General features: G+C 37.5%; 1 protein-coding gene across 1 annotated transcript; it reads right to left on the reverse strand.

Annotated features, from left to right (window-relative positions):
- Window positions 1-21,986: 21,986 nt before the first annotated feature.
- On the reverse strand, window positions 21,987-22,307 carry LOC110739373. Its single transcript, XM_021919828.1, has one exon. It carries the CDS (start codon window positions 22,305-22,307, stop codon window positions 21,987-21,989), a length of 321 nt encoding a protein of 106 aa, XP_021775520.1.
- Between the last annotated feature and the right edge of the window lie 49,782 nt (window positions 22,308-72,089).

Below are 72,089 nucleotides of genomic sequence, written 5' to 3' on the forward strand. Positions count from 1 at the left end.
CAATAAATAATAGTACTTAAGTTCCCTAAACACATGTACATTATTGCTCCCTAAAAATATGCATACTTTTTTTAACAAAAGCCATAAAGTCAAACTGATTCGAGTTAAGTAATTAAAACGCAAACTGGCTTAATTTACAGCGCGTGGTCAAAAAAGGAAGGACGATTAATCAAAGATAACCTCTTCGTACAAGTCCAACTTTTCGACAAACCTATAGCTCGCAAGAGGAAAGCAAGAGTTATAATGGCAACTCAGGAAGAAGTTAACGATCTCAAGAACCAATTGGCTACTGTAACTGAGACACTAAAGCTTCTTGCACTTAAGATCGAGGATCCCGCGAAGCAAAAACAAATGGACCTCATGCAAGAAAGCCTAAGCAAGTTGTCCAGCGACTACAAGTTTCAAGAACTCACATCCCAAGGGGTCTCGGTGGATAAGGATCTTCTTCCGCAGAAGTTCAGTGCCAACGACATCCCAAAGTTTAGGGCAATCGACAACCCCTACTTCCATCTAAGGGCATTTGAAACAATAATGAGTATCAATGGTATAAATAAGAAAATTTTCCCTTCTTTGTTCTCGCTATCTCTCGAGACCGTTTTCCAACAATGGTTCGTTTCTCTTGAAAAAGAAAAGACCTCTACCTGGGAATCCATAGCAAACGCTTTCGTCGATAGGTACAAGTGCAACGTTCAAGTCAAAACTGACCATAGAGAACTTGAAATTCTCAAGAAGAAGGAAAATGAAGGCTTCACATATTTCTTTAACAAGTGGAGAGAAACCTCAGCTAAAATGATTGAGGTACCAAGTGAAAAAGAGTCCGTGAGATTGTTCATTAAAAATCTCCAAGAAAAATATTCAAAACATCTTAAATATCAAAATAACCTTCATACCTTTAAGGTTGTTTATGATATTGGGATTAATATTGAAGATGACTTAGCTAAATCTAAAGCTGCCAACAATAACTCCAACAGTGGCTGGAAAGGAAAGAAGAGCGACAATCCTTCTTCTTCCAAAACCGCCCACTCAAATAATGTTAGCACCTTTAATCTAGGAGAAGTCCTTGCCATGAACAACCAAGGACAAAAGAAACTGTTTAGGAGAAACTTCACTCCTATTGGCATGAGTTATGACACCGCGTTTGATCGGCTAAATGCAAAAGGTCTTATAACTCCCATTGGACCATTTGGAGATCCACCAGTCGAGAAGAGGTCGCCTAATTGGAACCCCAATGCACATTGCAAGTATCATCAAGGTAGGGGCCATTCTACTGAAAGCTGTTGGAAGCTTAAGGAAGCTATCCAAGACCTGATTGACAGTAATAAGCTGCCGTTGCCTCCTGCCAGTAAGAAACTGAGTATTGACAATGCACCTCTAGCTCACACATTGGTTATCTCCGATGAAGAAAGCGAAGTTGACCCCTCATCTCTCATTAAGCCTGTCAAAGGAACCAACGTCGAAGAGGAAGAAGAAGAGATCTTTTTCGATGTCAAAGATAATCCTCCAGAACTAGCAAATGAGGTAGAAATACGAATACTCACGCTATATCTGAGGGAGACATCACAACTGTTACATAAAACTCTCAAAATTCTGAATGAACTTCGCAAGGAATATGATCAAGAACCTAAGAGAGAATTCACACCAGTAGAAACAACTTATGAGGTAAAACACTTTCCCTTACAAGTCACCGAAAGACCCAAGAAGAGCAATAAAGTTTATACTTCAATTGGTATCCCGTATGCACAAATGTTTAAAATGCTCTCCGAGAGTGGCAAGGTCAGACCTCTCGAACCGAGACCATTTGAATCATAAAAAAGAACAGATAGATATTGCTGTCAATACCATCAGTCAGGAGGACACACCATAGAAAACTGCTTCAAATTCAAGGATTTGGTGCAGTTAATGATTGATAGAAAGGAATAAGTCCAAGTTCAACAAGAAGAGGATATAAATGTTAATGGAGTATGGGACAGTGATGAAGAAGATGTCTATCTAAAAGAAATATTAGAACCTTCACCTTCCATATCATACACCACGGACGACATTTGGGCTGAAGAAGATTCATCAATAGACGTCCTCACAAGATCCGGGAGAATACAACCTCCTGTTTCAACACAACCCATGCCTACTGTACAACAAATTCCCATACCTATCATCGAAGACAATGACATTGTTAAAAAATTCAAGAAGACAAAAGTTGAGATGAATGTATGGAAGCTTCTAGCAACATCTCGAGAACATAGGTTGGCTGTGATGAATGCCTTGGATAAAATTGGGATAGATTCTGATACCACTCCTGACGGACTAGCTAACTTCCTCACGAGTGATCTCCCTAGTCCAATTAATCTAATCACCTTCTCTGATAAATATTTACCCCCGGAAGGTGACAAACACTACAAAGCGTTAAACCTTACGGTAGTCTGCAAAAGAATGAATGTTCCTGTGACTCTTGTAGACAATGGATCGGCTATTAACGTCTGTCCACTTAGGACTGCGAGGATGCTCGGAATAAAGGATGAGGATTTAACTCCGTCTACACAAGGAATAAGAGCTTACGATAATACTCGACGTCAAGCTCTTGGAAAAATAACCCTAAATGTGACGGCAAGAGCAATAGAACATGCTACTACTTTTCAAGTGGTAGACATTAAAGCCTCATTTAATCTGTTGTTAGGACGCCCTTGGCTCCATGACCTAAAGGCCGTCCCTTCATCACTCCACCAACAAGTGAAAGCTATAATTGGAGGAATCCCCATCACCATTGATGCTTCGCCAATGAGGATCAAGTCAATAGAGAATCCAATCATCAACGTGGAGCACGACGAAGATGATGAAGACCTATGGGGCTTTAACGAAGAAGTCTCCTTAATCCAAGAGGATGAAAGGACATCTCTTTGCCACGACCCCCATTCCAACATGATTATCAACACTATGCTAAAGAAACAAGGACACTTCCCTGGGATGACCTTAGGAAAGAAGAAGGGGATAGCAAAATCTATAGAGTCACCTGGCCTCCCTAAACTAGATACTTTCGGACTTGGTTTCGAACCGAATCGGAAAGATCTCAAGCGAGCCCAGGACAAATTAAAAGCACGTAGGGACGCTCGCATTCAAAAGAAAGCAATTCCAATGGATCAGTACCCTCTTACGCTTAATGGTCAGTTTATAAAAGAAGGAGAGGACTATCCATGCTATGAATTTCCCGAACCATTTGTTGTAAATGGCATACGACAACCAGGATTCGAGATTTTCTTGGATTGCTATTTCACTGATGAAATTCCAACTCCCGTCCATAAGGAGAAAGCACCCCCATGCTTTGACTTTAACGTCATGGGATTAGTATTTGGGCGAGAAAAGAATAAGTTAGTTTATGAGGAAGATAACTCTTCACTCATTCAAACGGCCCTACAAAGTGAAAACTTCGACCCCTCAAAGCTAATTACTCCAGCTGAAGGATCACTGCAAGGGTGGCGCAAGACTATCAAGGTGATTACTCCGAATGGGAGGAAGATATCAATCACGACAGGACAAGGGCCAATGTTTGAAGAATCGTCAAGGTCAGAGTCAGAGCCTGAGTCAGAGTCTTTCCCTTTAGAATCTTCTAAGTCTTTAGCTATAACGCCTTCCCTTTCTATTTCTTCTCCTAGGATAGTTAGTGATCCAGTCCCTGAGGACATATCACTCTTTGATGTAATGATCTCAGAGTATAATAATATCGCTCATTCTCCTTACTTCTCTTGTTCTTCCCTAACCTAAGATGACGAACATTGCTTAGCTAACGATGGAAAAGATAAAGAATTTATTAAAGCAATGGAAACACTTGAAAAGAAAACACCAGTAATTGAAGAGACTGAAACAGTTGACATCTCAAATGATTCAACTCATAAAAGAGAAGTTAAAATCGAACTAACATTGAATAAACAAGAAAGAACTGATTTAATTAACTTGCTTAAAGAATTTATCGATGTATTTGCTTGGTCATATGAAGATATGCCAGACATTAACAGAGAAATAGCTCAACACACTATACCATTAATTCCAGGAATGAAACCTGTAAAACAAAATTTACGTCGAATGAAACCCGACGTAGCACTTGAGATAAAAGAAGAAGTTCAAAAACAAATAACTGCAGGTTTCATCAAGGTATCCAAATACCCCGAATGGGTCGCCAACGTCGTCCCAGTTCTGAAGAAAGATGGAAGGGTAAGGATGTGTGTCGACTATCGAGATCTAAATAAGGCAAGTCCAAAGGACGACTTCCCTTTGCCACACATCGATATTCTGGTAGACAACACAGCAAATCACGCGCCTCTCTCATTCATGGACGGATACGCAGGGTACAATCAGATTCTCATGGCGGAAGAAGACATGGAGAAGACAACTTTTATCACACCATGGGGCACTTACTGTTACACGGTAATGCCATTTGGGTTGAAAAACGCAGGTGCTACTTACCAACGTGCAGCAACTGCCTTGCTCCATGACATGATGCACAAAGAAGTCGAGGTATATGTAGACGACATGATTGTGAAATCAAAAGACCGTCTAGGCCATCAAGTAGCCTTAAGGAAATTTTTCGAAAGGCTAAGAAAATACAATATGAGGTTAAATCTCTCAAAATGTGCTTTTGGAGTCACATCAGGCAAGCTCTTGGGATACGTCATAAGCTCTAGAGGAATAGAGATAGATCCAACCAAGATTAAAGCAATCATGTCAATGCCACCACCCAAGACCGAGAAACAGATTCGAGGATTCATTGGCCGGTTGCAATACATAAGCAGGTTCATATCAAAACTAACAACGATATGCGAACCAATTTTCAAAAATCTCAAGAAGAATGTACTAGTAATATGGGATGACGAGTGTCAAAAAGCCTTTGACCGGATCAAAGCCTATCTCGCAAATCCTCCTGTATTAGTGCCAGCACTTCCCGGAATACCTCTTAGGTTATATTTGACGGTTACCAAAGAAACAATGGGAGCCATGCTAGCACAAGAGGTAGAAAACAAAGAGAATGCAATCTATTACTTAAGTAAGAAGATGCTCGAATACGAAACATGCTATACACCACTCGAGAAATTGTGCCTCGCTTTAGTGTGGGCCACGACTAAGTTGAGACATTACATGTTGGTTCATACCGTTTTTGTAGTATCTCGATTAGATCCACTCAAATACTTGTTCGAGAAATCAACGCTCAATGGACGTATTTCAAGATGGATAGTCAACTTAGCTCAGTTTGATGTGCGGTTTATGCCACAAAAAGCTATTAAAGGATCCGTGGTGTCAGATTTTCTGGCAGATTTTCCAATAGAAGACTCGACACCAATACAGGCTAGTGTATTTCTAGATGAAGATTTGATGGTCACCGAAGATGATACTTGGACCTTGTATTTTGACGGAGCCTCAAACCAAAAGGGATGTGGTGTCGGAGTGTTACTAGTATCACCTAAAGAAGAACACATCCAATCTCAATAAAGCTTGATTTCGACGTTACCAACAATGCTGCTGAATATGAAGCATCTGTGGTAGGCCTTGAAACAGCCCTGGCATTGGGAGTAAAAAAGTTAAGGATATTCGGAGATTCCTCTCTAATCATCAATAAAATATCTAAAAGGTGGAAAGTAAGGAGCGAAAGCCTAGCCCCTTACCAAACTTATTTGGAAACTCTTACCGATCAGTTAGAGAAGGTAGAATACACATACCTACCTAGAGAAGAAAATCAATTTGCTGATGCCTTGGCAAGATTAGCCTCAATGGTTAGGATTCCCACGGATATCGAGCAAATGCCTCTAACTATCGAAAAAAGGCACAAACCAGCATATATACAGGCTATAGAAGACAACAACCCAGTCCAAGACGAAGATGAAGAACGAGAAGAAGAACCATGGTACACAGACATTCTCAACTATGTCACCAATGGAGAATACCCTCCTCATGCTGACAAAAGAGCTAAGCGAGCCTTGAGACTTTTGGCTTCTCAATATGTACTCATAGACAATGAGCTACATAAAAGGGTACCTAAAGGTCGAGCCCTCCTATGTGTAGGGAAGGTGGATGCACAAAGAATAATAAGAATGGTCCACGAAGGAATCTGTGAAACTCATATAAATGGCAAAATGTTAGTCCAGAAAATAATGCGAGAGGGGTATTATTGGACTATCATGAATAGGGACTGCCATCAATATGTAAAAAGATGTCCTAAGTGTCAAATTTATGCCAACTTACAGCACGTTCCTCCATCTTTGCTCTACACCTACACATCACCATGGCCATTCTCTACATGGGGAATTGACATCATTGGCAAGATCGTTCCTCCAGGGACAAGAGGCCATGAATTTATTCTAGTAGCAATTGATTACTTTACGAAGTGGGTTGAAGCACAATCATATGCTAAACTCACCGCAAAACATGTAGCACTTTTTATCAAGAGAAATATCATTTGTCGATATGGAGTCCCACATGAAATGATAAGTGACAATGGAACTCACTTTCAAGCCGAATGTGAAGAATTTCTACATAAATATGGTATCCAACATCATCATTCGTCCCCTTATAGACCTCAAGCAAACGGAGCAGTCGAGGCAGCTAATAAGAATTTAAAGACTATCATCGAGAAAATGACAGAAAATTATAAGGACTGGCCTGACAAGCTTCACTTTGCATTATGGGGTTATCGCACGTGAATCCGTACGTCAACAGGAAATACACCATTTTCTTTGGTATATGGAATGGATGCCGTACAACCTGTCGAACTAGAAATACCACCTCTACGTATTGCGCTAGAGAGTAAACTCGATGAAGTCGAATGGACCAGGGCACGATATGAAGAATTGATCCTACTCGACGAAAAACGACTAGAAGCTCTACATCACACTCAGTGCTATCAAACTCGTATGGCTAGTTATTTTAATAAGAAGGTCAAGACAAGAAATATCAAAATAGGAGATTTGGTATTAAAAGCGCTAAGGAAAAATGTTTTAGATCCAAGGGGAAAGTTTAGACCTAATTGGTCTAGCCCCTACATTGTCAAAACAATCCTGTCAGGTGGTGCAGCAAAATTAACTGATATGGATGGCAATGAATTCTAAAACATGACCAATCTTGACCAACATAAAAAATACTACCCATAATTACTTGAGTAGGACACTCAAGAGAGCTACGTTCGGCCTGATTCCTTAAGAAAGGATACGTAGGCAACCCATTACGGGTGCGACCACTCTATTTTTCGACATCTCCGCGTTCCAGAATCAACAAAAAGTCAACAAAAGTCGGAAAAGCAAATGGCGTCACAGAACAGAGCCTGACGCCAGCAAAAAGCCATTAGCGCCAGACGACAGTATTGGCGCCTGGCGCCAGACCTCAATAGCTGGCGCCAATTCGCAATTATTGATGCCAATTCAGTAATAAAATTTGGGCGAATTTCGGTGTTTTTCGGAAAATTTTCGACTTCCGTACTCGAAAGATTTCCGAAAATTAATTTTTCTTGTTTTTCATTGCTTTAATAAAACAAATTTAAAGTAAAAATTTAATTGAAGGCTGAAATTTCATTAATGAAATAAAATTACATTGTTAATGGAATTTAAATAAGGCTGAAATTAATTAACTTTAAATAAAAACTAAGAATCTAATAAATCTATAGCTAAGCAATGTTCTAGTCTTTATTTTCCTTCTTTGCTCTTTTCCAATTCTTTTCCGCCTCCTCTTAATCCATTACTTTAGCTAGTAGGCATCCTTTAGAGGACCTACATTCAATCTTAGAATAAATTGTTTCTCCTTCAGCTAGCACCCCATGCTTCTTTTCCACCCAAGCCTTCTTGTCTATAACTTTCCTTTTCCCCTTGTCTTTAGTAGTATTCTTCTTCTTAGGCATTATAGGTGTCTTGAACTCAATTCTTGCACCTAAGCGTTCCTTGGCCGGTGTCACCCTGTCACCTAGACGATTCTTCACATCAGTTCTACCCTGATCAATTGAAGACTTCTTCAGCAACCACTTCTTTACATCATTAGGCAAAGAAGGGGGAACCTTTTGGGTAATCACTTCCCATAAAGGTCTAGCGCTCCAGTAAGTGTCAAATTTATCTACTTCTTGAGATATGGGATACTCATAGGGAGGACGAAGATCGCCAGAAGGAATATTTTGAAGCAAGCCATAATGTCTCTTTACTCTGCAGGGATAATAATATGTCATGCGAGACAAGCTTGGAAGACGACAGAAAGGTTGCTTGTTAACACCAACCATCCTTTTTATTTTCCACCATGGGATGACCCACTTGATAGCAAAGTCACGTGATTCAAAGACTTTCTTCCACCCATGGCGCCCAATTTTAGGGATGCGCTTCTTTCTTCTTACAAAGCAAGTGGGCGTATAACTTTCAATGTCGTCCGGAGGGCTAATTAATCCTAGCCTTTCCATTAGCCACATCTTAAAAGAAAAAAAAAATTCCAATGCAAATACATTAATATTACAATACAAAAATATATTTTTTGATTTCTGTAATTAAAAATATTATTTTTCTACCTGTAATAAAATTGGAGAACCGCGAAGAGGTGCTTTTGGGTCCCTTTTCAACTCATCTAGACTAATCATAGTCTCTCCAACTATTAAAGGCATTGGATTTCTCCCTGATTCAATTTGTTCTAGCACAGTGGTTATAATTGATTGACCCTCATTAATTTTACCACTACTAAGACAATATTGATTAAGCATGCAGAATAAGAACGCCCTTCTTCTATATATGTGAAAAGATTCAGAATGCGGTTTATCAAAATAATAGCGTGCGAATTCTTTTAAATTCACCACATTGCCATCTACTATTTTTGATAAATCTCTTTCCTTCAAGTTAAAAAAGCGCTCAAAATCCTTATAGTAATTTGCATCTACTCTAGGGATTACTACCAGGTCTATTGCAGGGAAGCCTAAAATAGCACCAAATCCCTCTGGCAAAGGGCTAATTTCATCATACCCTATTATAAAACAATGTGTGTCAATGTTCCAATATTCTAAAGCGGTATGAATGAAGTCTATATCTAGATCTACCCCTTTAATGCCATACATTCCCCCCAAGTGAAATAAATCCAATTCTTTTCTTTCTCTAGCATTGAGAGATCGACACCACTCATGAGAGTATTGGGTGAAGGTTTTAGTGGCTAAAGACATGATTATTATTTTTTCTAAAGAGAAGAATAATTTTTTTCGCTGGAATTATGTGAATAATCAGTTGAGCAGGGGGCTATTTATGCACAAATTGCGAGGAGTTTCAACCTGACTGGAATACGTAGTCAGCGTCAATTGGCGTCACACACCCGAAATTGGCGTCACCCATCTGCTATTGGCGCCACACGCTAGAAATAGCGCCTGGCGCCAGCTGGCGCCAAGTCAGCAGGACAGCCGCGCGTACTCAGTTTGCGTTCTGATTTAGAGTCGGTTAATGACTTTGTGGCCCCGTTTTAATTTCTTCTAAATATCTTTCTATCCTTTTCTAATTAATTGTTATTTTCTCTTGATTTTATATTAAAAAATCAGCCTTTCTCTCCGTTTTATTTTTCCTTTTTATTTTCCTTTTTGGGGGAGAGAGTCGGATAATACCCTCCATCAATAATAAAAATGACGGAATTTTTGTGCAAAATTATCATCACATTTGCACACACTAACATACACTAACATAATAATAGATTTACAGAACAAAGTGTCTAAATAACAAGTTAAAGGCAAAGTTCTATAAAAAGTCAAAATAAAATGCATATACAGAAGTGAACTACGGCGCCGGAGGACGTAGGTGTAATCCCCCATATTTTAAAATATATTATAAATGAAATTATATATTATTTATAATATTTACTTGTATTTTTCCGGAATTTAATTTCAAAAGTTTCAAATTATTTTTGGGGTTGATAAACGATTTTATTACAAAGAACTTTTTATGAACCTTCCTTCTATAATTTATGTTCAACAAACAAACCAAAACCAGTTTACTTTCTTAATTGACCCATTAATTTAATGAGGCCCAATATCCCTACTTACCCTACTACCCTCTCTCCCATAAATACCCCATTCATCCCCAAAAATTTCCCCACACAAAGGTTAGTCTTATTTTCTTTCTCCTTTGTTTTATTAATTTGTGTAATTATAATTATTGATTATGGGTTTTGATTTTATTGTTTGAAATTAATTTAATTAGTATCAAATTGTATTTTGATGATTAAACTTATAATTTCAGATTTCATAAATGTTATAATTTTCAGATTTTGTAAATTTAATAACCTAGGGTTTTTAATCATTGAAAATCATGATTTTAGGGTTTTTATGAACAATCGATTTAGGGCTTTTATAGTAATGATGTTTTGAAATTTTGGTGATTATACTACTAATTAGTTTAACTTAATTCCAGATTATTTTGAACACGTAAATTCGTGTTTTAATGTTTAGATTTTGGTTCGTTAATATTAATCCCGTTTTAATCCCGATCAGGTTCTGAACTCATCCGATTTTGACAAAAAAGTAGTGTTTTCCATGTGGAAACAATGTTTTAAGAAAGACACACTACCTTTGGTAGTGATCACCACCCTTTCGTGGCCAAATTCAGCCTCTAAATATGATTTTCGGGCAGTTTTTTATTTTTAACGAAGTTTTTTTTATGCTTAATGTTTATGATTAGTTTTGGGTTTTGATTTTATAGTATAAAGTTTATATTTTTAGTATCAAAATCATGTTTTTATGTTTTAAACTAATAATTTCAGATTATAATTGTTGTTATAATTTTCAGATTTTATAATTTTAAAAACCTAGGGTTTCAATTTATTTAAATTGGGATTTTAGGGTTCTTATAACTAATTAAATTGGGGCTTTTGTTCCTATTGTATTTCTAATGCATAATTAACCATAAAAACATGTTTTTAATGAAGTTTTAAGGAGTTTTAATCTAAATTATATTGCTGGAAATTTGGTCAAGTATTAATTTATTATTGTTGCTTGTTTTCTAGGAAGTGATTATTTCTTAGGAGACTTTTAAGTGATTAAAAGTGGCACAAAGGATTGTTTATACGAGGTACGTACATGTCTACTTCGTTGTAAGTAGTATCATGTTTAGATACCAAAGAAAAGAACTTAGTTTCATGATTAGAGAACACTTGGATGAAAATTGTTTGGTTATACATTTAATTAATTCATGTGCTTATGTTTATGAGACAAGTTTTGGTGAATTGATTATGTTTGTATGGAATTATGGATGCAAACATGTTGAATTATATTGGATTAATTGTTTGTATGGAATGTTGATACAGTCATATTTTTATTGGATCGGTTTGTTAACCACATTTGGATTATTAAAGGATTGAAATTTAATGGTTTAAGTGGAGTGAATTTATTAATTATTCCACATGGTTGTTATTTATTTTATTACTCGAGCATGACTTGTTAGTATGTTGAGTAAAAGTGGATTAAGCCGAAATGGCTAGGTGGGTTGACTATGTTCAACAATTTTGAATAATTTGGAAGTTTAATGGAATTAAAGGTCAACTTGTGATGTGATCACCATTGTCCTAAATAAGATTAAAAGTGAATTGATGTATGATTGTTATGTATGGTCTTCTTGATTGAGTCGGCTATTAATTAAAATTGTAATCACGTAAAGTGAAACATGGATGAGCAATAAAACTCTAGAAAGCGTGCACTTCTAGAGTATTGACAATTATGGGTTGGGGTACACGGTGGTAGCCCGTGGCTTTCCGAGGCTTGTTTTATCAACATGTCCTCTTTTCTTTTGGTATTTATATTTTTATTTTATAATGAAATTTAGATGGGATCCTAGACTAACTTTGTGAGAATGGAGTCACGCCCATTCTTGCATCCCACTAAACTTTTATTTTAAATGGTCATTTGGGACCAAAATGATTTGGTGGATTGGAAAACCTCTTCTATTACTCCAACTAAATTAATTAAATTAAATATAAAGAGTCAAGTGTTTGGAATTGATTAGAAAGTATGTTGAGTCGATTGAATTGTTTAAGTGTGGAGTCTTGATTAATGAATTTATGTTGTAAGTTTATTTACTTTAATTAGTTGATCATGCTAGGCTTGGTACGTTGTAGCTTGTATGTACTCAGCTTTGCTAATTGCGTGCTTTTGTGTGTTTTCTTTTGGTCATGGCCTTCGCCTTTCAATGACCCTGTGATGATCCAATTATTACACTTGTATTATTGGGGAGCAGTATTGCACATGTTATCTTGATGATGTGAAGTTCGGGGATTTGACATACGCATTGTCAAGGGATTGGTGTGATTGAGAGTATTCGTTCTTTGTGTTGAACTTATTTATGTTTTACTATTTTAATTATGTTTTGGGATTTTGGAATATTGGTTTGGTTTTAATAAGGGCCTTTATGGTTCCAATTTGTAAGCTTTGACTTATTGGTTTTCTAAATTATATTATTTTAATATTTAAGTTGGATTTCCGCTGCAATACTTTGATAAAGCCTTAACGTTTTAACACGTGGCGGTAACATGTCAATGGTTCTCCTCTATTTTTATTTAAAGTAAGTGGTTTGGAAAAGGGAGAATTATTGGGGTGTTACAATAGGCCCATCATGCCATAAAACTGCGCCGTCCGAGGAGTCACCTCTCCACCAGCTCCAGCCTCAGCACCAGCTCCAGTCTCCGTAGGAGGAGGGAAACTCATAACAGGACCGCTCCAGCCAAGGTCAACCTGAGGCTGAGACCGCGGAGGCTGCTGCGATGACGAGCCAACCTCGTACATCCCACCACCTCTGAAAGCCAAGGTAGCCTCTCCCACCGGTGCAGCAGGAGCACCCTCAGAAGAAGACCCTGAGCCCTCAGCAACGTCGGCTCGAGCAGCCTCGGAACGGCCACCTCTACCCCCTGACGAAGTACGACGACGTCTCGAGCTAGACCTCGCTGACTCTCTCCGCCCCTCAGGCCTCGTACGGGTGTGAGAAGAAATCGGCTGACCCTGCAAAAAGAAATAAATCAGAAACAAGGTGAAAACTGAAGCATAGTGCAGAAACAATAAGTAAAGAAAAGTTACCTCTCGGACAGCGTCGTCTCGACGACAGGTAGCCGCGTTCCTCATCCGGACGAGTTGGCTCCGGAAGGTATCTATGCATCGTGCCATAGCCGAAACCACCTAGCGTGAGAACTGTCAAGGAAGGTTAAGTCAGTAAAAATGCACGATAACTAAATACATGATTCTGAATTAGAGCTAGACTTACTCTGGTCTGGTGACGAGGAATCGACCGCTCCCGAAGCGCTCGCCCTCAGGAGCCGGAGAAATCATCTCCTCAATCGGCCCGTACATCCCCTGGTAGTGGGTGGACATACGGGGTGGCACAAAATCAGTGGGACCATCCTGATAAAACAGAAAAGAAATCAGTAAGGTGTTACTTGGGGGCTACTTAGTGAAAAACAAAAGGCTAAGAATCTTACCCTCACATCCTCGGCCGGCACGAGGACTGGAGCCAACAAAGGAAGCAGCTCCTCAGCATAACTCCGCCCAAGGATTACATGGGACCGCCAAAGAGAACCAGGCTCCTTAGCCATGCTCGACAACTCTCTCTCGTCGAACATGTGGCGTGGTGGAGGAGCAGGAACGACAAAGGCATCGGAAGAGTGTTGTCTAGCAACCCTCTCTCCTAAGTACGCAACCGCTCCGTAGGTCCCCAGAAAGTAACGGCGCTCAGCAGAGTACTGTGCAGCTAATCCAGGGACTGTCCAACCGCCCCATGGCCGGTATACTACCTCAGGTCCCTATAAAAATACCAATCGGGTAAGAACATGTCTAAAACACGCAGAAGAGCAAGATAAACACTAAAAGTCGTACCGAGATGATCCGACTCCGGACACGTGCAGTAGACAGGTCCACATGGTGGCCGCCCCAAGAGGCGCTCACCGGATACCCCCTCGGCGATGGTCTCACCGGCGCAATGGAAGGAAAGTATTCATAAAACCAGATCTACAAGAAGCTAAAGCATGAGTAAATGCTAACTAAACATATAGGGCTAAACTTTACAAGGAATAATGTTTACCTCTACGACTTTCCAGAAAGCAGACAAAGCAACATTCGTCCTAAAAGACCGGTGGCGACACGAACCCCTCAGTGCGTGAACGAAGTCAGTATAGGCCAAGTTGGCCCAGTCATAAGTCCCGATCCGCCGGAGATCGCGAAAAGCAGGGAGATAGTAAAGCAACGCCCTACTACCCCTATCAGGGGAGAATGTCCCTAACAACAACATCAGCACAAAGATGCGCACCCGCTGCTCTCGGGTGGTCGCATTGTCATCAAGAGCCGCTGCCAGTGTCGAGCGGCGAATCCCTCTAGCACTAAACTAAGTCGTCTCGACCTCAACTTGGGCCCGAACAGCAATCGGCCCCAGTAGTTCCTCGACCTCTGGAGAAAAGACGTCGATACCGCCGTCAAATGGCACCGGCACAGAAGAGAACTCAAGTCCTGTGATGAGACTGAAGTTTGTAGGAGTGACCATCATCTTACCCCATGGAAAATGAAATGTATTGGTGGTGTCCCAAAAGAACTCCACCAGAGCGCGTACTACGTGGTGACCCCCGCCGAAGGCGACCATAGCCTCGGAGGTCTCAAACAGGGCAACCAGTCCGCAAGACTCCCATAGGAGTCTCGTCTCTCGATCTGTCGATATGCATCCTGTACAAATCGCCAAGACTATCGCAGCCAGAGCCGTGATGTCGTGTCCTTCCAGGCTCGGTTCCCCATCTCATCCTCTCAGAAATGTGGTGGACAGGGGCAAAGAACAAGGTCCGCTCATCCCACTCTGGGAACTGGCCAAGCGAAGTGGACGGTGTGGTGTCGTCTTCCACGGGCTCATGCTCCCGTCTAGTGTTTCGGGACCGTGAACCTGAGCCTCGTTGTCTAGCCATGCTACATTGTGCAAAATCATCATAAATCAAGGTTCTATAGTATTTAAATGTTTGCCTAGCCGCATGATACTATGTTCGCAAAAAATAGAGTACGTAGTACTAAAACAGAGCACAAATTCGAATTGAGCATGACAACATTTTTTTCAAGCAATCAAATAATTTCTTGCAACACTATAGTGATTATTGTGACAAATTGAACAAGAATTGCTAGCAAAAAACAACAAGAACGGGTCACATTGTTCTTCACGACCTTAGGAGGTCCAACAATGGCGGATAGCTCATTTCTTCACCAAATTGAGTCAAACAAGTCTCAAATTACTCCCAAGGCAATATACAAACATAAACAAGCAATTTCATGGCATAAAACTTGATAAACAAAGCAAATTGAGCATCATAAGTTTCGAATTTTCATGAAATTCGTGAATGAACATGCCAATAATTCATAAAAACCGGTGTGAGTTGGAGGAAAACTTACATAGATCGGGAATATGGATGAGAAGAGCTTTGATTTGCAACAAATTTGAGCGAATTCGGTTGAAAAACGAATGAGCAACGATCAATTGAAGTTTCGACTTCTTTCGAGCAGCGTTCGCAACAAACCAGAGCGCGAAATGAACTGAAAACGGGAATTTAAAGTAATTCCCGTGCTGGCGCCAGTCCCTAGGCATTGGCGTCACATTCTGTGCTTGGCGCCAGACGCCAATTTCAGCGCATGGCGCTAATGCCATAAGTCTGGCGCTGATCGATTTTCAGCGACGCCAAAGCAGCTAGCCACCTTCTGGGGTTGTGCTAGTCTTCTGCAATATATTTTGGGTTCCTTGGTACGCCAGTAGCCCCTCTAAGCAATTTGACATGATTAGGTAACCGGCTTGATTACATGAAGTGATCGACCTGATGAAAAGATCGTCTCACTAAGCTTAAAGCGCCTAGGCATTGGCTCATTAGCAAAAAGGCACCGACATATAGGTTCAAGAGCAAAGAGCGCCGACGTAAAGGCATAGCAAAAAAGCAAAGTTCAGGCGAACTTTTAAAGATCGACGGGCGTGGATCTTCGGTATTTTCCTTTGGGAGATTATCGCATCAAATGAGGATGACTTCAAGAGAAGATGTCTTCGACATCATTCCCTAGCTTGCGAAAAGTTGTCACAAACAACTGAAGGTAATTTCGGGCGAAATTGTCTTCGATCATAGTTCCTGAGGCATGGAAGATGATCATAATGCGGATGAGAATTATTTCAAGAGAAATAATTTTCGATGATATTCCCTTGGACGTGGAATATTATCATTGCGGAGGAAGGTAGTTTCAAGCGAAGCAATCTTCTAATTTGGAAGCAGTTACAAGGCGTAGCGGTTTTCAAGCGGGATGACATTCTCTAGCTTGTAGGAGGTCGTCAAAGCAACAGTACAGCAACAATCGGTTACTTTCAGAGACGTGTGCTCGACGGTGCAAGATACGCGTTTCTTAACTCTTTTATCTGTTTAACTAATGCTAAGTTTTGCAGGTATCGGCGTTATAAGATTGATTTAAGATCACATAACGTTCTGAATCATTCTCCAAACTCAGTCAAAGTGGGGGCTTTTGTAGACACCCATTTGTGTCTCCCCAAAACCAAACCCAGTGATGAGTGCCTTTCACGTCAAATCATAATCGAATGAAACGAAAGAGTGGAAAGGTCTAGTGTTGCTGAAAGTTTTATTTCTTTTCTTTTCTTTTCTCTTCTCTCTGTTTTTGAAAACTTTATTTTAAGAAAACAGCCAATCCAGTTTGGTTGGTCCATGATATGGGTCCAATAGTGGTGTAGTTGGATGGGGCTTGCAAAGACCTTTCCAACGATATATTATAAGCCCAATTCCGATGAATATTGAGGAATTTATGGCCAATTTACTAAACTGGGCCTGGTTTGAGTTTTAAGTACGACCCAATGATCTAGGGGAGGGCCTAATATGATTTATCATTCCTAATGTAATTAGGAATGGTTTTGGTCTTCTAGAACATTCTAGAAGATTCTTATCATTCTTAATTCAATTAGGATTCTTCAGAGTATTAATCAAGATCAAATAGCATTTTCGACTGAAATTATATTATTTTATCTTCCAGTACGGGAATTTTATCAGAATTTCGAAAACGCGTTAAAAGCCGGTTTGGCGTCCAACCCCAGGCCTTGGCGCCTGGAACCAGGATTGGCGCCAGACGCCAGCCATTGGCGCCTGGCGCTAGCCACTGGTCCTGGCGCCAATGAGCCAGGGCTGACGCCAAGGTGGTTCTGTGGTCTTCAAACTCTATTTTGATAAGTTATCTTTTTTGGATGTTTTTCTCTATAAATATCGTATCAAAACTCCGTTTTCATGGACGAATTCACCAACTATCTTCATCATCTACAATCAATTCTCATCAACTCTCTTCATTCATCAAGGCTTTTAATTAATTCTCTTTATTCTTAAGTTTTTCATTCATCAATTTTCAATAACATTAATTCTTTAGAATTCTTTTCTAAACTTTGCTCTTTAATACAAAATTCCGCATTCACAAGATCTTGATACACCTAGCCATATTCGAAGTTGCCTTCTCCCTAGACGTGAAAGGTTTTAATTTCTGAGGGTTTGGTCCCAAATCTCTCTTTCAATTATTTAATTTAATTGTTTTGATTATTATTTTCCTTGAAGTTACTAACGTGTGTATTTTGTAATTAGAAAGAGGTACGAGGCATCCAAGTAAGTACTTTAAGGGATTTTATTGATTAATTGATTTATGATGTAGATATCATGTTTAGATTGTTATTGTGATATTCCTAGTATCATGTCTAGGGTATTTTTAATGTTAAATATGATTGCTATGATGCCTTTTATTCTCTTCCTAATATTTATTCATGTTAGTATCATGTTAGGGCTCAAGATTTGATTTTTATTGCTTAGTGACATGCTAGGGTTTGTTATTAATCTTGTTAGTATCATGCCTAGGATCTTGCTATGCTTTAACATGATCATGATTATTATTAATTATGATTGATATTATTATTATTAATGATGATGATTATTTATTATGTTGCTTGATATGTATATTATTTTATTATTTATTGCTTGATCACCTTTTATTGCATGCTTAAAGGGAATTGGTATTTGCAATCACGCTTAATAAGATATTTAATAATCTTGTTAGGTTAATTGTGATTATAAATTCAAGTGATCGCCAATAATAGTTTATTTGTGCATTAATATTCAACCAACATAGATTAAACAGGTTTAGGGTTAATCCTATTGATTGTATGTTAGTCAAAAAGCGCATATGAATACGAGCAGAATAAAGTAGAGGCCTATTATTAGGGCAAGTTCAATCTCTTTTAGGTTGGATTTGTACATTCATCCCCGAACCCTTATTTGGTTCATGACCTTATGGAGTTGACTATCTCTTGGATCGTTAAGGGGTGTAACCTTCACCTCGTGAACGGTTTACAAGTTTCTTAAAAACTTGTTGGCGACTCTTTTGCTCTATCTTCTTCCCTTTTGGACGCCATCGTACTTTAGTGTATGATCACAGTGGGGTTCAAGCTAGTGGGATTTTTAAGGCTTGAAACTATTCCCTACAACAGTTCTCGCATGAATTAGGTTCAATGTTCAATCAAACAATTTTAATCATTTCTAATCACATAATCACATGCTCACAAGTAATCCATAAACATGATTAAAAATCACAACCTAAATATTAATGCATACAAGAACATGATTATTTCTAACTTATATGCCCAATTTTCATTCCTACCCAATCTCACCAACGTGCTTCTTTTTTTTTTAAAAGCTATTAACACATAATACTTACCTTAATCCTTGCTTTCCTGCAAAATGAACAAACTAAAAAAAAAATTCGAAATTAAATAAGAAAGGAGACTAAAAAAAAAATTTCAGACCTCCCTTTTAAAAAAAAAAAAAAAAAAAAAAAAAAAAAAAAAAAAAAAAAAAAAAAAAAAAAAAAAAAAATTGGACCTCCTCTTAAAAAAATTTCAGACCAATCAACTAAAATTAAAAAAATTTCCGACCCTTTTTATTAAAAAAATTCAAAACAAAAAAAAAATTGGTTTTAAATTTAATCAATAAATATTTAATGTTCCCAAAATAAAATAATTAGAATAAAATAAAAATTAATTCTCAAAAAGTTTTACCAATAAATAAATACTTGGCCAAATTTAAAATAAAAACACGTTTTTAGCTTTAGTGGTAATAAAATCTCAACCAAAGCCCTGATACCACTTTGTAACACCTAAGATTTTCCTTCCTTTTAAAATACCTGTTTTGCGTAGTTTATAACTTTTAAATAGGAATATCTAAGACATTATCGCCACCCTGATAACGGTTAAAGCAATTATCAAAGACACACAACGGATGACTAACTTCAAAACATTTCAAACCAAGTCAACATTGAAAGTCAAACAACGAAAGTAAATTCAAACCAAAGTCAAACGAAGTAAAATAAAATCTACCTACAACTTGGAACCATAGTAGGCCCTTATTAAAACAAACCGAATTCAAGGCCATTTTCGTTAGTCACATATAATAAATAAGTCATAAATAAATAAAGAAATAACACATTCATATACTTATAGAAACTAGCATGATTCGCTCTTCACTCATGCCCATTCATGAGTATGCTTCATCACCTGAAAAGCTTATCTCTACTTGTTTTCACTACTCTCCATTGAAAATGAGTCATCATAGGGCCAAGATAAAATCAAGGCCAACAAACACAGAAAACACACAATCAGCAAAGCTGAGTACATAAGCGTAATTAACACACTAACATATAATTTCCTATCAACACACAACTTACCTTGTTGCACCTTTTTTCAAGCATACATCATTCAATAAAATTTCTCACTAGACACTACATAATTTATTTATTGCTGACTACGCATCGAACGGTATTCCCGTTCAACCTCCTCAAAATAAATTGAGGTTACTGACACGGGAGCAAACCGTGTCAGCATCAATAACCACTCGTAAGTGGCGGAATTTCTGCGCATAATAATAATAAAAGGAATGTACATCGTCCTGTACTCCAGTAGAAGTTATGATCAAATATAAAGTCACATAACTCCCCCCACATGTTCATACTCAAGGTATATACGTTCCAAGATTTTTGGTGCGTAATCACTTTTACTTTACGTTATTTACAGATTATTAAACTTGGTGATGACACTCAAACCATAATCATTCAATTAACAATAATTATTCAGACAATCAAACATACCAATTTAATTCTTGAATAATAAGTGACCACATAATATTTAATGTTGAATCCTTTTTAATTCTACCTCGGTGCCAATGACACCTTAAACACATAAAGCACCACAAATCATATCCCTCTTTGTTAAAAACACCTTAAATGCACTAAGGCACAAACATACAATTTATTCCTCGTGTACATAGACACTTATATAACTCTTTCCTCATACTTGTAGCATCAATAAAAATTATATGAACCATAAATAAGTTCCTTTTTAATATTCCAAACCAAATTAAATATTTAGTTTAATGAAACATGCTCTCTAACATGTCATAAATAAATATGTGGTTCATAAATAATATTCCAAACTAATATTTTCCATTGAATAATCCATCACCAATAAATCATGTTCAAAATCCAATCACCAATAACATCCAAATCTTAATTTCCATTCCAAATTTACCTTGATACTACTTGCAATCAATCAAACACATTTTGCATGCTATTACATTAACATAATTATGCTAATTACGCGAACGTACCTTGTATACGATCTTAGTATTGCCACGACTAATAAAAATCGCTCATTTTAAAGTCTTCTACAATTTAAAATTATAAAAGAGTATTAAAATCAACTCTACACAAATTTCCAGCAATATATACTATTATAAAATCCCTCATAATTTAATTAAAATAAGCTGAAATCATATTTAAAACATCATACTTTAAGCCCAATTAATGGGTAATTACAATTCCTTAAAGAAACTTGATTTTAAATGCTCTATTAAAAATTCTAGCACTATATTTTAATTAAAACTTGCAGTAATGAAGCCTTAAAACACTTTAATTAAAGGTCTAAACAATTATATGTCATAACCCTTCAAAAAATTTACAAATAAAGAACCTAGGGTTTCACAAATTAGGGATTTTTAATTAAAAACATATTATCAAAATTAATAAACATAATACTTATAATCAAATCCCAAAACTCATAATTAACTTTTATATTTAGGCATAAATTAGTTTTTGACAATACAGATTATATATATTGAGAGGGCCGCAGCAGCCACCACGCCGGCTGCAAGTGCCGGTGGCTGCTTGCTGCCAACGGCTGACGCTGCTGGCGGCCGGCGGCCACCTGCTGTCGGTGGTTGGCGGTAGTGGTTAATTGTGTCGAAAAAATGAAGAAATCGGGAAAGGGAAAAAGAGAAAGAAAAAGAAAGAAAATAAGGAGAAAGGAGAGAGAAGTTTACCTTGGGTTTTCTCGACACTGGGCAAAGTTAATTTGCCTCATATGTGGGATATTTATACCCCTTCTCTACAAACCCTTTTTCCCTAACTTTCCACTTTTAATTTTCCTAACCCACCCCTAATAAAACTTTACTAAAATAAAACTTTCCTTAAATTAAACCCAACTTAATTAAATTAATTAAATAAACTTTCCTTGTATAAATATTTCTAAACTTATTTAAAATAATTGATTAAAATACTTTAAATAAAAAAATCAATTTAATTAAACACTTCTCAAAATACTTATTTTAATTAAAATACGTATAAAAATACGAGATATTGTAGTCTACCCTTTTTAAAAGAAGTTTCGTCCCGAAACTTGCAAAACGAAATTCAAAGTTTTTCTTCACTTAGTATAATATTGTTGTACTTTTTGTCATACCTATACCATAACTCAAAATACTCATTAAAATTGTGCAAAGAGCACAAAATAACTAAAAATATAGGGAAAAGGCGGAAAATTCTACCGCATTCTATCCTCCTAAAAGAAAACGAGTTACGTCCCCGTAACTCAACATACCCGAAATAACTCTGGGCATTTCTTTTTTATTTCATCTTCTTCCTCCCAAGTGGCTCTTACACATTATTGGTTAGACCATAGCACTTTCACAAGCTTGACATTCTTATTACGTGTACTATGCACTTTATTGTCAAGAATTTTGACAGGTTTCTCTTCATAGGTTAAACTTTGGTCTAGCTCAATTGTTTTAGGTTGTAGTATATGGAATTTATCAGGTATGTACCTTCTTAATTGAGACACATGAAATACATCATGCACTTTGCTTAGCTCCATAGGTAAAGCCAACCTATCAGCTACTTTGCCTATTCTTTGCAGTATTTCATTTGGACCAATGTACTTTGGGCTCAGTTTTCCTTTCATTCCAAATCTCATTACTCCTTTCATTGGTTATACCATTCATAATACTTTGTCACCAACATCGAATTCCTCCTCTCTAACACTTCAAATCTGCGTAGCTCTTTTGGCAATCTTGAGCTGCCTAAATCTTAGCTTGAATTTCCCTTGCTTGTTTCACTGTATCCTCGATCATTTGAGGCCCTAGAATCATTGTTTCACTTATATTGTTCCAACAAATTAGACTACGAGACTTTCTCCCATATAATGCCTCAAATGGAGTCATTCCAATGCTCGAATGATAACTATTATTGTAGGAAAAATCAATCAAATCCAAGCTATCCTCTCATCCTCTCTTAGTTTTCCCATTTGTGGCAATGTGAAACATTGTACTCATCTTAAGTGTCGTACCAAAGTTTTTTTGCACGCTTTTCCAAAATTTTGAAAGAAACCTGGAATCTCTGTTAGACACAATATCCTTTGGAACTCCATGTAACCTTATAACATTCTTGATGTAAGCTTTTTCAAGTTGTTCCATCTTCCAAGTTTCCTTCATTGGTATAAACAACGCATATCCTGTAAATCTGTCCACCACTACCCAAATGGTGTCATTTCCACTCTTTGATTTTGGAAGGCAAGTCACAAAATCCATTGAAATGCAATCCCACTTCGTCCATCAAGAAATTTCCAATGATTGCATAGTTCCCTGTGGCCTCTTGTGCTCTATATTAAACTTTTGGCAAGTTAGACATTTTCCTACAAATTCCGCAACTTCATTCTTCATTCTAGGCCACCAATACACCTTTTCAAGTCCTTATATAGCTTATCCCCTCCTCGGTGTACTTAATAGGGTGTATTGTGTCCCTCTTCCATTACCTTTCTCTTCACTTAGCTTCCTCACACTTTTGAGGTACACACCATCGACCTTTGTAACTTAGACTTCCATATTCATGAATTTTGAAATCTGTAGCTTTGCCTTGCTTTATTATCTCACGAATCCTATCCAATTTCTCATCTCCTACTCGGTTTTCCCTTATCTCATCGAATATGGTTGGATGGATAGTCATATTCGCAAGAATGCCAACTGGTACTCCCCATTCTACAACTTCTAAATTCATTTTACTCATTTCTCTACATAACTCATCAGCCACTGTCAAGGTATTTAACCCATGATTGGTCTTACGACTTAGCATCTACAACTACATTTTCTTTTCCTTCATGATATTGTATGTCTAAGTCATAATCCAATATACTCTAACCATCTCCTTTGGTGAGAGTTCAAATCCTTTTGAGTGAAAATGTACTTCAAGCTCTTATGCTCTGTGTAAATTCTACAATTCACTCCATACAGGTAATGACGTCATATCTTTAATGCAAAGATAATTGTAGGAAGTTCCAAATCGTGGGTTGGGTAATTTACTTCATGGGTTTTTAATTGCCTTGATGCGTATGCAATCACCTTTCCATTTTTGCAAATTTTTTGATGCATCGCTATATACATCATAAATACCACTATTGTCTAGAAGAGTTAGCACTGGTGCTGTAACCAGCTTTTCTTTTTCAAGAGTTGGAATGCTTCCACACACTTGTCATCCCACTCAAACTACTGTTCCTTCTTCATTAGAGTAGTCATAGGTTTAGCAATCTTTGAGAAATCTTTCACAAAACGCCTATAATATCCTGCTAAACCTAGGAATCTCCGAACATCAAACACTATTTTGGGTGTCAGCCAACCCTTCACAGCTTCAATTTTGGCTGGATCTACTTCCACACCATCCTTAGACACAAAATGACCTAAGAATGCTACCTTTTCCAACCAAAATTCACACTTAGAGAACTTTGCATAAAGATTGTTTTCTCTCAGTGTTTGTAGAATTGCCCCCAGGTGTTCTACATGCTCCTCTTTGTTCTTCGAATGCACCAATATATCATCTATGAACACTACCACAAACTTATCCATATATTTATGAAACACCGTATTCATCAAATCTATAAAGATTGCTGGAGCGTTTGTCAATCCGAATGGCATTACTATAAATTTTTAATGTCCATATCTTGTCCTAAAAGCGGTTTTAGGAATGTCTTCATCTGCAATCCTCAATTGATGATATCTGGACCTCAAGTCAATCTTAGAAAACACGGCTGCGCCTTTCAATTGATCAAATAAATCATCAATCCTGGGAAGTGGATATTTGTTCTTTATTGTCACCTTTATTTAATTCTGTATAATCAATGCACAACCTCATGCTCCAATATTTCTTTTTAGCAAACAGAACTGGTGTTTCCCAAGGGGATGCACTCGGTCTAATGTATCTTTTGTCCAACAAATCCTGCAATTGCTCCTTTAACTCACTCACCACTACAGGTGATAGGCTAAAGTCGTATCACCTAATCAAAAGTAATTCCTAAAACCACTAGCTAATAATAGATAGGGAAGTAGGATCGAATCCACAGGGAAACAAGTCTTTTTATTCCTAATTAATTAAAGCAATCTAAATTATTAAGTAACAATTCAATAATAAGGATATAAAACTAAACTACGGAGATTAAGAGTAAAGAGAAAACAATGAATAAAAGCCTAGGGCATAGGTTCACCAATAAATAACATTCCAGGGTAAAGCATAATAATCAATCATCAATGCATAATTAATCAGATTCATAAAGGGCTTTCGCTACGTATTACAATCACATAATTAATCAACCGGTATTAAATCTTATCTCACAAATCTCGACTTAACCATTTATAAATTAACCAACCTATTGAAACTAGACCTAAACATTAATTCTCATCTCTCGAATCTCGAATTAATATTGTCAAACTCATGCATAAAAAATCAGGCCTAATCTAGTCATAGAGCATTAAATCAATCAATAGGAAATTAATCTAGAATTGACAATCAACAACAATAAATTACCCCTTCATATTATTTATGGATCCCCATAAACCCTAGAAATAAAACTACTTACACATAATTAAATACTAGAGTGTACCCGTGCAAAATGCACGGGTTATATAAAAAAAATATATTTCAAATATGGAAAGTTGATCTTGATGTTATAACTTCTACTTGGGCTGCAATGGTCAGTTTTGGATTGGTCGACTCTTCTTAAACCTGTTTAGCTTTGCTCTAGTGAGTATAATAATCGTATTAACAATGTGCTGACACTTATTCTGTCTTGCTGACACATGCTCTGCATATGATATTCCCTACTTTGCTTATAAGCTCAAAAAACAGGATCTTACTCTTTTATGTCGGTGGCCACGCAATGTAGCTAGATATTATGAGGTTTACTTTGTCAAATTTGTAGAGGTTACCCATTTAGTGTTATAGGGTTACTCGGTTAGTGTCATATGGGTTAGTGCATGTCTTTCTCTAAGAGTTATATACTTTAATCTGTTGCAAATAGTTATTCGGTGAGGCCAGTTGCGCAAAAACGTGTTGTACTTTTTTTTTTTTGATGATAAGAGAAGTGGAAATTTTTTAGAGGGTAGTGCCTAAAAATATGCATATAATTAAAGGGTTAGGATTTTGGTCCTGTTCTCTTACTTAGAAATTCAGTTCAGTTCAGTTCATTTCAGTTCAGCTCAACTGAGTTCAGTTAAGTTCAGTTCTGCTCAGTTCAGTTCAGTTTAGTTCAGTTCAGCTCCTAATTTCCTTCTCTTATAAAATATTTATTTCATTTTAGTTTAGTTTAGTTCAATTCAGCTCAGTTCAGCTCAGTTTAGTTTAGTTCAGTTTAGCTGAGTTGAGTCAATGAGAACAGACCCTTAGAGTACTATAGTGAATTGTTGATAAAGGAACTGTATACACGTGCTAATGTATGACATATATTATACTATGTACCAAAAAATACTCGTAAAACAAAGTGTAATGTTAGTACATATTGTTGCAAAAAAAGTGAAATGTTGGGGATTTGGAGTGTTATAATGAATTGTTGATAAAGGAACTGTATACTCGTGCTAATGCATGTCATATATTATACTACATACCAAAAAAAAATCACAAAGTTAAATGTTAGTAGTATTTTCTTAAAAAACAAAAATGAAATATTGGATGGGTAGTTATTGTTTTTTTAAAAAAAAAATGGTAAAAAAATAAATAAAAATAAAGTTGTTGGATAGGTAGTTATTTTTTAAAAAAAAAATAAAAAAAAAAAAACCTTAAATGCATGAGAGTTGAGCATTTGGGTATTGGAGGATTTTTAGTGAAAAGTGTCTCTACAATTATAATTTATGGGGGAAGGTAATTGTTGGTGGAGCCGTCAGTGGAGGAGGAAGGTTGGCTGGTGGTAAGAGAGGGATTTTTTGTTTTAATTTTTTTGAATTATTTTATTTGTTAATTAACTATGATTAAATCTTTACTTAGGAATTAATTAAATTCTTTATTTTTGACAATTTTTCCAAATTAAAAAGTAAAGTGTGTAGTTTATATATTAACTTTTTTATAAGATGAAAAAACATAATAAATATGCTTGTAGTTTAATTTTGTTGAATAATGTGCAATTATATATGGAGATATATATTGAATTGTAAAATAGCAATAGTAATAGTGAAAGTGAAAGTGATTTATTTATTTATTTTATGTTTAATTTAGAGAAGTGGAAGTTATGGACAAAAAAAAATAAAAAAATAAATAAAAAATAAAAAAAGATTGCACCAAATTGTAGGATTGGGATTTTGGAGTGATGTAGTTAATTATTGCAAAAATGACTCTACAATTATATATTAGACTAAAGTGTACCCGTGCGAAATGCACGTGATATATAAAAAAAAATATATTTAAAATATGAAAAGTTGATCTTGATGTTATAACTTATACTTGGGTTGCAATGGTCGGTTTTAGACTGGTCGACTGTGTTGAACCCTATTTAGTTTTTCTCTAGTGAGTATTAATAATCGTATTAGCAATGTGCTGACACTTATTCTGTCGTGTTGACACCTGCTCTACATATGATATTCCCTTCTTTGCTTAGAAGCTCAAAAAACAGGGTCTTAATCTTTTATGTCAGTGGCCACGCAATGTAGCTAGATATTATGGGGTTTACTTTGTCAAATTTATAGAGGTTACCCGTTTAGTGTTATAGGGGTTACTCGGTTAGTGTCATATGGGTTAGTGCATATCTTTCTCTAAGAGTTATATACTTTAATCTGTTGCAAGTAGTTATTCGGTGAGGCCAGTTACACAAAAACGTGTTGTACTTTTTTTTTTACAAGAGAAATGGAAATTGTTTAGAGGGCAATGCCTAAAAATGCATATAATTGAAGGGTTAGGGATTTTGGGCCTGTTCTCTTACGTTGAAATTTAGTTCAGTTCAGTTCAGTTCAGTTCAGCTTAGCTCAGTTTAGTTTAGTTTAGTTTTGCTCCTAATTTCCTTCTCTTATAAAATATTCTTTTTATTTCAGTTCGGTTCAGTTTAGCTCAGCTCAGCTCAGTTCAGTTCAGTTCAGTTCGTTCAGTTCAGTTCAGCTCAGTTTAGTTCAGTTCAGTTCTGCTGAGTTCAGTCAATGAGAACAGGCCCTTAGAGTAATATAGTGAATTGTTGATAAAGGAACTGTATACTCGTGCTAATGCATGACATATATTATACTATGTACCAAAAAAAACTCGTAAATCAAAGTGTAATGTTAGTACATATTGTTTTAAAAAAAAGTGAAATGTTGGGGATTTTGAGTGTTATAGTGAATTGTTGATAAAGGAATTGTATACTCGTGCTAATGCATGTCATATATTATACTACATACCAAAAAAAAAAACACAAAGTTAAATGTTGGTAGTAGTTTCTTGAAAAAAAATAAAAAGGAAATATTGGATGGATAGTTATTGTTTTTTTAAAAAATAAAAATGAAAAAAAAAAATAAAAATAAGGTTGTTGGATAGGTAGTTATTGTTTTTTTTAAAAAAAAAACCTTAAATGCATAAGAGTTGAGCATTTGGGTATTGGAGGATTTTTGTGAAAAGTGTCTCTATAATTATTCTGGGGAAGGGTAATTGTTGGTGGAGCCGCCGGTGGAGGAGGAAGGTTGGCTGGTGGTAAGAGAGGGATTTTTTGTTTTAATTTTTTTTTTGAATTATTTTATTTGTTAATTAACTATGATTAAATCTTTACTTAGGAATTAATTAAATTCTTTATTTTTGACAATTTTTCCAAATTAAAAAGTATAGTGTGTAGTTTATATATTAACTTTTTTATAAGATGAAAAAACATAATAAATATGCTTGTAGTTGAATGTTGTTAAATAATGTGCAATTATATATGGAGATATAAATTGAATTGTAAAATAGTAATAGTAACAGTGAAAGTGAAAGTGATTTATTTATTTATTTTATCTTAAATTTAGAGAAATGGTAGTTATGGACAAAGAAAAAAAAGCAAGAATGAACCAAATTGTAGGATAGGGATTTTGGAGTGATGTGGTTAAGTGTTGCAAAAATGACTCTATATTATATATTAGACTAGAGTGTACCCATGAAAAATGCAGGGGATATATAATAAAAAATATATTTAAAATATGGAAAGTTGATCTTGATGTTATAACTCATACTTGGGCTGCAATGGTCGGTTTTGGACTGGTCGACTCTATTGAACCCTGTTTAGCTTTGCTCTAGTGTGTATTAATAATCGTATTAACAATGTGCTGACAATTGTTCTATCGTGCTGACACCTACTCTGCATATGATATTCTCTGCTTTGCTTAGAAGCATCAAAAAACAGGGTCTTACTCTTTTATGTCGGTGGCCACGCAATGTAGCTAGATATTATGAGGTTTACTTTGTCAAATTTATAGAGGTTACCCGTTTAGTGTTATAGGGGTTACTCGGTTAGTGTCATATGGGTTAGTGCATGTCTTGCTCTAAGAGTTATATACTTTAATCTGTTGCAAATAGTTATTCGGTGAAACCAGTTGCGCAAAAACGTGTTGTACTTTTTTTTTGATGATAAGAAAAGTGAAAATTGTTTAGAGGGTAGTGCCTAAAAAATGCATATAATTGAAGGGTTAAGAATTTTGGGCATGTTCTCTTACATTGAAATTTAGTTCAGTTCAGTTTAGTTCAGTTCAGCTCAGTTCAGTTGAGTTTAGTTCAGTTTAGTTCAGCTCCAAATTTCCTTCTCTTATAAAATATTCATTTCATTTCAGTTCATTTCAGTTTAGCTTAGTTCAGCTCTTTTCAGTTCAGTTCAGTTCGTTCAATTCAGCTCAGCTTAGTTCTGTTCAGTTCAGTTCAGTTCAATTCAGTTCAGCTGAGTTCAGTCAATGAGAACAGGCCCTTAGAGTACTATAGTGAATTGTTGATAAAGAAAATGTATACTCGTGCTAATGCATGACATATATTATACTATGTACCAAAAAATACTCGTAAAACAAAGTGTAATGTTAGTACATATTGTTTTAAAAAAAGTGAAATGTTGGGGATATTGAGTGTTATAGTGAATTGTCGATATAGGAACTGTATACTCGTGCTAATGCATGTCATATATTATACTACATACCAAAAAAAAAAACACACAAAGTTAAATGTTAGTAGTAGTTTCTTGAAAAAAAACAACAAAATGGAAATATTGGATGGGTAGTTATTGTTTTTTTTTTTTTAAAAAAAAGACACAAAATAAATAAAATCAAAGTTGTTGGATAGGTAATTATTTTTTAAAATTTTTTTTTTAAAAAAAAAACCTTAAATGCATGAGAGTTGAGCATTTGGGTTTTGGAGGATTTTGGTGAAAAGTGTCTCTACAATTATAATATAGATAAACTAAACAAAGCAATTAAAGGAGACATGATAAGGATCAAAGCAAAGAAAATAAGTAATAAAGGAGAGAAGAAATAATACTAAAAGAAAATAAATTAAGAGTTTTGAGAGAAAGAAAATAAGAGAAAAAGTAATACTAAGAGTTTAATTAAGAGGAGAGAGAGAGATAGAGAATAGAAAACTACAACTAACCAAAAGAAAAAAAAAAAAAAAAAAAAAGAAAAAAGTAAAACTACCTAATCTAAGGCCTACCTAAGAAATTGCCTCCCCAAAGCCTACGTAATACTTACCATTATATAGGACTAGGAAAAAGAAGTTTATAGAAAGTCAAACTTCTAAACCTATTAGCAACAAAACTCAAAGTCTCGCCGTGAAACTGGAGCAAGTCCATTAAAAGCCAGAAACTAACATCAGCGATGTAGCCCAATAAAATTGCAGGCCCAAAAGTGCTGACGCTTTTCGCCCGACCGAACCAGCTGGAGCTACGAGCTGGGCCTTGTGGCTTCTTTTTCTTAGGGCCCATTTCTTCTCTTGTTTGGTCCATAACTTGTGTGGGAAATTTTGGACCTCTGTTACTTAATCGAGTCCTTAATCACCGAACCAAATTCCTTTAACTGAGTCTTGGGCTTAAAATATTCGGTCATAAAATACGGTCCGACGCCAATGTCTTTGTAGTGGCTCAATAAGCTCGGGAATTGTCATAAATATGAAAATTCCTACAAAATGAAACCAACTCTACAAAAACACTAGACAACATATATTAGTAATAAAAATAGCTCCGTAGAGCTCAAAAAAGCACAAATATGACCGTGGAACGGGGAATAAAAATATATATAAAATAGACTCATCAAACTCTCCCAAGCCAAACCTTTGCTTGTCCCTAAACAAAGAAATGAATAAATAAATCAATACTTCACCCCAAAAATAATTAAAATCAATAAATACATTTAAAGGTAAATCTGACAAATAAGTATCAAAGTCAATCAATCACATCCATCCAACTATCAATCTTTCCTAACAATTGACAAATAGAGCAAGTCACAAGAGCATATAGAATTCAAGACTAGTGCTCACACACTCAACTCTCATTTATGTGGCGAGTAAAAGATGTACTCGATCGCTCTCCAACCAACCCCTTTATTTGTGAACAATTCCCTTCCAACTCACACTCTCGTGTGTATAAAAAGATAAGCACTCAACCTATATAGTCGACTCGAAATATATCAAATCATTCTTTGCATTGATAAAAAAACTAATTTCACATTCACATAACTCTATGCACAAAGGTCGGAAGGTCTTTAAAGCTTGTAATGTAAGGCTAGGGGAAAGGGTTGGAAATATTTGGGAAAATGTGAGAGAAAAGCAATGCTTAAAGGGAGCCAAAACCTAATAAAACCCAAGGTCAAAAATAAATAATGACCAAACATCTCCAACATCCTCAACTCCACCAAAAATTCACCAAATAACTCCAATCATATCAGACAATTTCCAACACTTACAATTTCACTCCTAAAATATAATAATGTAAAACTTGAGTGAATAAACAAACTTTACTAACAAACATGAAATTTCATCGAAACTAAACTTCTAAATTTTTTTTCTTTCTTTTAATCAACCTTTAACTACAACATTTGAGCATTAATTAAACAATTTTTTTCTTTTGCTCTTTTTTTTTTCTATTCAAGTTCACTTTTTTTTTTTTGAATTTTTTTTTTCTCATAACATCATACTTTATTTTTCAAGAAGATTAAACTTTCAAACTCATCAAAAATAAACTACGATCAAGAACAAAATAACTTCTCAAAACCTACCCAAATTGTGCAAATAATAACCACAGTACAAACTCCCTCGCCTCACTCACTAATAGCTCCCCCAAGCCAAACTTGGGGCTAGTAACCAATGGGGAAAAATAGGCTTGTAATGTGGTTTATAAACAACAAGCAGTCAAGGCAACAACATGGGTAGCAAGAAGGGAACAAATGTATCTAAAATCATCTGAAGGCTACCTAAAAGAACAATTGTCTTCGTCCTCTTCAATGTGCATAATAATGAGTCATACAAACATTACTTATAGTTGCAAATCAATACTCAAATACATTGACATACCAGGAACTAACACACATTCCTAACCAAATCAACTAGTCAAGCACTATATTCACAAGTAGTTGGGCAAAATTGACTCATGTTAAGGTTTCAAGGCAATCAAATATCAAATCATGATCAACTTATCCTCAATATTTATCATCAATAACCAAGAATCAAAATTATTTCTTAAATTTTTAATCAAGGGACACAGGGAAGCATGATTTACAATTCATAAGAACATATTTTTGGATTTATTTTTTATTTTTTAAGCAATAAAAATCTAAACTAAGGGAGCAATAAAAACTATACTAAGCACACCAAAAGGAAATAAATAAATAAATAAAATAAAATAAAAAGTGAGAGGGTGAAAGATATACCAAGCGCACACGAGAACCTCCCCCCTAAGCTAAATTAGACAATGTCCTCATTGTCTTAAAGGGAAGCTAGTAGTGAAGGTGACTACTCTTCATCATCACCACATCAATGTCACCAAAGCCTCGAGGATTGCAATGCATCTCTTTAGTACAAAATTGGGCAAGAAAGAAACAAAGTGCTAGTGGGAAAAAGTTCAAATTTAAGTCAGGCGCACTATTTTGATCATACCTTTTGATTTATAAATGATAATACAGTGATTTCAATTGAATTGGAAACTAGACTTAAAGAGCTTTCCGACGACAGGACACGCAAAATTCGGATGAGAAACACAAAAGTTATGGCCTTTCGAATTTGACAAAGTTTGCTGACACGTACGCGGATCGAATATGAGTGCAGTTCTAGCATGAATGAAGCCTTCTCTAGCTCAAAATTTGCACAAAAACAAACTCCCACAAGCATTAGTTACACTCTCCTTACCTCTCTAAAAAAAATAAATAATAAATAAAATAAAATAAAATAAAACAAACACACAAAAATAAGAAAAAACTAAACTAAAAAGCAAATTAAAGTACGGGTTACCTCCCGCAAAGCGCTAGTTTATCAAGGTCCCGCTCGACCATACTCCTTCTCTCAATCGGAAGAATTCAACGCCTTGAGTAACTTATCAAACGCTCCTGCAAACATTTCATTAAACACTATATAGGGCTTAATTACAAGCACATTAATCCCTACAAAGAAAAGGTTAGGAGCACATAAAGAGAACTCAAGATCGAAGGAAAACTCAAAAGAGGGAGATGAAAATACACCACAACCTTCTACTTTCTCCATTAAAAATTTAAGATTAACATAACGAACATGGAGGTAGTCATTGTCTTTATCATCCAATAATGACTTGAAAATTTCACCCTTACGAATAACCTCATCATCAACAAAGGAATTTTCAACCACCGTTTCTACAACTAATGGTTTTTCAATCACCGATTCGTCAACCAATGATTTTTCAACCACAAATTCTATAACCGATGGTTCTTCATCCTCTATAACATTCATATTATTATAGTGTCTATAGACTTTTTCATCAAGAGCCTTCCAATAACTTTCATTAGCAACTAATCGTTTCCGAATATGATCATATGCATATGGAAAGACTCTAAAATCATCAGGAGCACGCAAAAAAAAACTCACTATAAGGATATTCAGGCATGACAAAGACGATATTGACAAAGACAGTATTCAGGTGCTGCATAAAAATCATATAATTCTTGTAGTGGCGTAAGCATGGATATTTTCAACTCAAAAAAAATAAAAATACAAAAAATAAAAAAAAATCTAGACTTTAATAATAATTAGAAATAAAAATAATATCGTTTCCCCTGCTACGGCGCCAAATTTTTAAAGGCTAAAGTCGTATCACCTAATCAAAAGTAATTCCTAAAACCACTAACTAATAATAGATAGGGAAGTAGTGTCGAATCCACAGGGAAACAAGTCTTTTTATTCATAATTAAATAAAGCAATCTTAATTATTAAGTAACAATTCGATAATAAGGATATAAAACTAAACTACGGAGATTAAGAGTAAAGAGAAAATAATGAATAAAAGCATAGGGCGTAGGTTCACCAATAAATAACATACCAGGGTAAAGCATAATAATCAATCATCAATGCATAATTAATCAGATCATAAAGGGATTTCGCTACGTATTACAATCACAGAATTAATCTACCGGTATTAAATCTCATCTCTCGAATCTCGAATTAACCATTTATAAATTAACCTGACTATTGAACCTAGACCTAAACATCAATTCTCATCTCTCGAATCTCGAATCAATATTGTCAAACTCATGCATAAAAGATCAGGCCTAATCTAGTCATAGAGCATTAAATCAATCAATAGGAAATTAATCTGGAATTGACAATCAACAACAATAAATTACCCCTTCATATTATTTATGGATCCCCATAAACCCTAGAAATAAAACTACTTACACATAATTAAATACTAGAGTGTACCCGTGCAAAATGCACGGGATATATAAGAAAAAATATATTTCAAATATGTAAAGTTGATCTTGATATTATAACTTATACTTGGGCTGCAATGGTCGGTTTTGGATTGGTCGACACTGCTAAACCCTGTTTAGCTTTGCTCTAGTGAGTATAATAATCGTATTAACAATTTGCTGACACTTGTTCTGTCGTTCTGACACATGCTCTGCATATGATATTCCCTGCTTTGCTTATAAGATCAAAAAACAGGATCTTACTCTTTTATGTAGGTGGCCACGCAATGTAGCTAGATATTATGTGGTTTACTTTGTCAAATTTATAGAGGTTACCCGTTTAATGTTATAGGGTTACTCGGTTAGTGTCATATGGGTTAGTGCATGTCTTGCTCTAAGAGTTATATACTTTAATCTGTTGCAAATAGTTATTCGGTGAGGCCAGTTGCGCAAAAACGTGTTGTACTTTTTTTTTATGATAAGAGAAGTGGAAATTGTTTAGAGGGTAGTGCCTAAAAAATGCATATAATTGAAGGGTTAGGGATTTTGGGCCTGTTCTCTTACGTTGAAATTCAGTTCAGTTCAGTTCAGTTCAGTTCAGCGCAGTACAGTTCAGTACAGTTCTGCTCAGTTCAGTTAAGTTCAGTTCAGTTCAGTTCAGCTCCTAATTTCCTTCTCCTATAAAATATTCATTTCATTTTAGTTTAAGTCAGTTCAGTTCAGCTCAGTTGAGCTCAGTTCAGTTTAGTTCAGTTTAGCTGAGTTGAGTCAATGAGAATAGGCCCTTAGAGTACTATAGTGAATTGTTGATAAAGGAACTGTATACTCGTGCGAATTCATGACATATATTATACTATGTACCAAAAACAACTCGTAAAACAAAGTGTAATGTTAGTACATATTGTTTTAAAAAAAGTGAAATGTAGGGGATTTTGAGTGTTACAGTGAATTGTTGATAAAGGAACTGTATACTCGTGATAATGCATGTCATATTCTATACTACATACCAAAAAAAAAAAAACACACACACACACACACAAAGTTAAATGTTAGTAGTAATTTCTTGAAAAAAAATAACAAAAATGAAATATTGGATGGGTAGTTATTGTTTTTTTAAAAAAAAAATGGTAAAAAATAAATAAAAATAAAGTTGTTGGATGGGTAGATATTTTTTTTTTAAAAAAAAAAAAAAAACTTTAAATGCATGAGAGTTGAGCATTTGAGTATTGGAGGATTTTTGGTGAAAAGTGTCTCTACAATTATAATTTCTGGGGGAGGGTAATTGTTGGTGGAGCCGCCGGTGGAGGAGGAAGGTTGGCTGGTGGTAAGAGAGGGATTTTTTGTTTTAATTTTTTTTGAATTATTTTATTTGTTAATTAACTATAATTAAATCTTTACTTAAGAATTAATTAAATTCTTTATTTTTGACAATTTTTTCAAATTATAAAGTAAAGTGTTTAGTTTATATATTAACTTTTTTATAAGATGAAAAAACATAATAAATATGCTTGTAGTTTAATGTTGTTGAATAATGTGCAATTCTATATGGAGATATATATTGAATTGTAAAATAGTAATAGTAATAGTGAAAGTGAAAGTGATTTATTTATTTATTTTATGTTTAATTTAGAGAAGTGGAAGTTATGGACAAAAAAAAAAAAAAAAAAAAAAAAAAAAAAAAAAAAAAAAAAAAATTGCACCAAATTGTAGGATTGGGGTTTTGGAGTGATGTAGTTAATTGTTGCAAAAATGACTCTACAATTATATATTAGACTAGAGTGTACCCATGCAAAATGCACGTGATATATAAGAAAAAAAATATATTTAAAATATGAAAGGTTGATCTTGATGTTATTACTTATACTTGGGCTGCAATGGTCGGTTTTGTACTGGTCGACTGTGTTGAACCCTGTTTAGCTTTTCTCTAGTGAGTATAAATAATCGTATTAACAATGTGTTGACACTTGTTCTGTCGTGTTGACACCTGCTCTACATATAATATTCCCTGCTTTGCTTAGAAACTCAAAAAACATGGTCTTACTCTTTTATGTCGGTGGCCACGCAATGTAGCTAGATATTATGGGGTTTACTTTGTCAAATTTATAGAGGTTACCCGTTTAGTGTTGTAGGGGTTACTCGGTTAGTGTCATATGGGTTAGTGCATGTCTTGCTCTAAGAGTTATATACTTTAATCTGTTGCAAATAGTTATTCGGTGAGGCCAGTTACACAAAAACGTGTTGTACTTTTTTTTATGATAAGAGAAGTGGAAATTGTTTAGAGGGTAGTGCCTAAAAAATGCATATAATTGAAGGGTTAGGGATTTTGGGCCTGTTCTCTTACGTTGAAATTTAGTTCAGTTCAGTTCAGCTTAGCTCAGTTTAGTTTAGTTCAGTTCTGCTCCTAATTTCCTTCTCTTATAAAATATTCATTTCATTTCAGTTTAGTTCAGTTTAGCTCAGCTCAGCTCAGTTCAGTTCAGTTCAGTTCATTTAGTTCAGTTCAGCTCAGTTCAGTTCAGTTCAGCTGAGTTCAGTCAATGAGAACAGGCCCTTAGAGTACTATAGTGAATTGTTGATAAAGGAACTGTATACTCGTGCTATTGCATGACATATATTATACTCTGTACCAAAAAATACTCGTAAAACAAAGTGTAATGTTAGTACATATTGTTTTTAAAAAATAGTGAAATGTTGGGGATTTTGAGTGTTATAGTGAATTGTTGATAAAGGAATTGTATACTCGTGCTAATGCATGTCACGTATTATACTACATACCAAAAAAAAAAACAAAGTTAAATGTTGGTAGTAGTTTGTTGAAAAAAAAAATTAAAAAGGAAATATTGGATCGGTAGTTAATGTTTTTTTTTAAATAAAAATGAAAAAAAAATAAATAAAAATAAAGTTGTTGGATAGGTAGTTATTTTTTTTTTTTTAAAAAAAAAAACCAAATAAAAAAAAAATTTAAATGCATAAGAGTTGACCATTTTTGTTTTGGAGGATTTTGGTGAAACATGTCTCTACAATTATACTTTCTTGGGAAGGGTAATTGTTGGTGGAGCCGCCGGTGGAGGAGGAAGGTAGGCTGGTGGTAAGAGAGGGATTTTTTGTTTAATTTTTTTTGAATTATTTTATTTGTTAATTAACTATGATTAAATCTTTACTTAGGAATTAATTAAATTCTTTATTTTTGACAATTTTTCCAAATTAAAAAGTATAGTGTGTAGTTTATATATTAACTTTTTTATAAGATGAAAAAACATAATAAATATGCTTGTAGTTGAATGTTGTTAAATAATGTGCAATTATATATGGAGATATATATTGAATTGTAAAATAGTAATAGTAACAGTGAAAGTGAAAGTGATTTATTTATTTATTTTATGTTAAATTTAGAGAAGTGGAAGTTATGGACAAAAAAAAAAAAAAAAAAAAAAAAAAAAAAAACCTAGGTTGAACCAAATTGTAGGATTGGGATTTTGGAGTGATGTGGTTAAGTGTTGCAAAAATGACTCTACAATTATATATTAGACTAGAGTGTACCCATGCAAAATGCAGAGGATATATAATAAAAAATATATTTAAAATATGAAAAGTTGATCTTGATGTTATAACTTATACTTGGGCTGAAATGGTCGGTTTTGGACTGGTCGACTCTGTTAAACCCTGTTTAGGTTTGCTCTAGTGTGTATTAATAGTCGTATTAACAATGTGCTGACAATTGTTCTGTCGTGCTGACACCTGCTCTACATATGATATTCCCTGCTTTGCTTAGAAGCTCAAAAAACAGGGTCTTACTCTTTTATGTCGGTGGCTACGCAATGTTGCTAGATATTATGGGGTTTACTTTGTCAAATTTATAGAGGTTACCCGTTTAGTGTTATAGGGGTTACTCGGTTAGTGTCATATGTGATTAGGGGATTTTTATCCACCAATCACCGTCTGACAAGTGGACCAACCAGGTTCCGCCACGTGTCCTTCACGTAGGCCAATAGGAGCCTGCCACGTGTCAATCACAGATACGTCCTCTACGGACCAATTGAGACACGCCACGTGTCCACCCATGCCAAATGGGAAAACCGGCCAACAAGGCCCAATCCTGTTTAGAGGCCCGGTCAGCCCTTGGTTTACCCTAAACCTAGAGAGTGGCACGCTTCTCAAGACTATAAATACTTAATTAATCCTCATTAAAGAAAAAAAAGCAATTAATGACTCTCACCTAGAGAAGTCTAAACACACTAATAACCGGCTGATCTCGCTAACAAAGCAGATTACCAACATTAAACACTCTCACCTAGAGAGACCTTATTACTTTAATTTCCGCACTTATTACTCCTTAATCAAGTACTAACTTGACCGTTGGAGGCGGAGCTCCCAGGAGTCTCCGTTATTTTGCAGGTACAGGCGTCCGGTTCCAGTCTCGGAATTGTAACTCTCCCGCAGGACATCAGAAAACCCCGAAACATTTGGCGCCGTCTGTGGGGAGAGTACTTCAGAGATGGCATCCAAGTCTGTACCGACTCCTGAAGAGAGGCGTACCCTAGACGACCCTCAAGTTCAGTCGGACCATGACACCGAAAGTGAATTTGAAGTTGAAACTCATACAGCTCCAGACGGGACCCTAAGGGCCCGACGTACCCGTCATACCGAAAGGAGGGAACGGGAGCATCTTCAAACAGGAAGCGAGCCAGCAGGCGCACCGCCTGTTCGGCAACAGCCGACTGATGGGTCTGCTCCCATCACAAGGAACGAACTCATGACCTTCATGAGGGACTTCAAGGGAGAGATTCAAGAGTTAATCAACAAGAAGCCGCCTGCTTCAGTCAAGGAGCAGTCGGCCAAGAAACCCTCCACTTCACTGAAGAGGAAGCCAGTTCAAGGGCGAGAGGCGACTCCTCATCCTAAATCTAGGAAGCGGGAGCCACCTGCCCTTGATTTCACAAAATTCCGTTATCTTACTGGAAATAGGAAACCGGTTCGTCATATTCAGGCGGACGGGTCAAAGCAAACATTCACAGATGCTCGGCTACTGCTAGAGCAGAAGAAGAGTGACCGATTGTCAGAGTCGGCTTCTACTTCAAACTTTCAAGACAGTTTGCGAAATGCCTCGATGAGGCATACTCAGTCGTACCATGAGAGTCAGTCAGGCGGCACCTCCCGTCAGTCCGGCTTTCATAGTGCCCATGCGATACCAAACTTACCATTTGTGCCGCAACAACAGTATTTTATGCAGCCACCTCCCTTCGGTGGACCTACAGCAAAAAACGTCCAACCTATGGACTGGCAGCTACGGTTGCTAAGACTTGGTGAACAGCCGTCGGCTTTCTCCAAGGAAATTACTGAAGCCGCTCAGCCGGCCAAAGTGAAAAATGTACTAGTAGGCGCCTATGACGGCACTACTAACCCAGAAGACCATCTGATGGCATTCACCAACCTGATGTACCTTCAAGGGTTGAATGATCCCACTTGGTGCAAGTGTTTCCCAGCGACTCTCAAAGGAATCGCACAGCAATGGTTCGGCAACGTGCCGACTGGTTGTGTAAATAGCTTCAGGACGCTTGCTTACTTATTTGCCTCCAACTTCGCCATGAACATCCCTGCGAAGAAAACGACCCTTGATTTGGGAACAATTCAGCAGGGCGAGAAGGAGGGGCTTCGTTCTTACATCAGGCGGTTTAACCTGATGAGAATACAGATTCAAGGGTTACCGGATGAGGTAGCTTATACAGACTTTTTTAGAGGTCTCAAAGACGGGTCTACCTTCAAATTTGATTTGGTTCGAAAAAGGGTGGCGACTCTTCAAGAGGCCTTGATTGAAGCAGAAGCCTATATACAGGCGACTGATCTTTGTACGATAAAACAGTCGGATGGGAAAAGGTTCGACAAAAGAGAAGGACGACAGAAACAGTCGTCAAACAAAGATGAGAAAAGAAAAGAGGTCTGGGCGGCTGACTCCTCTAAAAAGCCGGCCCAGAAAAAGAAAAAAGAATTCAAACCATACTCCCCAAAGTATGCGTTTAACAAGGATAACCAGTTTATCCTAAAAGAAATCAAGGGACGGATCTCAATTGAGAAGCCGGTCCCCATGAAGGGTTCTGCAAACAACCGGAACCAAGATAAAATCTGTGCTTATCATGATGACGTTGGTCATCACACCAATGACTGCATCAGTCTCATGCGGTACCTAGACCGCCTGGCTGAGCAAGGTGATCTTGACACTTATGTCAAGAAATCTACGGGGAACACTTCCTCAAAAAAGCTGTCGGCCAAAAAGAATCAACAGGCCGACAGCTCCGATACAGATGATGCAGTCGTCTACACCATTGCAGGCGGCTTCTCAGGAGGCGGCCCCACTATTAGGGGCAACAAAGATAATATAAGGCGGTTAGATGTAAATTCCGTTCACCAAGGACGGCCGTCCAAATATACATTTCCTGAGATTGTCATCACTGAAGAGGATCTAGGAGGGGTAAGGGGGCCGCATGACGACCCTCTCGTTATTGAATGTAAAGTGGCCAACCAGAGAGTTGGCCGAATCCTCATAGATACCGGGAGCTCCTCAGATCTCATCAGCAGCAAATGTCTGTCGAAACTGAAATATCAGACTGGCTGCATACATCCGGCCTCCCACCCTTTAATAGGGTTTGGAGGAGGAGTCGTCCACCCACTGGGACGAGTAGATTTACCCATTCGCCTAGGCAAAAAAGGGGAAGGACGACACATGGTAGTCCGGTTCCTAGTAGTAGAGGAACTCTCGGCCTACAACATGATTCTGGGTCGACCAACCCTGAATAATTCCAAGGCTGTTATAATCCCGTCTCTTATGTTGCTCAAGTTTGAGAGGGATAATGGAACAGTCGGCTCCCTAAGGGGAGATCAGAGGATGGCCCGAGAGTGCTATCTCTCGGATGCCAAGCCCACTGTTATGGCCACTGGGTCAAGTGGAGAAAAAATAGACCTTGACAATGTCAAGGAGAGTGCGCCTGTTCAAGAAGCAGGCGGCAAAAAGAGAAAGGCGTCCCAGACAGAGTCCGCAAGAAAAGCGAGAAAATAGCAATCATTGGCAGAGGAGCGGCCGGATGAGTTCCGCCCTCAGCCGGCTGGTGAGCATGCGGACCTGATCTTAGACGACTCACGTCCTGACCGAACAGTCAAAGTTGGGACGACTGCTCTGAGAAACCTTGGTGACGACTTTCACAACCTATTGAAAGAATACAAGGACATCTTTGCATTTGAAGTCCATGAAATGCCAGGCATTAGTCCTGATCTGGCGGTACATAAACTCGCTGTGGATCCGAAAAAGAAGCCGGTACGGCAAAAGAAGCGGAACCATGGCGAAGAAAGAAGTCAGGCGGCAGCCGCCGAAGTTAAAAAATTACTTGATGCAGGGTTCATTCGGCAATGTTACTTCCCAGACTGGGTTGCAAATGTGGTGCTTGTTAAAAAGCCGAATGGCACCTGGCGAATGTGTGTAGACTACACAGACTTAAACAAGGCGTGCCCCAAAGACAGTTACCCTCTGCCTAAAATTGATAACCTGGTCGACTCAACAGCCGGCCATGCCTTGATGAGTTTCATGGACGCCTATTCTGGTTTCCATCAAATTCCCTTATGGAAGAAAGATCAGGAGAAGACGGCCTTCGTCACTGATCAGGGGTTATACTGTTACACGGTCATGCCGTTTGGTCTTAAGAATGCCCCGGCTACCTTCCAACGAATGATAAACACAGTGTTCTTTGATCAGATTGGGAGAAACGTCGAGGCATATATTGATGATATAATTCTCAAGACTAAACTTCAGAAAGATCATCTGTCGGACCTCCGAGAAACTTTCGCCACACTCAGGCGGCACCATGTCATGCTCAATCCCAAGAAATGTGTATTTGGAGTTGAGTCTGGGAAATTTCTCGGATTCCTTATCAATCAGAGAGGAATAGAAGCGAACCCTGAGAAGGTGCAGGCGGTCATTGACATGCAGTCGCCTCGTACCATCCGAGAGGTTCAGAAGTTAACGGGTTGTCTGGCGGCCTTGGGAAGATTTCTAAGCCGATCAGGCGACAAATGCCTATACTGTTTCCAGGCAATTAAGAAAAAGGCAAGGTTTGAATGGGGGCCGGATGCTGAGGCCGCCTTCCAGAAATTAAAAGTTCACTTGCATTCCTTGCCGAGGCTGGTCAGCCCTTTGCCCAAAGAGGTTCTCTACATGTACCTGGCCGTCTCTGATCATGCGTTAAGCGCTGTTATCCTTGCTGAAAGGGACGGCTGTCAGCTCCCGGTCTACTTTGTCAGTCACGTACTGAAAAAATGCCGAGTTGAGGTATCCCCTAGTGGAGAAATTTGGTCTTGCACTCTTCATGGCTGTTAAAAAATTGAAGCCCTACTTTTTGGCACATACAGTCGTCGTGTATACAGACCAACCTATCAAGCGGCCGCTGACCATCATGGAGTCGTCAGGCCGAATGATCAAATGGGCCATAGAAATACAGAGCCTCGAAGTTACTTTTGAGCCTAGAAAAGCAGTGAAGGGGCAAGCCTTTGCTGACTTTATTGTAGAGATGACTCGTCCTCCTGACTCTCAAGTTTCAGACCAAGTATGGAAGGTATATGTGGACGGAAGCTCTACTTCAAATGGTTGTGGAGCAGGCGTCATATGTCAGTCGCCAGAGGGCGACAGGTTCGAGTATGCTCTACGCTTCAGTTTTCAGGCTTCAAACAATGAGGCAGAATATGAAGCTTTACTAGCCGGGATCCGCATGTCCAAGGCGGCAGGGGCAAGAAATATAGACGCCTGTTCCGATTCACAATTGATAGTGAATCAGTACAATGGCGAATACGAAGCAACCCATCCGGCCATGATCAAGTATTTACAGGCGGTCCGACAAGCAGTCGGCTCCCTTGAGGATTTCCATCTGATCCAAGTGCCGAGATCAGAAAACAACCAGGCGGATGCACTGTCAAAATTAGCATCATCCGCCTCCTCTGATACTCCTCGAACTTTTTTTTGGGAAGTAATGGAGAAGAGAAGCATCGAGGAAAACCCTATTGGAATCCTAGACAGAAGCTCAACCTGGATGGATTCAATCAGGGCATATCTGACAAACGGTACACTGCCGGATGATCCTCAACAGGAGGCAGCACTGAAAAAACGAGCCACCTGTTTTGAAATGATTAAGGGAGAACTTCACAAAAGGGGGTACCTTCAACCCTTCTTAAAGTGTGTTACCCCAGAAAAGGGACGAGAGATACTAGATGATCTTCACTCTGGTTACTGTGCTTCTCATATAGGTGGTAGGATGCTTGCTCAAAGGGCAAGGCGGCAGGGCTACTTTTGGCCTACTTTGGAAGCAGATGCAATGGAGATGGTGAAAAAATGTGACAAGTGCCAAAGGTTTGGCAAAATAATTCACCGTCCGGCTACTGACCTCACTACCATTCACAGCCCACTACCGTTTGCTAAGTGGGGCATGGACATTCTGGGTCCATATACGCCTGCCACAGGCGGAAGGAGGTACATACTTGTTGCCGTCGACTACTTCACTAAATGGGTAGAGGCGGAGGCTGTAAAGGGAATCAAGACGAAAGATGTAATTTCATTCATTTGGAAAAATGTCATCACTCTGTTCGGGGTTCCCATGTCTATGGTTTTTGATAATGGTCCCCAATTTGAGACGCATGTTCTCAAAAGCTGGTTGGGTGACCAAGGAATTGCAAACTACTTTGCATCTGTCGGCCGTCCACAAGCAAACGGCCAGGTAGAAGCCTTTAATAAAATCATCTCAGTCGGTCTCAAGAAAAAGATTGAACGAGCAGGCGGCCTATGGGCGGATGAATTACCACATGTTCTCTGGGCCATTAGGACGACTGAAAAGGGGTGACTGGAGAAACTCCATTCCTCCTAACTTATGGTGCGGAAGCTGTTCTTCCAATAGAACACTACGAGCCGACTCTTCGAGTAATGCTATATGACGAAGAGGAAAACTGGGAAGCCATGCGCCTGGCATTAGACTCACTTCCTGAAAAGAGGGGCAATGTTGTCTTGCGCCATGAGATCTATCGCCTGAGAATGACTAGATCATACAACAAAAAAGTACACAGGCGTCCACTCAAAGTAGGGGATTTTGTACTTAGAAGAATGGAAGCAGTTGGTAGGGCTAATGAGTCTGGCAAACTAACTCCCAACTGGGAAGGACCCTACCGAATCTATGAGGAAGTCAGGGACGGTACCTACCGTCTGGAAACACCAGACGGACAACCGTTGCCTCGAACTTGGAATGTAGATAATCTTAAAAAATATTTCTTTTGAATGATGTAAATTAAAGAGCTACTTAATAAAAGTTTGCACTTACTATTCAATTTTGTATTACGAGGGGCATGCCGTCTGTACCTTTACAGTCGGCTACTCTCCATTGAGTTTTACACTCTATCTTCAGAGGGGCATGCCGTCTGTACCTTTACAGTCGGCTACTCTCCATTGAGTTCTACACTATCTTCAGAGGGGCATGCCGTCTGTACCTTTACAGTCGGCTACTCTCCATTGAGTATTTCACTCACAATAGGGGCATGTTGCCTGGGCATATAGTCGGCTACTCTCCATAAGAAGATGGCCGACTGGTTCCAAACACATAGCCACCCCCCTAATACTTAGCTAAAAAGATTAGGGCATGGCCGACCCTGTGCCTAACAGGCGGCTACCCTCCTTTTATTTAGCACCAACGTTCACCAAGAACTTACCAAGGCCACAGGTCGAATGATCAGACCAGGCGCCAAGCCAACTGATCAAATCTACAAAACTAATACGACCTGTCCCAACATCATAGCAGGCGTCCGACGACATCCCTCCGGATGAAATTCGTTGCAGAGAGCAGCTCCCTTTTGGGTGGAACATTGTTCTATAAACTAATTACACGGCACCTATACGACTGTCCCCAAGGGCAACCACGTAGCCGTTTTTGAGACAAGGATAACTCTATCACTAACCAAACCAGTGGTAGCAGTTGACATCTGAGTCAGATGACCGCCTGTATTACTTGGGATAAATGCAGGGGGTACCTATTGAGTTAATAGCCAACAAACATTGGCAAATCAAGAGGATCAGCCGGCCTCCGCCGCCTGGTACCTCTACTACTCAATCTAGATTGTGACGAAGACTAAGTAACTCCTATGTTAACTTAATAGTCACTCAAACTTAGTATGGAGCCTAAAAGGTATGAGTCGTCCGCCTGTTTTTAACAAACAGGGGCTCTCAACCACTTCTCTTGCTAGGTTAACAAATTATGAGTTAAAAGCCAACAACATTGGCAATAAAGGGAAACAACCGGTACCCGCCAATTCCTTGGCGACTAGGTAATACTCTATTGAATAAATGGATCCAGACAAAATAGTTCGAATGCCGATTGAATAAATGGCCGACTGATCGTCTATCCTGGAAACAGACAACCAGTCGTCCAGGGGCATAGGCGGCGTACTAACTATCCGTACCTGTCTGCAACGTTCGGCCATGTACAACAGTCGGTCTAGTAAACAATGGGATATTAGATATGGAATACTTGGACAAATTTGAAGCAAAACAAAAATTCATTAAAAATAAGCCGGTCATTAAAGACCAGCAAAATATTCAAAACCCCGGCCCCCTGGCCGGGTAAATACAAAGCAAACGGCACGCAGGCCGTGGAAAAAATACATTAAGCTTAAGAAGGGGGCAGTTCAGTATTAGCAGCTGCCGCCTGGTCAGCACTCTTCTTGCTGGACTCGGCTTCAGCTGCATCCTCTTTTGATGCCTTACCCCCAAGTGGCACAAGCGCCACAACCGGCTCCTCCTCCTCCAACGCTTCTCCCAACGCCTCTTCTTCAGCAGCCGCCAGGATCTCTTGATTATATGTTTCCGAACACTGGCGGTACGTTCTTTCCCAAGAGGCAAAGTCGGCATTGGGGAACAGGCGGCCCCAGGTCATGCGCTGGATTTGAGCGGAGTCTTCCATCATCTCCCGGACGAGCTCTTTCTTCTCTTGCTCGGCCTTTTCCGAGAGCTCTTGGGTAAGACTCTTCTCTTGGCTCACCAGGCGTTCTTTTACGCTGGCCAAGGATTTCTCCATGGCTTCGTAAGAGTACATTTTTTGGCGAAGAGGTTTCAGCTCGGCCTTAAGATTTGTGATGGTCGCCTCCAGCTCGTCATTCTTCTTCTGGGCCGCCTCTAACTGAGCCCGAACAGCGGCGGTAGCCTGCGCCTGATAATAAAGAATATCAATGGTCAGTACTTCATTTTGGGCAATTTGAAACATTGCCTTATCACAGTTAGAGGCGGCCATAGCTTTTGCAGCCTTTACCTCTTTGTTCTTCCGATCAAGCGGCTTGCGAAGGCCGTTAACTCAGAGCAGGGCCTAAGTACAAAAAAAAAAAAAAACAGGCGTCAGTTTCCAAACAAAAAAGATAACAGGCGTCCTGGAATTCAAAGACTCAAAAAGTATACCTCAGCAAGGACCCCTGCAATCCCATCAAGGTCAAGGGTGCCGACACCCCTGACCGCCTCCCTTTCAGATGGAGGAACTACTTTGATCATGGACTTGGCTACCTCTACCAAGTCAGGCCCCTGAGGGCCGGCTGCATCAAGCGTAAAAAAGCAAGTTAGACCTAGTCAAGAAGGAAGCAAGTGTAAAAGTTTTTACAAGTAATTGTCCATACTTCTAGGCGGCCCCGCCGGAGTTTTAGAAGAAGTGGGCGGCTGCTTCTCAGCCGCCACTGTTTTCCTGGAAGACCCAGGAGAGCTTGCAACAGTCGTCCTCCGGGCCTTGGGGTCCGGCTGTTGCGAGGAAGAAGCTTTTGGAGTGCCCGACTGAAAAAAAAAAAAAAAAAAAAAAAAAAAAGAGTTAGTATATGCATAAGACAACTCCTAAAAGAGGAAGAGTTTCGAAGCCTACCAAGGGTGCCCCCTTGTTGGGGGAGTCGGTACAAGACTGTTGCATGAGAGAGGCCCGCAACATGGCCGCCGCAGTCTTGGATGCTGTTATTTTACTCATGGCGTCAGCTGCAAAAAATAAACAGCAAAGTTAGTAAAGATCCCAAGTAAACAAGGCGTGAAAAAACAGAGTATTTGTCAGGCCGGCTACCTCTAGAGCACCGACTGCTGAGGCCACAGGCGGCCAAAAAGTACTCGTCATAGAGCCACTTGAAGCTCGGGACGCAGTTTAGGGGTACTTGCTCTCGTACCCCTGAAGTAGAGTTCACCCTAGTCTCTACTTTGAAGAGTCCTTTGTCTAGGATCTCTTTTTTAGCCTTTGGGGGAACAGGCGGCATGCTGCGGCCGCCTGCGAGAAGAGGCGGATCCCTATTCCACTTGTTTAAGCGTTTTTTCAGCTCCGTGTCTGAACCCTCGATGATAAGGAAGGTGTTCCGCCAATCCTTCCATTTGTTCGCCTTACCTCTCGTCATGAGATAGCCCCTATGGCTTGTTAATTGATACCAGCCGGTACCTCCCGACTTAGGGGTCCGGCTGAGATAGTTCATGTGGGCGAAAGCCTCAAAGCTTGGCTCCACCCCGTACATTTCGCACCCGGCCACATAGCCGAGTACGTTTACCCAAGAGTTGGGGGCTAACTGCCATAACCCCAAATCATACCCATCTAAAATCCGCTGAACAGCCGGATGTAATGGGAAGCGCAGTCCAGCTTTGATGGCCGCCACATAGCAGCCAAAGCAGCCGTCATCATAGCTGGTACCAGCCGGCCAGACGACAGTGTCTTCTGGATCCGGCACGAACAGTAAAAATTCGGGGCCCATTCTGTGGTTAGCTATAAAGCTCTCCACTTTGTCTTGCATGGCTGCGATCCGGCCCCGGGGTACCGTGCAGTAGTAGGGGGTGTTTTCCTCTCTGTAAGAGGCGGACGGCTCCGCCCAATTGCCCCCCTTCTCAACTGCATGAGAAAGCCTCGCCTCTTGTAGGCGGCTGTTTCTTTCTTCTGAGCCTGGAGAAGCGTGGCCAGAAGAGCTAGACTCGGACTCGTCCTCTGACGAGTCCGAAGAGGACGACTCCTCCCCTCTCCCAGAGGGGCCCGCCTCCTCTCCCTTAGAAGGAGCAGGAGGAAAATTAGACATATCAACGGTGAAATGGGAAGGAACCACCTTGACCCCTCCCTCAGAACTGTCGGCTTGGCAGCCGCCTCGTTTCACTTCTACATCTGGCGCCTGGTCAGATGTTTCACTAATGAGCACCCTTTGGGAGGAGCCGTCCGAGTTTGAGATCATAGCAGTCTTTTTTGTTCTGGCCATCACGTTCTGCATAGACACAGATACAGTCGGACTTTGTATAAAGGGCAAAGATGGGTCCAGAAAAGGGCAGGCGGCACTCCTAGTCCTAGATTCAGCCGTCCCCGGTGACCGGCTGATCACTAACTTAGGTCGTGTCGTGTGCTTCCGTGGTGCCATTTCAAAAAATAAAAAGAAAATTAAGAGTAAGAGAACTGAGTTACCTGAACGAGTGACGGTTGATGAAGTTCTGAAAATCCTGTGCAGTCGGCTTGTCAGAACAGGCGGTAGGCAGAAAAGGTCCGAAATGTCAGAGCAAGTTCAGGGGTCCGAATGTTCTCGCAAAGTTCTCAAATGTGAAAATGACCGAAGTCAGCACTTCCTTATATAGGCAAAGTGAGAAGGCGAAGGGTCGCTTCCAAATTCAAAATTTGGGCGGGAAAATCTCTCGGCCATTTGCAAGGTGACACCTGTAGCAGGCCGTCGCCTGTCACCGTGCGGCACCTGTCACAGGTGACACGTGACCAGTCACGTGCCACCTGTGAGGGGCAAATGATTAGGGGATTTTTATCCACCAATCACCGTCTGACAAGTGGACCAACCAGGTTCCGCCACGTGTCCTTCACGTAGGCCAATAGGAGCCTGCCACGTGTCAATCACAGATACGTCCTCTACGGACCAATTGAGACACGCCACGTGTCCACCCATGCCAAATGGGAAAACCGGCCAACAAGGCCCAATCCTGTTTAGAGGCCCGGTCAGCCCTTGGTTTACCCTAAACCTAGAGAGTGGCACGCTTCTCAAGACTATAAATACTTAATTAATCCTCATTAAAGAAAAAAAAGCAATTAATGACTCTCACCTAGAGAAGTCTAAACACACTAATAACCGGCTGATCTCGCTAACAAAGCAGATTACCAACATTAAACACTCTCACCTAGAGAGACCTTATTACTTTAATTTCCGCACTTATTACTCCTTAATCAAGTACTAACTTGACCGTTGGAGGCGGAGCTCCCAGGAGTCTCCGTTATTTTGCAGGTACAGGCGTCCGGTTCCAGTCTCGGAATTGTAACTCTCCCGCAGGACATCAGAAAACCCCGAAACAATATGGGTTAGTGCATGTGTTTGTCTAAGAGTTATATACTTTAATCTGTTGAAAATAGTTGTTCGATGAAGCCAGTTGCGCAAAAACGTATTGTACTTTTTTTTCTTATGATAAGAGAAGTGGAAATTGTTTAGAGGGTAGTGCCTAAAAAAATGCATATAATTGAAGGGTTAAGAATTTTGGGCATGTTCTCTTACATTGAAATTTAGTTCAGTTCAGTTCAGCTCAGTTCATCTCTGTTCAGTTCAGTTTAGTTCAGTTCAGTTCAGCTCCTAATTTCCTTCTCTTATAAAATATTCATTTCATTTCAGTTCAGTTCAGTTCAGCTCAGTTCAACTCTATACAGTTCAGTTCGTTCAGTTCAGCTCAGCTCTGTTCAGTTCAGTTCAGTTCAGCTGAGTTCAGTCAATGAGAACAGGCCCTTAGAGTACTATAGTGAATTGTTGATAAAGAAATTGTATACTCGTGCTAATGTATGACATATATTGTACTATGTACCCAAAAATACTCGTAAAACAAAGTGTAATGTTAGTACATATTGTTTTTAAAAAAGTGAAATGTTGGGGATTTTGAGTGTTATAGTGAATTGTTGATATAGGAACTGTATACTCGTGCTAATGCATGTCATATATTATACTACATACCAAAAAAAAAAAAAACAAAGTTAAATGTTAGTAGTAGTTTCTTGAAAAAAAACAACAAAATGAAAATATTGGATGGGTAGTTTTTTTTTAAAAAAAATATATAAAAAAAAACCTTAAATGCATGAGAGTTGAGCTTTTGGGTTTTGGAGGATTTTGGTGAAAAGTGTCTCTACAATTATAATACAGATAAACTAAACAAATCATTTAAAGGAGACATGATAAGTATCAAAGCAAAGAAAATAAGTAATAAAGGAGAGAAGAAATAATACTAAAAGAAAAATATATTAAATTGCATAAATTAAGAGTTTTGAGAGAGAGAAAATAAGAGAAAAAATAATACTAAGAGTTTAATTCAGAGGAGAGAGAAAGAGAAAAGGAAAAAAAAAACAAACCAAAAGAAAAAAAAAAAAGAAAAAAGTAAAACTACCTAATCTAAGGCCTACCTAAGAAATTGCCTTCCCCAAAGCCTACGTAATACTTTCCATTATATAGGACTAGGAAACAGAAGTTTATAGAAAGTCAAACTTCTAAACCTATTAGCAACAAAACTCAAAGTCTCGGCGTGAAAATGGAGCAAGTCCATTAAAAGCCAGAAACTAACATCAGCGATGTAGCCCAATAAAATTGCAGGCCCAAAAGTGCTGACGGTGCTCGCCTGACCGAACCAGGTGGAGCTACGAGCTGGGCCTTGTGGCTTCTTTTGCTTAGGGCCCATTTCTTCTCTTGTTTAGTCCATAATTTGTGTGGGAAATTTTTGACCACTTTTACTTAATCAAGCCCTTAATCATTGAACCAAATTCCTTTAACTGAGTCTTGGGCTTAAAATATTCGGTCATAAAATACGGTCCGACTCCAATGTCTTTGTAGTGGCTCAATAAGCTCGGAAATTGTCATAAATATGAAAATTCCTACAAAATAAAACCAACTCTACAAAAACACTAGACAACATATATTAGTAATAAAAATAGCTCCGTAGAGCTCAAATAACCACAAATATGACCGTGGGACGGGGAATAAAAATATATATAAAATAGACTTATTAAACTCTCCCAAGCCAAACCTTTGTTTGTCCCTAAGCAAAGAAATGAATAAATAAATCAATACTTCACCCCAAAAATAATTAAAATCAATAAATAAAATCAATAAGTATCAAAGTCAATCAATCACATCCATTCAACTATCAATCTTTCCTAACAATTGACAAATAGAGCAAATCACAAGAGCATATAGAATTCATGACTAGTGCTCACACACTCAACTCTCATTTATGTGGCAAGTAAAAGATGTACTCGACCGCTTTCCAACTAACCCCTTTATTTGTGAACAATACCCTCCCAACTCACACTCTCGTGTGTATAAAAAGATAAGCACTCAACCTATATAGTCGACTCGAAATACATCAAATCATTCTTTGCATTGATTAAAAACTAATTTCACATTCACACAACTCTATGCACAAAGGTCGGAAGGTCTTTAAAGCTTGTAATGTAAGACTAGGGGAAAGAGTTGAAAATATTTGGGAAGATGTGAGAGAAAATCAATGCTTAAAGGGATCCAAAACCCTATAAAACCCAAGGTAAAAAAATAAATAATGACCAAACATCTCCAACATCCTTAACTCCACCAAAAATTCACCAAATAACCTCCCCCCAAGCTAAATTAGACAATGTCCTCATTGTCTTAAAGGGAAGCTAGTAGTCAAGGTGACTACTCTTCATCATCACCACATCAATGTCACCAAAGCCTCGAGGATTGCAACGCATCTCTTTGGAACAAAATAGGGCAAGAAAGAAACAAAGTGCTAGTGGGAAAAAGTTCAAATTTGAGTCAGGTGCACTATTTTGATCATAACTTTTGATATATAAATGATAATACAGTGATTCTAATTTCATTAGAAACTAGACTTGAAGAGCTTTCCAATGACAGGTCACATGGAAAAATCGGATAAGAAACGTAAAAGTTATGGCCTGTCGAAGTTGAAAAAGTTTGTTGACACGTACGCGCGCCCAATCGGGCGAGCTCTGCCTGATCGAATACGAGTGCAGTTCCAGCGTGAATGAAGCCTTCTCTAGCTCAAAATCTGCACAAAAACAAACTCCCACAAGCATAAGTTACACTCTCCTTACCTCTCTAAAAATAATAAATAATAAAATAAAATAAAATAAAACACACACACAAAAATAAGAAAAAACTAAACTAAAAAGCAAATTCAAGTACGGGTTGCCTCCCGCAAATCACTAGTTTATCAAGGTCCCGCTCGACCATACTCCTCTCAATCGGAAGAATTCAACGCCTTGGGGTAACTTATCAAACGCTCCTCCAAACATTTCATTAAACACTATATAGGGCTTAATTACAAGCTTATTAATCCCTACAAAGAAAAGGTTAGGAGCACATAAAGAGAACTCAAGATAGAAGGAAAAATCAAAAGAGGGAGATGAAAATACACCACAACGTTCTACTTCTTCCGTTAAAAATTTAAGATTAACAGAACGAACATGGAGGTAGTCATTGTCTTTATCATCCAATAATGACTTAAAAGTTTCACCCTTACGAATAACCTCATCGTCAACAAAGGAATTTTCAACCACCGTTTCTACAACTAATGATTTTTTAATCACCGATTCGTCAACCAATGATTTTTAACCACAAATTCTATAACCGATGGTTCTTCATCCTCTATAACATTCATATTATTATAGTGTCCATAGACTTTTTCATCAAGAGCCTTCCAATAACTTTCATTAGTAACTAATCGTTTCCGAATATGATCATATGCATATGGAAAGACTCTAAAATCATCATGAGAACGCATGAAAAACTCATTATAAGGGAATTCAGGATTTTCATGACAAAGACGATATTGACAAAGACAGTATTCAGGTGCTGTATAAATCATATAATTCTTGTATTGGCGTAAGCATGGATATTTTCAGCTCAAAAAAAATAAAAATAAAAATAAAAAAAATCTAGACTTTAATAATAATTAGAAATAAAAATAAAACTGTTTCCCAAGCAACGACGCCAAATTTTGACAGGCTAAAGTCGTATCACCTAATCAAAAGTAATTCCTAAAACCACTAACTAATAATAGATAGGGAAGTAGGGTCGAATCCACAGTAAAACAAGTCTTTTTATTCCTAATTAATTAAAGCAATCTAAATTATTAAGTAACAATTCAATAATAAGGATATCAAACTAAACTACGGAGATAAAGAGTAAAGAGAAAACAATGAATAAAAGCCTAGAGCATAGGTTCACCAATAAATAACATTCCAGGGTAAAACATAATAATCAATCATCAATGCATAATTAATCAGATCATAAAGGGCTTTCGCTACATATTATAATCACATAATTAATTTATCGGTATTAAATCTCATCTCTCGAATCTCGACTTAACCATTTATAAATTAACCTGCCTATTGAAACTAGACCTAAACATCAATTCTCATCTCTCGAATCTCGAATCAATATTGTCAAACTCATGCATAAAAGATCAGGCCTAATCTAGTCATAAAGCATTAAATCAACCAATAGGAAATTAATCTAGAATTGACAATCAACAACAATAAATTACCCCTTCCTATTATTTATGGATCCCCATAAACCCTAGAAATAAAACTTCTCACACATAATTAAATATAAAATAAAAAAAGCAATTAAAGGAGACATGATAAGGATCAAAGCAAAGAAAATAAGTAATAAAGGAGAGAAGAAGTAATACTAAAAGAAAGATATATTAAATTGCATAAATTAAGAGTTTTGAGAGAGAGAAAATAAGAGAAAAAGTAATACTAAGAGTTTAATTAAGAGGAGAGAGCGAGAAGTTAGAGAGAGAAAGAGAAAAGAAAACTAAAACAAACCAAAAGAAAAAAAAAAAGAAAAAAGTAAAACTACCTGATCTAAGGCCTACCTAAGAAATTTCCTCCCTTAAAGCCTATGTAATACTTTCCATTATATAGGACTAGGATAAAGAAGTTTATAGAAAGTCAAACTTCTAAACCTATTAGCAACAAAACTCAAAGTCTCAGCGTGAAACTGGAGCAAGTCCATTAAAAGCCGGAAACTAAAATTAGCGATGTAGCCCAATAAAATTGCAGGCCCAAAAGTGCTGACGGTGTTCGCCAACCGAACCAGCTGGAGCTACGAGCTGGGCCTTGTGGCTTCTTTTGCTTAGGGCCCATTTCGTCTCTTGTTTGGTCCATAATTTGGTTGAGAAATTTTGGACTTCTTTTACTTAATCAAGCCCTTAATTATCGAACCAAATTCCTTTAATTGAGTCTTGGGCTTAAAATAGTCGGTCATAAAATACGGTCCGACTCCAATGTCTTTTTAGTGGCTCAATAAACTCGGAAATTGTCATAAATATGAAAATTCCTACAAAATAAAACCAACTCTACAAAAACACTAGACAACATATATTAGTAATAAAAATAGCTCCGTAGAGCTCAAATAAGCACAAATATGACCGTGGGACGGGGAATAAAAATATATATAAAATAGACTCATCTACATGTGCCATATGATATGGTGCCTTGGATATTGGTGTTGTCCTTTGGACCAAGTCTATGGTGAAAGCAATTGCTCTCTAGGGTGGCGTTCAAGGGATTTCGTCCGGAAATACATCTAGAAATTCATTCACTACCTCTATATCTTCTGGCTTAGTTGCCTCGTCATGATCCATGTTTCTCACACTATAGAAGTACATTGGATGTCCCTTTTTCTTGTCCTTTGCCAACTTAAAAACAGATATCAACCTAGGGCATTTGGCTTTGCCATGCATCCAATAAGTCACTGCCTCACTCTCATTTGTAGTCATTTTCACTTTCTGCAACCGACAACTTATTTCTGCATTTTACTTGCTCAACCAATCCAATCCTAGGATGACATCAAAATCCTTTAACCTAAACTCGATCAGGTCAGACTGAAATTGTAATACCCCGTATTTTTATGTATTTTTATAAAGTATTTAAGTGTTAATAAAATGTATTGTCAAGGGCTCAAGTATTTTAATTAAATATTTTAAAGGGTTAAAGTATTTTAAATATAAAGTTTTATAAAAATAAAATAAGTTTTGGGTCAAACGTTTATTAATTATTGGGCAATGTAAATTATTCCTACATACTCTTATTGGAATAACCCATTCCAAAACCTATAACTTAAGCCCTATCCCATAACTCAAGCCCACATTTTTATAAGCCCAAATTTAACCCTACACTCTCTACTCTATAAATACCCCATGAATCCCCAAAAATTTCCCACACAAAAAGGTTAGTCTTATTTTCTCTCTCCTTTGTTTTATTAATTTGTGTAATTATAATTATTGATTTATGGGTTTTGATATTATTAATTTAATTAGTATCAAATTGTATTTTGATGATTAAAATTTATAATTTCAGATTTTATAAATGTCATAATTTTCAGATTTTGTAAATTTTATAACCTAGGGTTTTTAATTATTGAAAATCATGATTTTAGGGTTTTATGAACAATTGATTTAGAGCTTTTATAGTAATGATGTTTTGAAATTTTGGTGATTATAACTACTGATTAGTTTAACTTAATTACAGATTATTTTGAAAACGTAAATTCATGTTTTAATAATTAGATTTTCGTTCGTTAATATTAATCCCGATCAGGTTCCGAACTCGTCCGATTTTGATAAAAAAAGTAGTATTTTCCATGTGAAAACAACGTTTTAAGAAAGATTCACTACCTATGGTATTGAGTACCATCCTCTTGTGGCCAAATTCAGCCTCTAAATATGATTTTCGGGCAGTTTTTGATTTTTTAACGAAGTTTTTTTATGCTTTAAATTTTATCCTTGAGTTTAAAAGGGGTAAGAGATAATTTAATGTTTCTATGGATAATTTAAGTATAAAGATATATTTTGATGAAGTTTTAAAGGGTTTTTGATTAGTTTAAAATGCTGGAATTTTATTTAAAGTAGTATAATTGTGATTTTAATAAAAGGGTGTGACTACCCATTAAAAATGAGTTTAATTTGGGGGTTTAAAATAAGTTTTAGAGTATTTTAAGTAGTCTAAAGTAAATTTAAGTTGCTGGAAATTGTGTATACAAGGAGAATTAATATAGTATTATTGTCCCTTTATGTAGGAGACTTAATTCGAGAATTGTTGTAGTGTAATCGGCTACTTTAAAGGCTTATTTGAGATACGTTCGCGTACTTAGCATATTTTGATGATGTAGAATCATGCTAGGCTTGATTTCAATCAATTACAAGTAGTATCATGCTAAGGTTTATGTATGGAATTGTGAATTAATGGTGTTGTGATTGAATTGTGAAGCATGAATTATTTGTGATGGTTTATGGATTGGAAAATTATATTTTGGGCATGTTGTGTTTGAACCAAACTTTTATTTATGGCATGTTAGAATGCATCATTAATTAAACTACATGTTTAATTATGTTTGGAATATTGAAAAGGAATTTTATTATGGTTCAAATAATTTTTATTGATGCTTTAAGCATGAGGAAGGAGCAATATAAGTGTCTATGTACACAAGGGATAAATTGTATGTTGGTTCCTTTGTGCACTTAAGGTGTTTTTAACACCGAGGGATAGGATTTTTGGCGCTTTATGCGTTTAAGGTGTCTTTGACACTGAGGTAGAATTAAAAAGGGTTCAACATTAAATAATATGTGGTCACTAATTATTCAAGAATTAAATTGGTATGTTTGGTTGATTGAATAATTATGGTTGATTGATTTATTATGCTTTGAGAGTCATCACCAAGTCCAATAACATGTAAATAACGTAAAGTGAAAGAGATTACGCACCAAAACTCTTGGAACGTATATACCTTGAGTATGAACAATGGGGGGGGGGAGTTATGGGGTTTTATATTTAACCATAACTTCTAATGGAGTATAGGACGCTGTACATTCCTTTTTATTTATTATTATGCGCAGGAATTCGGCCACCTTTGAGTGGTTTTGTCGCTGGCATGGTTAGCTCCCGTGTCAGTTAACCTCAATTTATTTGGGGGAGGTATAGTTGGAAACCCGTTCGATGCGTAATCAACGCTAAATGAATTATTTAGTGTCTAGTTAATGTGTCTCATTGATTGTTGTGTGTGCTTGTAAACAGGTGCAATGAGGTAAGTGTGTGTTGATAGGTGAAAGCATGTTAGTGTGTTTAATTACGCTTATGTACTCAGCTTTGCTGATTGTGTGTGTTTGTGTGTTTGGCCATGTATTTAATTTGGCCCTACGACGACCCATTTTCTAATGGAGAGTAGTGGGGACAAGTAGAGAGGAGGTTTTCAGGTGATGAAGCATATTCATGAATGGGCATGAGTGAAGAGCGAATCATGCTATTTTCTATAAGTATATGATGTGTTTAATGCTTTAATTATTTATGATATTATTATCATGCATGACTAACGCAAAAGTTTTAAAGTTGGTTTGGTTTTAATAAGGGCCTACAATGGTTCCAAGTTGTAGGATGGTTTCATTTTAATTCGTTTGACTTTGGTTTTGACTTTACGTTCGTTGGTTGACTTTTCAAGTTGACTTGTTTTGAATGGTTTTGAAATTAGTCTTCCGCTGTGTGTCTTTGATGGTTGCCTTAGCCGCTTTCACGGTGGCGTGAATATCTTAGATATTCCTATTTAAATTTTTAAACAAGGCAAAACAGGTATTGTAAAAGAAAGGAATTTCTAGGGTGTTACAGTTACTTTCCCTTTGATCTCTAAAGGTATATTTCTAAAGGTTTTGGTACAATTCACTACCCCACCCGTTGGAATGGTTATTGGTAAATCTACTACTTATACTATTTTCAAAGAATCTTTAAGTTTCGAAAGAATTCTTTTCCAAATGAAAGAAAAAGTTGCACCAGAATCAAATAAAACTTTATCAGGAATCGGGGGAATAGAAAAAGTACCTGTGATAACATCTTTCGTGGAATCAACCTCATGCCTACTCAACACATTCAATTTTCCCGCGGCTCCACTTTTCTGCTGATTATTCCCATTGTTGCTGTTATTGCTGTATTTTACTCCATTATGCTTCGCTCCCTTATTCCCATTAAAGTTATTGTTTTTTCCCTGAAAGTTCCTTTGGGTCCCTCCTGAATTATTGTTTTGTTTATTCCCATTAGAACCTTTAGAGAAAGACTCGTACTTTCTATGCCCCAAATTGTTACAAGCACGACAAACAACCAGATTTCCATCACAGTCCCTTCCAACATGGTTATTCTTGCACCTCTTGCAAAAGTAACACCTCTCATTTTTGTTATTTCCTTGGTGATTGTTTCTAGTCCCTCCATTGAATTTACGTCCTCCTTGACGATTGTTACCTTGGGAGTTGTTGTTGTTGTTGTGGGAGTTGTTGTTGTTATGGTGGTATATCTGCATTTTGAAATTGTTCTGGTTACCCTGTTGGTTCCCAGAGTACTGTCCCACCTCTTTCCTTTATTCTTTCACTTCCACATTTTAGACACCCAAATGTGTCTCCCCAAAACCAAACCCAGTGATGAATACCTTTCATGTCATTTGATAATGGAACGAGACGAAAGTGTGAAAAGTCTAGTGATGAGGATGTTCTTATTAAAATATCTCTTCTTTCTGTTTTTGAAAATATTTCTTTTCTTATCCTATTTATGAAAAATGAGCATTCCAGTTTATTTTGGTCCATGATAAGGGTCGAATAATAGTTTAGTTGGATAGGGCTCAAAAAGAGATTTCCAATGATATATTATAAGCCCAATTCCGATGAATAATGAGGAAGTGATGGCCAAAATACTAAACTGGGCCCGGTTTGGTTCTTACATACGGCCCAATGATCTAGAGGAGGGCCTATTATTAATTATCATTCCTAAAGCTATTAGGATTGATTATAGTTTTCTAGAATACTCTAGAAGGTTGTTTTTAATCCTAATGGAGTTAGGATTTATAATTATGTTTCAAAGAGTTTGAAATTGAATAAAACTACTTCTTTTAAGAATCCTTGTTTTGTACGAGATGATATATATTTAGATATTATTTTCGTGCTTCATAATATTTATCCATATTTTATATGGTTGGATAGATCTTGAAATTATCTTTAAAATAATATATTATAATATTAAATCCGAGCTATAACGAAAAAGATATGAATGGAATAAAAAACTCTGAACCAAAACTCTCTAATTTTCTTATCTCTCTAAGCTAAAGCTTATTTTCTTTCTCCCTCTTTCTAAGCCTAGCTTTTTACAAACACAATTCCTCATACATTAGAACTAGACATACCTAGCCAATTTCAAAGTTGCCTTCGCCCTAGACATAAAAGGTTTGATATTTCTAAGAGTTTGGTACCAAATCTCTATTTCAATTATTTAATTTAATTCTGTGATTTCATATTTTCCTTGACGTTACTAACGTGTGTATTTTATTATTAGAAAGAGATACGAGGCATCCAAGTAAGTGCTTTAATTGTTTCATTGATCTTATAATATAGAAATCATGTTTAGGTTGTTATTTTGATTCCTAGAATCATGTTAAGATGTTTTTTTGTAGTATCATGTTAGGATGCTTTTCTAAGTATCATGTTTAGGGTAACAACTAAAAATTCCTAATATCAAGTATGATTGTTGTGATGCTTCCTATTTCTTTCTTAATATTCATGTTAGTATCATGTTAGGGCTAAAGCTTTGATTTTTATTGTTTAATGACATGCTAGGGTTTGTTATTATTCTTTATAGTATCATGCCTAGGATCTTGCTATTATTATGCTTTAACATGATTATTTTAATTATGATGATTGTTCTTATTATTATTATTATTATTATTATTATTATTATTATTATTATTATTATTATTATTATTATTATTATTATTATTATTATTATTATTATTATTATGTTGCTTGATTATATTTATTGTTATTGCTTGATCACACCTTTTATGCATGTTTAAAGGGAATTGTTACTTGTAATAGCGCTTAATAAGATAATTAATAATATTGTTTAGGGTTAATTTGATTATAATTCAAGTGATTACCAATAATAGTTTTGTTTGTGCATTAATATTCAAACTACATAGATTAAACAGGTTTAGGGTAAACCTATTGATTGCATGTTAGTCAGAAAGCGCACATGAATACGAGAAGAACAAAGTAGAGGTCTATTATTAGGGCGGGTTCTTTCTCTTTTAGATTGGATTTGTACCTTCATCCTCGAACTTCCAGTCTTGGTTCCAGACCTATTGGAGTTAACAATCTCTTGGATCGTTAAGGGGTGTAACCTTCACCCTGTGAACGGTTTACAGGAACCTAAAACTTGTTGGCGCCTCATTTGCTCTATCTTCATTCCCTTTGGACGCCACCATGCTTAAGTGTATGATCACAGTGGTGTTCAAGTTTGGGTTAATGCTTGAAATATTCCCTATATTTTTTGGTGACTCCACTGGGGAGGATTTCTTTTTTAATTCCTAAAATTTATTTTGGCAATTATTTAGAATGAGTGGATGAGACTCGAAAAGTTCTAAGTATTTCATGTGCGTAATGTTAATTAACATTATTGTTATATGCATAAAAAAGGTTCTCATTGGAAAGACCATCCGTAATGAGTAAAAAACATAGGATTTTCACACGTAGGAAATTTGAGATATATCTTTCACAACTTGAATCGAAATAATGCTGCGAAAAACTAGAAAATTTAAGAATACAGAAAGCTGCTGAGGCATGTAGGAACTGGCGTCTAGAAAACAAAACCTGTAACCGAAGATATGGCTCTATCGCCGAGCAAAAATTCTGTTTCTTGGTGACAGGGTTATATCGCGGCGACAGTCCCTGTTGGCTAGCGTTGCGTTCTTCCAATACTGAGCCACAAATATGAGTTCTTATTTCGACCAGTTCTAGCATTGTTGGCTTGATTCTAGTTCTTGATTGAGTTTTTCTCACTTTTCTGAAACCCATATGTGTACTACATATGGACATAATTCTCTGGGAATTTATGCTCTATCTACCTGATTGAACGCTCTGAGAAACAAAGGGTACATCCGAGAATGTTGAATTCAGCAAACCATGGAAGCGAGTTTAACTCGCGAGGTCCCATCCACTCGCGCTAACCCTTCCAAAGGTAAGGCTTCCGCGGGGTGCATCCAGACTCATAACCTTGGACCCTCTTTGACTAAACCATATCCTGAAATTTAGAGAACTACATCCATGGTTAGGTTGCAAACTCATTGCGTCATGTTGTGACTACTTGACTACTTGTGCATTATTTGCTTGTGCATATTTACATGTGATTAAACTAACCGTTTGGTTTGACTTGTAATTATGAATTTTTTTAAATAAACTAACAAAGGACTAAAGGACTTTGATTAGTTAATTGATTAATTAATTTGAACTAATAAATATGTCTAAAATCGAGTCATATTTCATTTGAGTCAACCCGGATTTTTATTCCTGTATACTTCACAAGCGTCAACTTGTTTTGGTCATAGCTGGAGTTCTAGAAAGAACTACGAGTCGTACAACCTATAGATCTATAGCCCAGGAGTTGTATTTTTAATTTGGCATCGGTTTCATCTCAATCATAGTCACAGAGTAAAAGTTATGACTAAAATACTACAACCTGCCCAGTTTAATGCATATACATGAAGTCTTAACTTAGTCTTTGTACGAGTCTAGTCACATAGTCTAGCCACATGGTCATGACACAAGTCTGAACATGTCATACTCTTTTCACACCATGGCCATGTCTTACGTTCATGCATGAGTCCCTTTCCGTCATTTGAGTAGGGGGGTCCAATCTATTCCTATTCCCTTCCACCTTCTCTTACATGTTGAATAGAGCTTGAGTCAAAATATATATTAAAAAAGTTACCCCTAATTTCCCTTTCCACAGTACTTGGTCGAGGAGAGAAGGGCGATTAATCAAGGACAACACCTTTATTCAAGTTCAACTTTTTGATAAACCAGTCAGTCGAAAAAGAAAAGCTAAGAAGATAATGGCAAGTCAAGAAGAAGTGAATGAGCTTAAGAAGAAAATGGTTGACGTAACTGAGATGTTGAAGACTTTAACCCTTCAAATCAATGACCTTGTGAAACAACAACAAATGGAGCTCATGCAAGAAAGCTTGAGCAAAATATCTAATGACTATAGATTCCAGAGAATTAGCTCATAAGGGGTCTCAGTGGACAAAGAGTTTCTTCCGCAGAAGTTCAATGCCAATGACATCCCTAAGTTCCAGCCAACAGATAATCCTTACTTCCACTTAAGGGCATTCGAGACCATAATGAGCATTAAGGGGATTGATAGGAAAGTCTTTCATTCCTTGTTTTCTTTATCTCTTGAAACCGCTTGTCAACAATGGTTATTTTCCCTTGAAAAAGAGAAAACCTCTTCTTGGGATTCCATAACAAACGCTTTCGTAGATATATATAAGTGCAACATCCAAGACAAAACATACCACATACAACTTGAGATGTTAAAACAAAAAGAAAATGAAGAGTTCATTTCTTTCTTCAACAAATGGAGGGAAACTTCTGCTAATATGGTTAAAGTTCCTACCGAAAAAGAGTCTGTAAGGATGTTCATTAAGAAACTTCAAGAAAATATGCAAAGCACTTAAAATACCAACACAACTTGAATACTTTCAAGGCTGTGTATAATATAGGCATTGACATTGAAGATGATCTTCTGAAAGATAATAATGCGGGAGGAAAGAAGAACGACCATCCTTCTTCTTCCTCTCCCATTAACGAAGTACATGCTACGAACACCTCTAAACAACAAATCCAAAGTCAAAAAGAGTGTTCAATCCACTTGGTATGAGTTACGTGGCAGCTTTTGAAAAGCTACATCACAAGGGACTAGTCATGCCCATAGGACCCATCAAAGACCCAGTTCCAGAAGCTAGGCCACCTAAGTGGGATCCTAATAAACATTGCAAGTATCACCAAGGAAAGGTTCATGACACTGAGGGATTGTTGGAAACTCAAAGAAGCTATTTAAGATCTGATCGACGACAATAAAACTTCCGAGATTCTAGCCATCGTAAAAGATCAAACACCCTTCGATCCTTCACTACTTATCACATCTATAGGTGAGCCCATGATCGAGATAGCTTATATAACCTCTATTGATGAAGTGTCCATGATTGAGGAGGATGAAAGAATTTTCTTAGATAATACCGGGAAAAATTTGTCAAGCCTAAAAGAAGACGTTCGAAAACTGCAAGATGTCATTGCCATGCTCTTGAATGTGGTAGAACGACTAGCAAATTGGATGACGGTTATCAAACAAAGTTCTCACCAAGGATTTAATGAAGCACTCAATGCTCCTAAGCCACGGGCAAAACGGACCATTGAAGAATACACACCAATTGAAATGGCTTATGATGAAGCTTTTTACTATCTTCATGATCAGGGTCTCATTTGTCCTATTGGCCTCATTCAAGACACTCCGCCTAAAAACGGTCTCCCAATTGGGACCCAAAAACTTATTGCCAATACCATAGAGCTCGTGGTCACACCAGTGAAGTATGTTTCGCCCTCAAAGACTGCATTCAAGGCCTCAATGATTCAAATATCCTTCATGTTCCTCCATGCGACAAGAAAGCCAAAGCTATTAACAATAACAACAGTGGCTGGAAAGGAAAGAAGAACGACAATCCTTCTTCTTCCGAAAACACCCACTCTAATAACAATATTGGTATCTATAACCTTAATAAAATCTTAGCTATAGATAATCAAAGATCTAAAAAGAAATCCAAAAGAGAGTTCACACTCATTGGAATGACCTATGAAGTTGCTTTTAATCGTCTCTATGATCGAGGATTAATCAAACCTATTGGCCCTACCGAGGATCCAACACCAGAAAAGCGATCTTCAAGATGGGATCCCAACCCTTATTGCAAGTACCATCAAGGAAATGGTCATACCACTGATGAATGCTACAGATTTCAAAATATCATTCAAGATCTCATAGAAGCAAACAAGATCCCATTTCCTCTAGCTAACAAGGAGACTGGGTGATGATAAAGCAAATAACACATGATACAAGGCGAGCTTGAACGACAGGATTTCGTGACCTCCTTTTTTCTATATCTTTTACTTATCCCTTCCCCAATAAGTCTTGCATAGGCACCTTTTTATTCCTCTTAGATTTATTTTGTAAGATCATTCTTTCTTTTCCTTTAATAAAAATGAGCATTTCATTTCTTGCATATGATCATTGCATTACATCGCATTTAAAAATTAAAAAAAAATCCATGTCGAACTGAGCACAAGGCATACCAATGATTTGAGGCACCCCTTGTAGCCACATCATATTACCTTTCACCCTTTAAATATACAATCTTTTCTTGATAAACCATTTAGAGCCTCGTCTAATGATAGACCTTTCTTTCTTCAAACCCACATCTACCTAACCTTGGGATGGGATGGTGTGTAACTTGTGCAATTTCAAAATCTTGAGTGATTTCAAAAAATAAAAAAGTAATAAAAAAACAATTGACATGAACATGTCTTTGATATGAACACGTCTCAGATTGTGTCTCTTATCGAGTGCTCGGTACCGTGCCTGAGAAACACGAATGCCAAGTGAGTGATAGACCGCATGATCAGGATTGCCCACACTTATAGAAAAATATTCAAAAAAAATGAGAGAGAGAAAAGAGAGCTAAAATAGAGTTAAAAGCCTCAAGCATAAAAATATAAATATTCAAAAGTAAGGTTGCACACATTGGGGGCTTATCTAGGGTCTTGAGCCTTTATCCCTTTCTTCTTCAACCTTTAACCTAACCACGTTACAACCCTTACAAGACCTCTTTGAGGTATACACACACTTGTGCGAGGTTCGACTAGAGCTATATTCGGCCTGATTCCTAACGGATATGTAGGCAACCTCACATCGAGGTGCGGCCGTAATTAAAATGCATTCATATTCACATTCACACACTAACACCATGATCATATCAAGGGATCTCAAATGCTCATCCCTATTCACTTAGAGCTAGACTTAGGGGCTTGATCCCTACATCATTAGCCTACCTAGCCTAAGAATCACCATCTTTTGGCTCTTCTCAAAATCATATCTTTCCATGTGCTTAGCCTTTACGGCCTAACCTTAGTGTAACTTTCACACACTTCACAGATACATGACCAAATATACTTCCCTTAGGAACCCTTTATCATGAAATCTTAACACGATGTTGAAGCATGCCTTGTCATATCAAAATATCTCATCACTTGTAATCGTTACTGCATCACAAAGTATGAAGTTCTTAGCCTCCGTGCCTAAATTACCAACATACTTTCATTATTGACTCAACTAGGATAGCCTAGGATGGATTAACCTTTGCAGCTTGAGAAGCAGCATCAAATGCATATACTTGGCTAAGCTCATTCAACATGCACTTTCAAAAACTTTTCTTCTTTCTTTCTTCGCGTCTTTCTTTTTCGGGAGAAAGTCAGTACCTTCCACAAAAATGATGGAAAATTTTTCTTTTTCGCATTTTGAGTCAAGCACATCACAATACAATGCACACACGAGTCATAAGTCACACGTGTCAATTCACCTTGGGTCAACCTCAAGTCATTCAGTCACGTTGCGTTAACCTTAAGTCAGTCAATCACCTTAGGTCAACCCTAAGAAAAAACATCAAGCCTTTGGTCTAACCTTGAGAAAAGCACCAGCAAAATCTTTTGGTAATCTTTTGATTATTATAGGATACAAACATTCAGCAAAGCTCCTGTTCGCAGCCAACCGAACGATCTAAATTTATCAAAGCTCTTTTGTTCAGAGACGCGTGGACATATCATCAAAGCTCTTTTATTTAGATTCGCGGGGACATATCATCAAAGCTCTTTTGTGTAGAGACGCATCGACATATCATCAAAGCTTTATTGTTCAGAGACGCGTGGACAATCCTTTCAATCTCTTTTGTTCAGAGACGCGTGGACATATCATCCTATCAAAGCTCTTTTGTTCAGAGACGCGTGGACATGTATTTCAAGCTCTCCTGCTCAAAGACGCATGGGCATCCTATTAAAGATCTTTGTTCAGAGACGCGTGGACATAATAAAAAAAAGAATCTGTTTTGTTCAGAGACGAGTGAACATCCCTCCAAAAGCTCTATTGTTCAAACACAAGTGAACATCCCTCTAAGAAGCTCTTTTGTTCATATACGAGTGAACATTAACAGCGGCAAAGCACGACCACAACATCAAAACAGCAAGATGGCGTTTCGTATCTTGTGGAAGGTTGTCGCAACAACAAATGCAACAAATCGGTTACCTACAGAGACTTGTGATTGACGGTGAAAGATACGCGTTTCATAACTCTCATATCTGTTTGACTAACGCTCGTTTGCAGGTATCGGAGTTACAAGAATTATTTAGGATCGCAGAACGATCTGAATCATTCTCCATCCCTATTGATACTTTGACTTTTGTTTTCGAAACTTGCGTTTCTCCAAACTCAGTCAAAGTGGGGGTTTCTATAGACACCCAAATGTGTCTCCCCAAAACCAAACCCAGTGATGAATAAATTTCATGTCATTTGATTATTGAACGAGGCGGAAGTCTGAAAAGTTTAGTGATGAGAATGTTTTTATTAAAATATCTCTTCTTTCGGTTTTTGAAAATATTTCTTTTCTTACCCTATTTATGAAAAAACATGCGTTCCAGCTTAGTTTGGTCCATGATAAGGGTCCTATAATAGTGTAGTTAAAAAGGGCTCGAAACGAGCTTTCTAACGATATATTATATGCCCAATTCCGATGAATAATGAGGAAGTTATGGCCCAAATACTAAATTGGGCCCGGTTTGGTTCTTACATACGGCCCAATGATCTAGAGGAGGACCTATTATTAATTATCATTCCTAAAGCTATTAGGATTGATTATAGTCTTCTAGAATACTCTAGAAGGTTCTTATTAATCCTAATAGAGTTAAGATTGATAATGATGTTTCAAAGAGTTTGAAATTGAATAAAACTACTTCTTTAGAAAATCCTTGTTTTGTATGAGATGTATTATATTCAGATATTATTTTGTGCTTCAAAATATTTATCCGAATTTTATATGGTTGGATAGATCTTGAAATTATATTTCCAATGATATGTTATAATATTAAATCCGAGCTATAACGAAAAAGATATGAATTGAATAAAAAACTCTGAACCAAAACTCTCTAATTCTCTTCTCTCTCTAAGCTAAAGCTTATTCTCTTTCTCCCACTTTCAAAGCTCAACCTTTTACAAACACAATTCCTCATACATTAGCACTAGACACAACTAGCCAAGTTCAAAATTGCCTTCGCCCTAGACGTGAAAGGTTTGATATTTCTGAGGGTTTGGTCCCAAATCTCTATTTAAATTATTTAATTTAATTCTTTTATTTCATATTTTCCTTGAAGTTACTAACGTATGGGTAAGGAATAAACTTAAAACCCACTGTTATCATACACTTAAGCATGGTGGCGTCCAAAGGGAAGGAAGCTAGAGTAAAAGAGTACAAATCCAACCTAAAAGAGATTGAACTCGCCCTAATAATAGGCCTCTACTTTATTCTTCTCGTAGTCAAGTGCGCTTTCTGACTAACATGCAATCAATAGGTTCACCCTAAACCTGTTTATCTATATTGGTTGAATATTAATGCACAAATAAAACTATTATTGGCGATCCCTCGTATTATGATCAAATTAACCCTAAACAAGATTATTAATTATCTTATTAAGCGTGACTCCAAGTACCAATTCCCTTTAAACATGCATAAAAGGCGTGATAAAAAAATAACAAGTAATATAAAGCAACATAATAATCATGATAAATTATAACAATTATAATCATAATTAAAATAATCATATCAACGCTAAAACATAATAATCATGTTAAAGCAAAACAATAGCAAGACCCTAGGCGTGATACTAACAAGATTAATAACAAACCCTAGCATGTCACTAAACAATAAAAATCAAAGCTTTAACCCTAACATAATAACATGAATATTAGGAAAGAAGTAGGGAGCACTCTTTTAATCATACTTGATATTAGAAATTAACTAAACATGATATTAGGAAGAAATAAAACATCCTATCATGATACTAGGAATCAAAATAGCAACCTGAGCATGATTTCTATATCATAATATCAATTAAACAAATAAAGAACTTACTTGGATGTCTTGTATCTCTTTCTAATAACAAAATACACACGTTAGTAATTTCATGGAAATTTATAAAAATCGAAGAATTAAATTAAATAATTAAAATAGGGATTTGGAACCAAACCCTCAGAAATCAAACCTTTCACGTCTAGGGCGAAGGCAACTTCGAACTTGGCTAGGTGTTTCTAGATCTTGTGAATACGGAATTGTGTATTTGTAAAAGGGTTGGTTTAGAAAATAGAGAGAGAGTATCAAGAAAATCTTGATGAGAGTTGGTGATTAAAAACAGAGGTTTAAGGAGGCTATTTATAACGAAAATCAGCCAGAATATGATAAAAAAGAATCAGAGTTTCAAAAAGAATGAAACACGACGCTGTCACCACACACGCCCCTGTCGCCAAACGACAGAGCCTGTCGCTAGGCGACAAACGTGTCACCGCAGCGCTAGACCTGTCGCCAGGCGACAACCTGTAGTGCGGCACTGCAGACAATTTTTCCATGCATTTTCATATTTTGATAAAATTTAAGCGTACGAGGGGTAAAACTGTAACTTTTTAAAAACACTTCTTTTACTCTTAATAAAACTCATAAAACCCAATTATCAATGCTAATCACATTAGGATTCAAAAGAACCTTCTAGAAGATTCTAGAAGACTATAATCAATCCTAATTGCATTAGGAATGATAAATCATAATAGGCCCTCCCCTAAATCATTGGGCCGCATATAAAGATCAAATCGGGCCCAGTTTAGTAAATTGGCCATAACTTCCTCATTATTCATCGGAATTGGGCTTATAATATATCGTTGAAAAGGTCTTTTCGAACCGATTCAAATACACTATTATTGGACCCTTTCCATGGACCAAACTAAACTGGATTGGCTATTTTCATAAAATAGGTTTTCGAAAATAAAGAGAAAGAAAAAGAATTAAAAACTAACCGCAATACTAGACTTTCCACGTTTTCACTTCATTCGATTATGATACGATGTGAAAGGTACTCATCACCGACTTTGGTTTTGGGGAGACACAAATGGGTGTCTAAAGAAGCCCCCACTTTGACTGAGTTTGGAGAAACGCAAGTTTTGAAAACAAAATTCAAAGTATCGATAGGGACAGAGAATGATTCAGAACGTTTTGCGATCCTAAATCATTCTTGTAATGCAGACACCTGCAAACTAGCGTTAGTTAAAACAGATAAGAGAGTTAAGAAACGTGTATCTTGCATCGTCGAGCATATGTCTCTAGGGGTAACCGATTTGTTGCATTTGTTGTTGACAACCTTCCTCAAGCTAGGGAACACCATCTTGTTGTTTTGATGTTGATATGTACATGCGTCTCTGAACAAAGAGCTTTGAATGATATTCCCACGTGTCTCTGAGAAAAGAGCTTCGATTATTTGACAATTTTCCTCAAGCTAGGGGATACCACATGAAGAGTGCTACGCTTGTAACTGCCTCCAATTCTGCTGTGATAGTCTTTTGCAAGCTAGAGAAACCTATAAAAGATTGCTTTGCCTGAAACGATCTTCATTTTCTTTGTGACCATTTTCAGCAAACCAAGGAACATGATCGAAGATTGCTTCGCCTGAAGCCATCCTTATTTGTTGCGATAACACTCTGAAGAGCATCACCAAAGACCAACGCCTGTCGATCCTGTAAAGTTCGCTCGAACTTTACTTTTTCTATGTCAGTGCGTTGGTGCTTTTGCTGCTTGTGAACCAGTATGTTGGCTCTTCTGAATTGTAAACCAGTATGTCGGTTCTTCTGAATCATGTACCAGTATGTCTGGGCCTTTGAAGTGAGCCAATGTTTAGGCGCTTTAAGCTAAGTGAGACGATCATTTATCAGGTAGATCACTTAATGCGATTGTAACCGAGCCGATTACTAAATCATGTCAAATTGCTTATAGGGGCTAACTGGCGTACCAAGGAACCCAAAAGTGCTTTATGAGGTCGAAATAACCATTCTGAGAGGCTTATCGTTCTGTCGCTGCTACAACATCACTGGCGCCACAATTTTTCCCTGTCGCTCAGCGCTGCACTATGTTGCTCGGCGACAAAGCTGTCGTGCGACGCTGCAATCGGGATTTCTACATAAATCCCCTTCTTCCCTCATTTTGCTTCCACTGCTCTTATTTCATTCGAGTTCCGCCAAGAAACTTCGAATTACTCATTCTCGCTCGTTTCTCAGCCAAACTTGCTCAAATTTGTTGCAAATCAAAGCTTTGTTTATCTAGTTTGCTGATCTATGTAAGGTTTTTCCTATCTCACTCGATTTTTGATGAATTTTGCGCATGTTCATTCACGAATTTCTTGAAAATCCAAAACTTATATTGCTTAATTTGCTTTGTTTGTCAAATTTTATGCTATGAAATTACTTGATTATGTTAATATATTGCCTTGGGAGTATTTTGAGACTTGTTTGACTCAATTTGGTGAAGAAACGAACGATTCACCATTGTTGAACCTCTTAAGGTCGGGAAAAGAATGTGGCTCGTTCTTGATGTTTTTGCTAGCAATTCTTGTCCAATTTGTCACAATAATTATCATAATATTGTAAGCAATTTTTTAGTTGCAAATTTCTTGAAAAATTCTATATATGCTTGAATTGAAATTGTGCTCTGTTTTAGTACTACATACTCTATTTTTTGCGAACATATTATAATGCTGCTAGGCGAACCTTAGATACTCTAGAACCTTAATTTTTTTAAATTTTGCACAATGTAGTATGGCTAGACAACGAGGCTCCGATTCCCGGTCTCGAGACACACGACGGGAGCACGAGCCCGTTCAGGAGGACGCCGACCCGTCCACCTCTATCGGTGCCTTCCCTGAGTGGGACGAGCGGACGCTGTTCTTTTCTCCCGAGCACCACATTTCTAAGAGGGTGCGTCGCGGGATTGTGAGTTGTAGGACGCGTAGCTATGGTTCGGGAAATGATACCCTGGGCAAGCTGTACGGCAAGTATTTCAGCGGCGATGAGGGGCTACGCCTCCTTTGGGAGTCTTGTGGGCTGACTACCCTATTTCAGGCCACGCAGGCCATGTATTCATTTGACGCGAGCCACCACGTGGTTTACGCTTTGGTGGAGTTCTTCTGACACACCACCAACACTTTTCACTTTCCTTGGAGTGAGATAACTGTCACCCCAGCCGACTTCAGTCTCATCTCGAGACTAGAGTTTATCTCGACCGCGCCGCAATTCGACAGCTGCATCAGCGTTTTCTCTTCTGTGGTCGGTCTCGAGACACACGACGGGAGCACGAACCCGTTCAGGAGGATGCCGACCCGTCCACCACTCTCGGTGCCTTCTCTGAGTGGGATGAATGGACACTGTTCTTTGCTCCCGAGCACCACATTTCTGAGAGGGTGCTCGCGGGATTGTAAGTTGTAGGACGTGTAGCTATGATTCGGGCAATGATACCCTAGGAAAGCTGTACGACAAGTATTTCAGCGGTGATGAGGGGCTGCGTCTTCTTTGGGAGTCTTGTGGTCTGACTACTCTATTTCG

Source organism: Chenopodium quinoa, unplaced genomic scaffold (genome assembly GCF_001683475.1).
Source record: "Chenopodium quinoa cultivar QQ74 unplaced genomic scaffold, ASM168347v1, whole genome shotgun sequence".
Lineage (NCBI taxonomy): Eukaryota > Viridiplantae > Streptophyta > Magnoliopsida > Caryophyllales > Amaranthaceae > Chenopodium > Chenopodium quinoa.

Bases quoted from the DNA above. Each gene is read 5' to 3' on its own strand.
- LOC110739373 (XM_021919828.1), bottom strand. From the start codon at position 22,307: ATGAAAGGAGTAATGAGATTTGGAATGAAAGGAAAACTGAGCCCAAAG.